The sequence below is a fragment of the Orcinus orca genome, chromosome 18 (assembly GCF_937001465.1).
Source record: "Orcinus orca chromosome 18, mOrcOrc1.1, whole genome shotgun sequence".
NCBI classification, from domain to species: domain Eukaryota; kingdom Metazoa; phylum Chordata; class Mammalia; order Artiodactyla; family Delphinidae; genus Orcinus; species Orcinus orca.
In genome coordinates, this window is record NC_064576.1 from 22,243,826 (window position 1) to 22,315,914 (window position 72,089).

Consider the following 72,089-nt stretch of genomic DNA (forward strand, 5'->3'; position numbering starts at 1 on the left):
TTGGAAAACACTGTACACAGAAAGGAACAGACGAAAACTGAGTCATAATCCTCCTCTTTCTACACATTGAGTGAAAAATGAAAAAGTACGTACATTTTTGAGAGTTGCAACACACTGATAGAACTTCTGTTAACCAAAAGGCATATTTCCCACATGTTAATGTTAAGCCAGGTAATACCCATTGCAAATATTAGTTGTTTTACTCACTGAAGTATAAACTTCATTTTTCCACTGTTTCAATCAACTTATATTCAACCTGTTGTTCTAGATGCTCATATTACTTTAGGACCATGATTCAAACATATAACTTACTGTCCATTGTCCTTGCTCCCTGAAATCCATAAACTTGTATAATGTTAATCCAATAATCCATAACAAATACTTAATGGAACATAAATTTATTTTAATGAACAAACAATTCTGAAAAGCCAGAAAGGAATCCAAACTTTGACTAAAAACAAGACAAAGATGTTGAGGAAAACTAAAAAGAATTTTGAACCAAGTAAACCATAAAACAGGTACGGGACATATTTTTTAACTTCTACATAGTGGAGAATATAAACATATTCTCTAAGAATCAATCTAGTTGACTCAAGGAAAACACTTTGTGCTAAGTGAAATACAATTTTCAATAAGGGGTAATAAGAGAGAAATTAAGAGCAAGGATAAAATGTTCAGTCCTACACATTTAGTCAAGAGAGAAGAAAAATGTGAGAAATTTGTCTCTGAGAAAATTTAAACATGACATGACAATATATAACAGTTCCAAGGGAAACCCACCAGTTACTGAATTTGAGTGGAAGAAAATAAAATTTATGAGAAACGTAATGGTCCATCAGTCATATTTGATATAGGTTTTTAGACTGTGATTTAGCAAGAGCTGATAAAGGCAAAAGTTTTGAGTTATTTCTTGATTGACTCAGAATTGAAATATTTAGTGGAGTAAGACAGCAAATAGGAACTGGCTAATGGCTCCAGTTGTTGAGTAAAAACCTAGAAATTTAAGAAAAAAATATTTTCAATGCTGATAAAATTTAAATCCAAATAATGGGACACATATGATAAAGCCCCGAAGAATTAGGCAGTAGCTGGGTTACAACTGTTGGGAGAAATGGAGGCTTATGGCTGGAGAGGACCAGAGGATCAGATTGTAGGAGTATTCTGGGGAAGAAAAGTCTAGAATTTTTCCCTTTCCCTTCATGTTGTGACTCTGAGAGCCTGAAGCTAGAGGTATGACAACATGATTATGAGGCCAAAGTTGAAAATGACCCAGGTTGTACTCACAAACATGTTCACACTTTCGAGCCAGTAGGAGTGTTCATGCTGCCACAAACCCTCTAAACTAACGTAAGGCATAAGTAAGAAATGACTTAATTATTATACACCCCTGGCCCAGACCTTGTAATCCAGAATCTTGCCAGATCCACTCATATCAAAAAGGCAGCAAAGCAGTAGAACCAACAGGTAGGGTTATATTAAGAATATGCTAGACTATTATTACTAGGTTGAGGAGCCAAGAACTTGAGGGTATCTGGACTGCAGACCTCTGAACTCTCTTTTACATAACCCTTGGAATAGGGAATAATTCAAAGGAAAGCTACACTCAAAAACAAGAGCACGGTCTGTAATACAGCGATTTGGAGATAAGCTGAGGCAGGGTCCACATGGAATGATGAGGCTCACACTGCAATCATAAATGGACACCCCTCCTCCACTCATGGGGGGAACTCACTTTAGGGGATAACTTCGATTTATAGCTACAAGAAGATATAACTAGACTAGGTATGGAGTACATCAAGCAAATCAAGATTTGTTCACATTGGAAAAATTAGAAGAATTAAAATTAAGAACTCAGAAAAGTTAAAATCCAAAAAGATGTTTAAAAATTGGAAACAAGAAGGAAGAACAATAGTATTGAAGAAGTACTAAGTGAAATATTGACCATGGAAATGATAATACAGTGTATAAGCTGAATATAAAAATATAAATCCAATTGGATAACTAAGGAAACCAGTAGGATATATATATATCATATGTATACACATATATATCTCCAATGAGATATATATATGTATTTGATAATATGTAGATTCAAGTCACAGAAGGTGAACTCTGAAAGGCTGCAAGAGATGGTCCAAATCACTGTAATACAGAATACAAATTATATCAGTGATGATATACACAACTAAATCCATCCAAATATAGAAAATCATAGACCTCGATTATCAAAGCATTGTTTTGGACATAGGCAATTTGGAAAGAGCATTTTTTGAAAGATAGCAAGCTCTTGGAAAGTTAGTAAATTGGAACAGTCATTCTGGAAGCTAATTTTGTAATATTAAATTAATTATGGGTATGCCCTCTGACCTGATGAGCCAAACTTAGTCCAAACATGTAAGATGTAAGTATAAGGTGTCCCATATTATTTGTATCAGCAATGTGGTAAACTAGTAACCATCAATAAGGAATAATCACCATCTAGTAAAATATCATGTACTTCCATTCAAAAACATGGAAATGTTTAAATTTCATAGCACAATTTCAATTATGCAAAAGTAAAACTATTAAGCAAAAACATAATTATACATTTTGTGCAGACTCATGAATATTTAAGGACTTTTATAAAAATATCAGAGTAAGTTCATATACAAGTGCTGGAGGGATGGAAGGAAAATGAGTGGAAATCAGTATTAAGTGAAAAAATTAGAATAACAAAGGGTTTTACATGACTCAATGAATATAATATACTATGAATTTAAGAGTAAGATTAAACTCCCTACATCTAAAATTTTAGTTAAAAACGTATTTTTATAGAAAAAAATTTTTAAAGAAATCACCTTCTTTGAGAAAAGGTATTATATTAGCAGACAACATTAAGGATAGGGAATTATGCATTGCTTATATTGATTATTTCTTTGTTTTCAAGAAGAATGATAATTGACCTGGATATGGTAAAACAAGTAATATTATGAAACAATTCAATTGCAAAGGAAGTAACAAGATTAAATAAAATGCATGACTGTTATATATGCATGGACTTCTTCCATTACAGGTAATATTCCTACTAGATAATGTAATTGCAGATAATATTGGCACACTATCTAATAATTTTTAAATATTTGCTTAAAAGGATAGAGACGCAAAGAGTAATAACTGCTATTCCAATTTTAAGATGGAAAATCATGTGATTTCTCAAATTAAGAATTAGTAAAGATAATGCCTATCATTCAGCAATATTTCAGAAAAGTTTAAAAGAATCTCATTTAAATCCTTTTTGATATAGTGCATTAATTTTTAGAAACTAGAATAAGGTCAGTAATGGTATCATGTGCAAAAATATTACATTTCCTCTTTTGATAAGATTCTAGACTCATAAATATTACAGATTCTGTATTTGAATTGTTCAACTATGCAATTGGAAAACAGATCACTAACATTATCTTTTTTTAAACATATTTATTGGACTATAATTGCTTTAAAATGTTGTGTTAGTTTCTGCTAGATAACAAAGTGAATCAGCAGTATGTATACATATATCCCCATTTCCACTCCCTCTTGCATCTCCCTCCCACCTTCCCTATTTCACCCCTCTAGGTGGTCACAGAGCACTGAGCTGATCTCCCCGTGCAATGCAGCTGCTTCCCACTAGCTATCTGTTTTACATTTGGTAGTGTATATATTTCAATACTACACTCTCACTTCATCCCAGCTTACACTTCCCCCTCCCCATGTCCTCAAGTCCATTCTCTACGTCTGCATCTTTATTCCTGTCCTGCTCCTAGGTTCATCAGAACCTTTTTTTTTTTTAGATTCCATATATATGTGTTAGCATATGGTATTTGTTTTTCTCTTTCTGACATACTTCACTCTGTATAACAGACTCTATGTCCATCCACCTCACTATAAATAACTCAATATCGTTTGTTTTTATGGCTGAGTAATATTCCATTGTATATATGTGCCACATCTTCTTTATCCATTCATCTGTCAGTGGACACTTAGGTTTCTTCCATGTCCTGGCTATTGTAAAGAGTGCTGCAATGAACATTGTGGTACATGACCCTTTTTGAATTATGGTTTTCTCAGGGTATATGCTCAGTAATGGGATTGCTGGGTCATATGGTAGTTCTATTTTTAGTTTCTTAAGGAACCTCCATACTGTTCTCCATAGTGGCTGTATCAATTTACATTCCCACCAGCAGTGCAAGAGGGTTCCCTTTTCACCACACCCTCTCCAGCATTTATTGTTTGTAGGTTTTTTGATGATGGCCATTCTGACCGGTGTGAGGTGATACCTCAATGTAGGGTTGATTTGCATTTCTCTAATGATTAGTGATGTTGAGCATCCTTTCATATGTTTGTTGGCAATCTGTATATCTTCTTTGGAGAAATGTCTATTTAGATCTTCTGCCCATTTTTGATTGGGTTGTTTGTTTTTATGATATTGAGCTGCATGAGTTGCTTGTATATTTTGAAGATTACTCCTTTGTCAGTTGCTTCGTTTGCAAATACTGTCTCCCAATATGAGGGTTGTCTTTTTCATCTTGTTTATGGTTTCCTTTGCTGTGCAAAACTTTTAAGTTTCATTAGGTCCCATTTGTTTATTTTTGTTTTTATTTCCACTTCTCCAGGAGGTGGGTCAAAAAGGATCTTGCTGTGATTTATGTCAAAGAGTGTTCTTCCTATGTTTTCCTCTAAGAGTTTTATAGTTTCTGGCCTTACATTCAGGTCTTTAATCCATTTTGAGTTTATTTTTGTGTATGGTGTTAGGAAGTGTTCTAATTTCATTCTTTTACATGCAGCTGTCCAGTTTTCCCAGCACCACTATTGAAGAAGCTGTCTTTTCTCCATTGTATATTCTTGACTCCTTTATCAAAAATAAGGTGACCATATGTGCAAGGGTTTATCTCTGGGCTTTCTATCCTGTTCCATTGATCTATATTTCTGTTTTTGTGCCAGTACCTTACAGTCTTGATTACTGTAGCTTTGCAGTATAGTCTGAAGTCAGGGAGTCTGATTCCTCCAGCTCTGTTTTTCTTTCTCAAGATTGCTTTGACTATTTGGGGTCTTTTGTATTTCCATGCAAATTGTGAAATTTTTGTTCTAGCTCTGTGAAAAATGCCATTGCTAGTTTGATAGGGATTGTATTGAATCTGTAGATTGCTTTGAGTAGTATACTCATTTTCACAATGCTGATTCTTCCAATCCAAAAACATGGTATATCTCTCCATCTGTTTATATCATCTTTAATTTCTTTATTCAGTGTCTTATAGTTTTCTGCAAACAAGTCTTTTGTCTCCTTAGGTAGGTTTATTCCTAGGTATTTTATTCTTTCTTTTTTGCACTGGTAAAAGGAAGTGTTTGCGTAATTTTTCTTTCATATTTTTTGTTGTTAGTGTATAGGAATGCAAGAGATTTCTGTGCATTAATTTTGTAATCTGCTACTTTACCAAATTCATTGATTAGCTCTAGTAGTTTTCTAGTAGCAACTTTAGGATTTTCTATGTATAGTATCATGTCATCTGCAAACAGTGACAATTTTACTTCTTTTCCGATATGGATTCCTTTTATTTCTTTTTCTTCTCTGATTGCTGTGGCTAAAAGTTCCAAAACTATGTTAAGTAATAGTGGTGAGAGTGGGCATCCTTCTCTTGTTCCTGATTTTAAGGAAATAGTGTCAGTTTTTCACTATTGAGAATGATGTGGGCTGTGGGTTTTCATATATGGCCTTTATTATGTTGAGGGAAGTTCCCTCTATGCCTACGTTCTGGAGAGTTTTTATCATAAATTGGTGTTGAATTTTGTCAAAAGCTTTTTCTGCATCTATTGAGATGATCATATGGTTTTTATCGTTCAGTTTGTTAGTATGGTGTATCACACATTGATTGATTTGCATATATTGAAGATCTTTGCATTCCAGAGATAAACTCCACTTGATCATGGTGTATGATCCTTTTAATGTGCTTTTTTTGAGGATTTTTGCATCTATGTTCATCAGTGACATTGGTCTGCAGTTTTCTTTTTTTGTGACATCTTTGTCTGGTTTTGGTATCAGGATGATGGTGGCCTTGTAGAATGAGTTTGGGAGTGTTCCTCCCTCTGCTATATTTTGGAAGAGTTTGAGAAGGATAAGTGTTACCTCTTCTCTACATGTTTGATAGAATTCGCCTGTGAAGCCATCTGATCCTGGGCTTTTGTTTGTTGGAAGATTTTTAATCACAGTTTCAATTTCAGTGCTTGTGAGTGGTCTGCTTATATTTTCTATTTCTTCCTGGTTCAGTCTCAGAAGGTTGTGCTTTTATAAGCATTTGTCCATTTCAACCTTCCAAAAGTTGTGCTTTTCTAAGAATTTCCTCAATTTTATTTTCATAGAGTTGCTTGTAGCAATCTCTTATGATCCTTTGTATTTCTGCAGTGTCAGTTGTTACTTCTCCTATTTCATTTCTAATTCTGTTGATTTGAGTCTTCTCCCTTTTTTTCTTGATGAATCTGGCTAATGGTTTATCAATTTTGTTTATTTTCTCAAAGAACCAGCTTTTAGTTTAATTGATCTTTGCTATTGTTTCCTTCATTTCTTTTTCATTTATTTCTGATCTGATCTTTAGGATTTCTTTCTTTCTGCTAACTTTGCAGTTTTTTATTCTTCTTTCCCTATTGCTTTAGGTGTAAGCTTAGGTTTTTTATTTGAGATTTTTCTTGTTTCTTGAGGTAGGATGGTATTGCTATAAACTTCCCTCTTAGAGCTGCTTTTGCTGCATCCCAAAGGTTTTGGGTCATCGTGTTTTCATTGTTATTTGTTTCTAGGTATTTTTTGAATTCCTCTTTCATTTCTTCAGTGATCTCTTAGTTATTTAGTAGTGTATTGTTTAGCCTCCATGTGTTTGTATTTTTTACATTTTTTTTTCCTGTAATTGATATCAGTCTCATAGCGTTGTGGTTGGAAAAATACTTGATATGATTCCAGTTTTCCTAAATTTACCAAGGCTTGATTTGTGACCCAAGATAGGATCTATCCTGGTGAGTGTTCCATGAGCACTGGAGAAGAAAGGGTATTCTGTTGTTTTTGGATGGAATGTCCTATAAATATCAATTAAGTCCATCCTGTTTAATGTGTCATTTCAAACTTGTGTTTCCATATTTATTTTCATTTTGGATGATCTGTCTGTTGGTGAAAGTGAGGTGTTAAAGTCTCCTACTATTATTGTGTTACTGTTGATTTCCCCTTTTATGGCTGTTAGCATTTGCCTTATGTATTGAGGTGCTCCTATGTTGGGTGCATAAATATTTACAATTGTTATATCTTCTTCTTGGATTGATCTCTTGATCATTCTGTAGTGTCCTTCTTTGTCTCTTGTAATAGTCTTTATTTTAAAGTCGATTTTGTCTGATATGAGGATTGCTACTCCAGCTTTCTTTTGATTTCCATTTGCATGGAATATCTTTTTCCATCTCCTCACTTTCAGTCTGTATGTGTCCCTAGGTCTGAAGTAGGTGTCTTGTAGACAGCATATATATGGGTCTTGTTTTTGTATCCATTCAGCCAGGCTATTTTTTTTTATTTGGAGCATTCAATCCATTTACATTTAAGGTAATTATCGATAGGTATGTTCTTATTACGATTTTCTTAATTTTCTTCCTTGTTATTGTAGGTCTTTTCCTTCTCTTGTGTTTCCTGCCTAGAGAAGTTCCTTTAGCATTTGTTATAAAGCTGGTTTGGTGGTGCTGAATTCTCTTGGCTTTTGCTTGTCTGTAAAAGTTTTAATTTCTCTGTCGAATCTCAATCAGATTAGACCCTGTCAGCCACACAGCTCAGAAGAAACGGGAGAAAAAAAAGAATAAATAAATAATAAAATAATTAAAATTAATTTTTTTTAATTATTAAAAATTATTAAAATAAAAAAAAAATGTAATAAAATAAAAAGGAGAGAGCAACCAAAGTATTAAACACATCCCCTATGGTAACAAGCGCTAAAAACTATACTAAGATAAACATAATAATCAGAAACAAGTCAGTTGCAGACAGCAAACCCCAAGTGTACAGTTGCTCCCAAAGTCCACTGCCTCAATTTTGGGTTGATTTGTTGTCTATTCAGGTATTCCACAGATGCAAGTTTTGGAATTGATTGCGGGGATTTAATCTGCTGCTCCTGAGGCTGCACGGAGAAATTTCCCATTCTCTTCTTTGTTTGCACAGCTTCTGGGGTTCACCTTTAGTTTTGGCCCTGCCTCTGTGTGTAGGTTGCCCTCAGGCTTCTGTTCCGCCCAGACATGATGGGGTTAAAGCAGCGGCTGATTATGGGGCTCTGGCTCACTCATGCGGGGGGGAAGGAGGGGTACAGTAGTTACAATTGGAATGTGGGGCGAGCCTGCAGCGGCTGAGTCCAGCATGATATTACAACAGCCTCAGGCACACCATGTGTTCTCCCAGGGAATTTGTCCCTGGCTCATGGGACCCTAGCAGTGGCGGGCTGCACAGTCTCCCGGGGGTGTGTAGGTAGTGACCTGTGCTTGCACACAGGATTCTTGGTGGCTGCAGCAGCAGTGTTAGCGTTTCATGCCCATCTCTGGTGTCCAAGCTGATAGCCGCAGCCTGCACCCATCTCTGGAGCTCATTTAGGTGGTGCTCTGCTGCCTGTGGGCAGACAGGGTAAGAATCCCTTCTCCTCTCGAACCCTGAAACAATGGTCTCTTGCCTCTTAGGCAGGTCTAGAGTTTTTTCCGGACTCCCTCCCAGCTAGCAATTTAGGCACATCTAGGTAAATATTATTCTGACGATTAAGTCTTTTGATTTCCCTGTCTTAATATAAAATAGAAAAATTTAAATTGGATATTACACGTGTGTGTACATCTATGAATATACCAAGCAAATCTTAAAATTTATGACTTAATCAAGATTATTTGGATATAAATATACAGAGATGTATATCAATAACTAACATGCACATAAAGGTATATGAAAAAATTTAATGTTACGGATCGAAGGGGTTATCATGTGTCTAGCTCCTTACGTGGGCCCCAACAGAGACAAAATAAATTAGATTTCGATTTAATCCTTACTGCAGAGTCTGACATGTGGACATTTATTCAATTCTTCATCATCATCATAATCATGTTTATGAATTATAGTTATTAAATGCATAAAACTTCTATTAATATGTAAAAATATGAAAATTACATCTTTTAGTTGATTACATAACTTGCTCTTAAATGATGTCTGTGATCTAATCTAAAATTAATTACAAAATATTTTATTGTAATTTTTTATGCATTCTATTTTTAATTGACAAGCAGTTAAGCACATTAGAATATGAAAATATTTAGGTGTAGACTTTTTTTCTAAGGTAAATTTCTTGAAATATAGATGCACTCTTTTTAAAAATGTGAAAAGAAAGCAGTTTAAAAGACTAAGTGTAATGTAATGCAAAATTATCATAGAGTACTGAATGCTTTTCTATGGAGGTATTTCCAAAGTTTTTACTAGTCTTCATTAAACTGTATTGAGGATTTTAATGGAACAGAAGGGAAAAGACTGATTCAGAATTGCCAATTGCCATTCAACAGTCTTTCTCTTCACTATGTCTTCTGCAGTATTGTACTCATAGAACACTGAAGTATCACAGTATTTCTTGTCGACTGGCAAGATGACAGCTCTGAGGATAGTTGTACAGCCTCTTAGAAACTAATTAGCATTATTACAAAGGATTGTATATTATAATTAACAATTAAACTTAAACTTTCAGAACAGAAGCTGGTCCTCCCTAGAGGAAGCTCCACATAGATTATTGCTAAAGGAAGAACTGAATGAAAATTTCTTCATACACCAATTACATAATTATGATTTTTTGCTACAGTCATTACTCTTTAAATGTGCTATATATGTGCACCTATAACTTTGAATACACATTTCTATATAATTAGATATTAAATAATATTTGCATTTTTTATTGAAAACATTGTATTGTGACTACTTTTCAAATCTCTAAACTAAGCGCTATTATAATATTTGTCTACACCTACTTTGAATAAACATTTTTGATAAACAAAGGGACAGTATAAAGATCTGAACTACTGATTCCTAACCATATCCCAGTGGATTTTTGAGACATCTGGGACCAAATGTTCTGAAAAATATAACCTCTATTATGTTCAAAGACTTGATATAAAAGTTATCACTTTCAAAGAAGAGTCTAAACCTTAATTAATCAATTTTGGAGGGAAATTAAACATTGCATATGTTACTTTTCTTTCTCTTTTCTTTTTTTTTTTTTTGCGTTACACAGGCCTCTCACTGCTGTGGCCTCCCGTGTCACGGAGCACAGGCTCCGGACACTCAGGCTCAGCGGCCATGGCTCATGGCCTCAGCCGCTCCGCGGCACGTGGGATCCTCCCGGACCGGGACACGAACCCACGTCCCCCTCATCGGCAGGCAGACTCTCAACCACTGCACCACCAGGGAAGCCCTTCTTTTTCATTTTTGTACTTATGACTATATTGTAATTTCAGGGAAATTGAATCCTTTTACTCTCTAATCAGCAACATAAAATTTTGGATGGGATTAATAATGATGTAGGGTGGGTATTCTATTTTCACCTAGCAATTTGGTGCACTTGCTCATAATTGGTAATTTTAACAAGTAAAAACCTTTTTTGTTTTTGTTTTTTTTCCTTAAAAACTGTAGCTCAGTGTGTTAAGCCCATTAGGTACTCAAATATATGTTTTTGAAATTTGGAATTTATATATATTCATTATTGTTAGCAAATTTCCTAAATGTAAGCTAAGAAACCTAGGAGACTTTCTGTTGAGTGAGCTAAACCTTATGTCATATATATGTGCTCAAATTATTCTTGGCATCAGAAGTATGATTTTATAAACTGAATCCTCCAGATCTATACCAATTATTTTTGAAATCTAAATTTTAAATAGAAAGACTTACTATTGTATTTAAACTTTAAAATGTATATTATTATAGATATAGAATCATTTGATATTTTAATGAAATTACCATGTTTGCCACTTAGCCAGGGAGCACAATGGCCATAATTGTTCTGGGCTCCTAATATTCATGCACTTATATAATCTTCTCATACACTGTTCCCATATGATGAAAAGAATGCTGAAGAAGTGGTAATGTGTGACTTCTAGGGTATGTCATAAAAGCCTTTATCATTTCCAAGTTGGTCTCTTAGATGACTTGCTTTGGAGAAAGTTCACCGTCATGCAATTAAAACAAAAATCTAAAGATCCCAAAGAAGAGGTGCAGAGAGAAACTAATACCCCTAGCCAACAATCATTACCAGTTGGCCAGCTATGTGAGTGACCCCTCCAGTCTCCAGGTCGTCAAATAACTGTGGTCCCAGCTGTTATCTAATTACAAATCCATGAAAGACTCCAAGCAAGAAATGTGAATCTGAGCCCTTCCTGAACTATGGACCCAAAAAACTCTGAGATGCAATAAATTATTACCTTTACAAAAGTTATTAAATTTTGTGTGATTTGTAAGATAGTGTTACTAATTAGAACAGATAGTAATCAGCTTCATGAAAGTGTAAAATCTGATTTGAATATTGTTACATAGAAAGGTTTAGAGTAGTCAGGACAGATTTTTTTTTTTTACTTTACATTTTTATTATACTTTTTATTTTTGAGATGGTTGTAGATGCACATGCAGTTATAAAAAATACAGAGCACTCCCACAAACCCTCTACCCATTTTTGCTCAGTAATTACATCTTTAAAAACTATAATACAACATTTCAATGAAGATATGGGCATTGATACAGTCAAGATAAAGACCATTTCAAACCCACAAGGAGCCTTCATGTTATGCCTGGAATAAACCCACTTGAAGAGCAAATGGGAATTTTAGAATTAAAAAAAATTAATAACTAAAATAAAATCTCAGTAAATGGGCTCAACAACACAATGGTGGAGACATAGAAAACAATCAGTGTACTTGAAGATAAAACAATAGAAATAATAAAATCTGAACAGTGTAGAGAAAATATTCTGCAAGAAATATGAGTAGAGCCCTGGGACCCTTTGGACTATAACCTGAAGATCTAACACTAGTGTTTTTTGAATCCTGAGAAGAGAGGATAAAAGGAGTGGTTCTGAAAAGTACTGGAAGTAATAATGACTGAGTCCTCTCCCTAACTTTGGCACAAACCATAAACCTACAGATAGAAATAACTGAACATCTCCCAGATAGGATAAACTTGAAATCCACACCCATATATATATAATCAAACTTCTGAAAACTAAAGAGGAACAAAAAATATTGAAAGCGTACAGAGAGAAATGGAACTTTAGCAATGGGGGGAAAACAATTCGAGTAACAGTCAATTTGTCATCCAACACCATGGAGGCCAAAAAGTACACTCAACCAAAAATTTTATACCCAGTGAATTTACCCATCAGGAATGAAGAGAAACTCAATACATTCACAGATGAAGGAAAACTAAGAATTTGTCAACAATTGACCTACCCACAAATAATGGCCAAAAAAATGTTCTGTGAAAATAAAGGAAATGATAAAAGAAGAAAGTTGAGAGCATCAGTAAAGAAGAAAAAATAATGTAAAAAGAAAATGTGACTAAAAACAATCCATTTTCTTTCTCCTGATATGTTTTCTCCGTTATGTTTCATGGTTGAAACCAAAATTAAAACATTTTCAGATATGGATTTAAATATATGGAGAGGAAATTTTTAAAGACAATTATAAATGTGAGAGATTAAAGAGATATAAAGTGAGATAAACCTTCTACACTTTTCTCAAACTGGTAAAATGTGAACATCAGTAGACTGTGATGAGTTTTATATGTATAATGTAATCTCTAGAGCAACCACTAAAGCAATGCATGCAAATACCTATTAGCATATTAAAATGGAATTTTTTTAATGTTAAAATCACCCACACTAATGTAGAATAAAGAAAACAAAGATATGAAAACCAGAGATAACACAAAATAAAAAATAAAATGACAAATTTAGCCATAATCTATCAATAAATATCCTAAATATGCATGATTTAAGCATTCTTTTGAAAGAAATTGGAAAAGTTGATTTAAAAAACATGATCCAACTCTATATTATCTACAAAAACATTACTACAAATATAAAAATTAGGTAGGTTGAAAGTAAACTGTTGGAAAAAGATAAAGAAACATTAATTTAAAAATCACCGTTATTAAAATATTATAAATATTTGTTAGCTCAAAGAAATAAAAATGTGGTAGGCACTTTTGGTGATCATGTGGTATCACATGAGGCTCCCTCTGACTTCAGCCTCAGCTTCAGTGGACAGTGCCATACAATTTATAGTTTGGATTCAACCAACAGTATTCCACAATATATCTGTGTCACACAGCTTTCTAATTTCTGTCTCAGAGCCTTCATTGAAAACACAGGAATATATTCAGCTAGATATGCTTATCTGAATTAAAGGCAATTGACATCATTGGAGGCAGGGAAATGTCCAACATATGAGGTAGGATTAATGCTTTGGCTACCGTCCTTCAGGTGCACAATTTGGAGTGACAGAAGACCTGGCACAAGTGAGCTACCATTAATACAGCAGCAGCTTTAATAACAACCTTTGAATTACTTTTTTCTTCACCTACCTCCTTCTTCCTGCAATCTCAGTCCTGTTTCCCAGGATCATGACCCATACAAATACCAGCACCCAATCCTAGCCTCTTTTCTGCTTTCAGGGAAAAAAACTATTAAAAGTTACTTTTTTTCTTAGAGGTAATTAGCTAGCTATACTCTTTTTTTTTTTTTTAACATCTTTATTGGAGTATAATTACTTTACTCTTAGTAATTATAGTAACAGTTTATCTATTTTCTTATTTATTTAGCTATTTAAAAGTTCTTAATATTTAGTCATAAATATTTAATCATAAAATAATATTTTTCTTTGTCATTAATTATTGCAAATTTTTCTTGAAGTAATAGATATATAGTTATGTGTCAATTGATAGCATTTCAAAATATTAAATATAAAGGAGCTTTCATTCCCAGACTGCAATAAGAGCTGAATTGAAAGTAGAATTTGACCCTAAGACAAATTCAAACTATTCTTGGTCTATAGAACACTATGATGATGCTCTGACTTAAAATTTAACAATGTGGTCAGAAAACATTAATTTAAACTTATTGTGAAGACTACATTCATTCTTATTCAACTGTTATTGTCATGTATTATACCAATAATATTAGTTGCTTTTGAATAAACATTTGTATTTTCTCTTTAGATTGAAAAAAGATTTTTCAACAAATCTGCTTCATGTTTAGATTATAATACATGTTAAGCAACATGGTTATATACCATATCACTTATGATTTTATTTGGTTTTATAAGGAAAATTTTGAAAAACAATACTAGAATGATGAATAAAAAAGTTAAAATCTCGGGCTTCCCTGGTGGCGCAGTGGTTGAGAGTCCGCCTGCCGATGTAGGGGACATGGGTTCGTGCCCTGGTCGGGGAGGATCCCACATGCCGCGGAGCGGCTGGGCCCGTGAGTCATGGCCGCTGAGCCTGCGCGTCCGGAGCCTGTGCTCCGCAAAGGGAGAGGCCACAACAGTGACAGGCCCGCATACTGCAAAAAAAAAAAAAAAAAAAAAAAAAAAGTTAAAATCTCAATTTTGTCTTCTTGCTGATTTGAAATTATGTCAATGGAAATGACTGAACCATTAATTTAGGCTAAGGAGTCTTGTCTCAATTTTATCTCTTCCTTACATCCCTAAGGTTATGAGATAATGGATGTATTGTTTCCGGGTAAATGTACTTTTTATCGCTATTGCAGGGTAGTAGGCATTTTTGTTTCAATGATTTTCTGTCATTCTGTGAGAGTGATGGAGTCTGTGACTCATAAAACAGTGTCGATAAAAGGTTTTCTTGATACATTAAGTACCTTTGCAAACCCAATGTTCAGTTTCTTCACATAAGAAGAATAGAGTTTGGTGGTACCTATAATGAACAAAGATCTTCAACAAATGTGATTTGACTCCACGAGGAAGAAGAGCATAGAAGTATCTTCTTTTGATTATAGAGGTTTGTTTCACTTCTTACAAAAAGTGTTTACATCTCTGAAAAAAACTGAAAAATGGTTTACTTTTAATGAATGAAAGTAATAAAATTAATAAAATGATTTTTAAAAATTTTAATGAATGTTGGGCTTCCCTGGTGGTGCAGTGGTTGGGAGTGCACCTGCTGATACGGGGGACACGGGTTCGTGCCCTGGTCCAGGAGGATCCTGCGTGCTGCGGAGCGGCTGGGCCTTTGAACCGTGGCCGCTGAGCCTGCGCGTCTGGAGCCTGTGCTCCGCGACGGGAGAGGCCGTGGCGGTGAGACGCGTGCGTACCGCAAAAAAAAAAAAAAAAAATTTAATGAATGAGAGTAAAAATATTCTTAGAAAAATAAGATTCAATTTATTTAATGCATTTTATAAGTGGAATTTCACAACCTGAGTAACATAGTTCCCCACTGAAAAACTATATATATACACATATACACATGTATATACATATACACATATATACACATATACATATATTATATATATATATATAAAACATCTCTGATATATAATTTGCCTATTTAAAGCACACAATTTTAGTATAGTCACAGAGTTGCACAACCATCACCACAGTTAATTTTAGAACATTATCATCATCCTTCCCCAAATCCCACATACCCAATAGCAATCACTTCCCATATCCTACCACCACCTGGTTTTATGCAAAATAATAAACTTTGTTTTTGTATATTTGCTGACAATTTTACTATTTTGGATATTTCATATAAGTGGAATCATATGCTTGTAATAATTTGATTCTTCTAGCTTTCTTTTTTACTTGGTCTAGATAGCTAAAGCATTGTCATTTTTTCTCCTATTTTTTCATAGAACCAACTTTTGGTTTTATTGACTTTATTTTCTATTATTTAAAATTCTGCACTAATCTTTATTATTTTCTTCCTCTGCTTTCCTTCAGTTATTTTGCTCTACTATTTCTAGTTGCTTCTGGTGGAAGGTTGGTTATTTATTTGAGATCTTTCTTTTCCCCCCTGGCTTTATTGAAGTATAATTTTAAAAATTGTCTATATTTAGTGTGCAAAGTGATGATATATGTATACATTGTATAAAGATTACTACAGTCAGGTTAATTAATATACCTATTACCTCAGATATTAGTCTTTTTTTGTGTATATATGTTGTGAGAATGCTTAAGGTTTATCTCTTAGCAAAGTTCAAGTATACAATACAGTATTATTAACTGTAATCACCATCTTTTTTGTTTTCTTTTATATGGGCATTTAAAATATATTTCTCTCTGGATACTTATTTAGTTGTATCCCTTAAATTTTGGTATGTCATCTTTTCATTTTTATTCATTTCAAAATATTTTCTAGGTTCCTCATGATTTCTTCTTTGAGCAATTGTTTATTTAGCAGTTTCTGTGAATTTCCACTTATTTGTAAAATTCTCAAATTTCCTTCTGATATTGCATTCTAATTTCTTTCCATTATGATCAAAGAAAATTCTTAAAGGATTTCACTCCTTTTAAATGTATTAAAGCTTATTTTGTATCCTAGCATGTGGTCTATTTTGAAGAATGTTAAATGTATAACAGATAATTGGTATTCTATTGTTATCAAGTGACATACTTTAGACATGTCTGTGAGTTCTCGTTGGTTTTCAGTGTTGTATTTATCTTCTTTTTTCTTGTCATTCTTTTGCCACTTTTTTCTCAACTATTACTTTAGAATTGCCAATTTTCACCTGCAAAATTGTTTCCTTAGTTGTTTTCTATATTTGTGGACCCTCTTCTTAGGTGCACATGTGTAGATAATTGTTATGTCTTTCTAATGGATTTACTCTTTTTTATCATTGTGTTTCTTTATCTCTAGTAAATTTTTTGTTTTAAAATCTTTTTTTGGCCTAATATTAATATAGCTACTCCAGCTTTATTATGGTTACTATTTGCATGATATATATTTTCCATCCTTTTACTTTCAAACTATTTGTTTCTTTGAATTTAAAACCTGTCTCCAGTAGAGAGCATATATCTGGTACTTAAAAAAAAATTCTGTCAATTGTTTCATTCATTTATTTGAACTCTTTAATCCATTCATATTGAATGTTATCATTAATATAGTTGAATTTATGTCTCTCAATTTACCTTTTATTCTCTGTATACTTCATGTCTTTTTGGCCTCCACTTGACTACTTTCTTTTGCATTGAGTATTTTCTAGTTTAACATTCTAATTCTCTTAAAAATTTACACTGTATTTATAAATTATTTTCTTAAATCATTGTTCTAGGTCCTGCCAAAGCCTCTTAACTTCACCATGATCCACTACAGATGTATGCTAACTGTATTCTAGTAGATATATATTGCTTACATTGCTATATGCTTCATCATTTTTTGAGCATTTAAAAAATATCTAAATATAATACAAATCCACCAATACATTGATATAATTATTACTTTATATAATTTCATGTGTTTTAGCTAAAATGAAAGAAGAAATGGAGGATATCTATTTTATAGTTATACATATTTATATATTTACATATATACATATTTAATATATACATATTAACTTTCCTATTTATCATTTCTACTTCTCTACATTTGTTCCTGTGGATTTGAGTTACTATCTAATATTACTTCCTTACTCCACATCAGCTTTGTTCTCACTCGCCTCCTTTGTGCCTCCTTTTCTATTGTCAAAGATGTTACATTTGTATATGTTATAGAACCAAAAATTCTATTGTATTAATGTTGTTAATAAAATTGCTTTTTGACTTGGGTAATGGAAGAAAGGAGAAAAGACATGAATTTGAATTGTTTTTTACAATTACAGATTTTTCTTTATGATTGCTTTGTTATTTGTTTTCAGATTTCTATCTTGAGCCACTTATTTTCAAATGGAAGAACTTATTTTCATATTTCTTGTAAAGTGAGTCTGCTAGCAATAGATAATCTTTTTATCTGTGAATGTCGTTGTCTTTTTATCTTCTTTTGTGAAAGACATATTGCTGGATATAAGGTTCTTGGTTGACAGTTTTTTGTGTGTTTCTTTTCTCCTTTTAGCACTTTGAATATGTCATCCCACTGCCTTCAGGCCTCAGTTTTTTCTGATGAGAAGTCAGCTATTTGTCTTACTAGTGTTCCATTGTATGTGATGAGTCACTTGTTCTCTTGCTGCTTCAGTATTTTCTTTTTGTCTTTGCCCTTGATAATTTTTAGTATACTATAATATGTTAGGATGTGGACTCTTTGCATTTATCTGATTTTTAAATCACTGAGCTTCTTGGAAGATTAGATTAATGTCATTCATCCAATTTGGGAAGTTCTCTGTAATTTTTCAAAATTTTTTCTGCACTTTTCTCTCTCTCCTCTTCCTCTGGTACTCATTTTATTCATAGTTGGTGTAGTTAACAAGGTCCTCCTTTTCTATGAAGGCCTGTACATTTTTGTCATTCTTTTGTCTATTTGTTATTCAGATTGCATAATCACTGTCATCAAATTTACAGACTCTTTCTTCTCCTTCAAATCTACTTTTGACACCTTCTAGTAATTTTTCATTTGTTGTACTATTAAACATCACCACTTTCATTTTAAAATGATTCTCTTTATTGATATTCAATATTTGGTGTTATATTGTCACCATACTTTACTTCTTTATGCATGATTTCCTTTAGTTCTTTGAATATATTTATAATAATTGCTTTCAAGTCATTGTCTTCTAAGTCCTATATATCAGCCCTCTCAAAGTTTCTTTTGCCTGCTTTTTCTTGTGCATGTTCACTTTCCCTTATCTTTGCACATACCATAATATTTTTTTGTTTAAAACTGGACAGGTTAGATAACCTATCAAATATATATTAATCTCCCCTTTTTCTGGGGCTTGTTGTTTTTCGCTTGTTTGTTTGTACCTCTGGTCTTCTTGGCTTGTCTCTTTTCACATTGAACCATCACCATGTAAGTGAGCTGAGGCAGTGAAAATTGGGGCCCCAGTTTTTTTGGCCTGCCACACCTTAGGTAAAGTCTCAGCCCTTTAAGTGCAAGCTGGGTAGAAGAAGGAAGCCCCCAGCCCTTTGACTGTACTTACCTGGGATTAGCCTCAGAAACAAAGTGTTGGGGATTATAAGAAATCAGGGTGGTCACTCCACTGTCCATTGTGATACTGTAACCCTTGAATAGGAGCTGAGGCAGGGAAAAGAAGCCATATTTTCTTACCCACATTCAGCCTGAGTGGAGTTTCAGTCATGCTTATCTGAGAGTAGGGGCTGAACTGTCCTAAGAGCCACAGACCCTCACTGTTGTTATCAAGATTTATTCTATTTGTGTTGAGTAAACATTTATTCCTTTGCTGTATGCTCTTAGGATAATTTTAAAAGCCTTTGGTTTTTTTAAAAAAATAATTTCCATCAGTTTATATTTGATTTCATTGATTGGGGGTCTGTGGAATTTCTCACACTGTCATTCAGAAAGTAATCCCCAACAGTATAGCTTTATCTAATTTTTGCTGAAATCATTTAGAAAAGCTTGTGAAATGAAATGAAAGTAAAAAATATTAAATTGTTAAGAGTTCTGTGCTATTAAAAGATGATTTTTAATCATTTAAAATAAATGTATGTAATGATGTTAAGTTTCTCACTTTGTATTTCATTTTATAATGCAACAAACAAATGTTGTAGTTCACTTAAAATTACCATCCAGCAGGAAATGTTAAAATATATATTCCATATAGAACAGAGTTTAAAAAAAAGTCTTACCAAGGCAATTAAATATGAATTATTAAAGATATGCTCTGTTACTTTCATCTTTACATAATTTACAGGCACTTCCTTTCATCAGTTACTGCAGCCTATCAAAGCAACTGCTAGAATTCACAGTCATTTTCATTAAGTGTAATTGCTTTGAAGTAAAATCTCTAGCCATAGTAATATGGTTCCAAGGTAATACAGAATGTTAAACTGGTTGGTTGGACAAAAAAAAAAAAAAAAATTCCTGCCTTTTGCTATAATTTGTTTTGAATGTGACTTATATAATCTTCAGGCAAACATACTTCCAAGAAGCCAAAAAGGTATATGATTGGAATACTGTACCAATGGCTAAAACTGTCATTGGATTTTATTGTGAAAGAGGAAAAGTATTGTTACAGTGTCCTGTTTAGCAGGTGATTTATTCTTTTGTTAGGTTAGAGCTCCCCTATGTGGCTATTTGGTTGAGACACACTAAGGATGTACTATATTCTATAATAACAATTAAACATAAATTAACCTCACAGATATCTTCCAATAATAATATATTGAGGTAATCATCTGTAAATAATTTTAAGTCATAGAAAGTAAAATTTTTCTTCCTTTGACTAACACTACCTAAAGGATATTAATGGAATGAAATGTAAAGGATGGAAATAAAATTCAGTGTTTGCCTGGGATTCATGAATATAAGCAAATTTCCATCTAAGTCAACATGCTCATACTCAACAGGCTACTTAAATTTGAGATAATTTATTTCCAAACAAGTATTAGTAAGGTTTATTTTCTATTTATTTAATTAATTTATCAAATTAATACATATACTTTTAAGGATATGAGAACATGTAAAAAGCAGTGTTGTCCTCAGTATACTGAAATTTTAGTAGGGAGTACAATTCATGTAAGCAAACATCAAATAATTCAGCTGTGAATATTTTTTTCCTTGTGATGAGAACATTTAGGATTTAGTCTCTTAACTTTCGTAGATAACATATAGCAGTGTTAATTATATTAGTCATATTGTATATTACATCTCTAGTATTTATTTATCTTATAACTGGAAGTTTGTACCTTCTGACTACCTGCATCCAATTCCTCCTCCCTCTGTCTCCCACCTCATAACCACAAATCTGATCTCTTTTTCTATGTGTTTGTATATTTGTTTTTTGAAGTATAATTGACCTACAACACTGTGTTAGTTCCTGGTGCATGACATAGGGACCAGATATTTTTATACATTACAAAATGGTCACCACAATAATTCTAGTTTCCATCTCTTATCATACAAAAGTATTACATAATTAGAGACTACATTACCCACACTGTACATTTCATCCCCATGACTCATTTATTTTGTAACTGCAAGTATGTCTCTCTTAATCAGAATTATTTTAATACAATCAATTTTTTCTGCAGTTTTGGTGGCAATGTAAATTTTTGTTCAGTGGTTTAAATTTTAAAATATATGTGTGCTATTTCTGTGTTTTGCTAAGAATGGGGAAGGCATTTTATATGAAAGAACTATGAGCAGCTTGCAAACAATCTGAACATTAAAAATTAGCGTGGAGGGCTTCCCTGGTGGCGCAGTGGTTGAGAGTCCGCCTGCCGATGCAGGGGACACGGGTTCGTGCCCCGGTCCAGGAAGATCCCACGTGCCGTGGAGCGGCTGGGACCGTGAGCCATGGCCGCTGAGCCTGCGTGTCCGGAGCCTGTGCTCCGCAAAGGGAGAGGCCACAACAGTGAGAGGCCCGCGTACAGCAAAAAAAAAAAATTTATGGGCCTACGTAGGTCATGTTTCACTACTTGAATAAAAAACATGTTCAGGGAATAGGATACTCTTCTTTACAACCTATATCATAATCTCAAATCCCTGCTGGAATGCAGGGGCTCCTTGATTGAAGACTTTCTCGAAACTACAGAAAATGTGAAAGGATATAACTGGCAACCACCAGATGCTTTGTTACCACCTAATAAATATTGCCCAGGAATGAATAAACTTCAGTGTACTCACCCACTTCCCCTCATCTATCAGTGGCTGTCATATCAACACCTCAATTCCAGATACTAATAACTATAACCATTGGTGTATAACCATAGTGTATTGATTTTAAACAACAGAAATAACCATGTCTGGTGTAAGCAAAATAGACATTAATGGAAGTTACCATGTACATTACAGAATTAAAGGGATATTTGAAAAATAAGTCTTGAATAAAGGAACCAAATTTTTCTGAGTACATAGCAACCATTTGTTGCAACCAATCTTTGGGAATATTTTAAGTCTAATGTATTTATGGACTAGGGTAGTTGGAAAAGGTTAAATTTCAGTTCTGGCATCTAAAATTATTCAGAATAAGCTCACATATGAACCAGCTCATCAGCCCCTAACTAGGTTTACATTCTGGGATTTTCTCAATCCAAAATTTCTAAAAGATCACATTTACCTAAATCCAAAATTTCTGCTTGGCATAGAATGCCTAAATGTCCCATTTGAATTTGAAAGAGTATACCTCTCTCTCTGAAGTCTTACGTTTATGTACGTCATTATACTCAAACTTCCTTTTTGTTTACCCAGAACATTCCCCATCCTTGATGCTGGTTCAATCTGGGATGGAGACAGTGCCTTGATCAGGTCAAGAATGAGACTTCATGTGCTGGAAGGAGGAAGGAACATATATGGTAGGATACTGGAAATTTGGAAAGCCCATGACCGCCTCTCCTCCCTTCCAGATGCTAATGTTTAGAGAGAATATATACAATAACCACCAGTCCAAAAGAGATTCAATACTTCAAAGTATCTGAATTTTAATATCAGTAGCACCCAGGACCTCTAGAAGATTTCCAGGTTTCTGGAAAGCTCTATGCCTGGCAGAACCTTCGATCACACAGCATTGAATTTAAAATCTACCAAGAAACTAAGCTTTGTCTCTCAAGTATTTTTCTTGCCCTCTTCCTCCTTTCCCTCCTTCCCCTCCTTATCTTCCTACCCTTCCCCTCCCTGTCCTTCTTCACTTTTTCCTCTTAACTCAAGAACATGCTAACACTGTCTCTTGGGCTGGTGTTTGTACTTTCAGATGATCGTTTAACATACTGGCTAAAAGGGAAGTAGTTTCCTGGGGAGAGAGATGAATTTATGGTAAGGCACATAGTTTCTTTAGTTTTATGTATTGTATATAAGTCCAAATCTTCATTTTAAGATGTAAGGAAAGACTTTTAAACTATAACACATATCTCAGACACTCTAAAAAGAAATAATAAAATCAACAGCATTGGCTAAGTACGAAACAAAGGCTTGAATAGGATAAAGACACTACAAATCAAAATTTAATGTAAAAATTAAACTCTGGGAGAGAATATTTGTAACACATATAACAAGTAATTGTTTGATGAATCCTAAATGTAATTGCTTGATGAATCCTTACTAAAAGTGCACCTAAAAATAAGAATCAGGCATGGTGTTTAATGGAAAAATAGACCAGATATAGATAGGGAGTGTTACTTTTAATTAAGCGAGCACAGCAGATATGAACACTATGTCCTGGGAAATATCAGAATATTGGTCACTTTGTAGATAAACATATCAAAAGATGTTTGATGCTTACAAATAATCATAACAAGGCAAACTAAAATTAAACACTAAAGATTGATACTTTATTTTTTAATGATTTCAGTATTCACAGTGTTTTTTGTTTGTTTCTTTTTGAGGGAAATGTATTTTGAACAAGTATTTTGAAAGTCAAATTGGCTAATTGACTTGAGCTAAAGATGTGAATTTCCAAAGAGCAATCCTATTCTGGGGAGGTATCCTAGAAAAATAAATGCATGCTTGCTGTGACGAGCATGCAAATTTATTGACAACAGTATTGTTCGAAATAGCAGTAAAAGAAACCTAGATATATTAAAATCTATATAGGAGAATCATTACACAAATTGTTTTAAATCTGTATATGAGATATGTTGTGCACTGGAAAGGAGAGACTATTTAAAGTGAAAAAATCAAGTGGAAGAGCAGTATATACTTGTTCTCACTATGGGGAATTTGTGTATGTGTCACTGACTTGCTCAACACCTATTCCAACCTGTTTCTAATATTTTTTACTGTGCAAGTGGGAGGACAAAAACTATTTTCTAAGACTTCCTTGCAGTTAGGCAGGCCCCTGGGGGTAATTTAGATGTTTCCAATCAGATGCACGCTTGTGTGAATTTGATCTAGGCCTGGATTGTGATGAGGTAAAGAACTGACATAGTCCAATGTGTCCATTTTGCTGGCAGCTATCTGTGTGGTTTGAGGATCCAGGAGCCTCTTGATCTGACAAGGGTGTGACCAGGGATTTGTTCTAGAATCAGCAGCTATGGCAGCAGCTTCCTGAAACTACAGCTTCTTGACTGTTGTACTCAGAGAGGCAAAATTTGTGACCATCATCTGTGTTTGGTTTTAGAAGTCCCTTCCCTAAGCTCAGTTTCAAGTTATTTTCTTAAGCCTTTAAAAAGAAAGTCTCTTTTTGCTTTAACCAGTTAGGATGTTTTCTCTTTTGCATAGTTTTCTACAACCTGAATAAGATATGTACCAATATTTTAAAAATGGCTCTCTGGGATGAAAATCCACAGAATAGCTTCTTCATGGTGCCTGTTTTTTTTTTTTTTTTTTTTTTTTTTTTAACATCTTTATTGGGGTATAATTGCTTTACAATGGTGTGTTAGTTTCTGCTTTATAACAAAGTGAATCAGTTATACATATACATATGTTCCCATATCTCTTCCCTCTTGTGTCTCCCTCCCTCCCACCCTCCCTATCCCACCCCTCCAGGCTGTCACAAAGCACCAAGCCAATATCCCTGTGCCATGCGGCTGCTTCCAACTAGCTATCTACCTTACTACGTTTGTTAGTGTGTATGTGCCTGTTTTTTATTTTACATCTGAATGTTCTTTTATTTGTTCCAATCTATGTGTTCCAATCTATTTAAAATTTATTTACGTCTTAAAATTTTTTTGAAAATATTAAAACTTTTTACTTGTCCAAATTTTACTTATCCTCATAATTATTTTCCATAAATTTATATTTTCACAAAGATAATACAACCGTATGGTTGGAAGAAATGTTTAAAATTCATTTTAAACATTTTAAACTCAACAAAATTAGCTAAATTAAATTAAAATGTTAAAAATTAAAAATTTCAGTCCCCTCTCTGCTCAACTGTAATCTCATTCTTCATTTCTTACATTTACCTTTGTAGTTTAAAATAATATGTTTTCCTGGAAGTTCTACTCAACTCTGTGTTGTAGATCATGTTTCCTGGTTCTCGTGTTCTCAGTATTTTTGGTTTGCTTTCACATTTTGTTGGAACACATCTTCTAATAACTTCCTGAAAAAGGGATAACAACAGATACATTTTGGAGATTTTACATATCAGAAAACATATTCTCATACTTGAATAAGTATTTCTCTAGATTAAAATACCAAGTTAAGAAATATTTTATCAAGAATGAGGATTGTTTTGCTTTGTTATCTTTTAATTTTTCTATTAAAACTTGCAGTGTCACTCTATTTTTGATCTTTTGTATATGATCTATTATTTTCTTCCCTGATCCCGCTCTTAGTTTTCCTTCAAAGATTGCAATCAAACCTTCCACCCTGTTAAAAATGTAATTTATTACTTTTCCTCATTTCACTATATCTATTCTCTAAAATATTTTAGTCTTTATGGTGATGTTATAACAGAAAGTACCTTACCATCTGTCATTCTTACTGTTAAGCACTTAGGTCTCTGTTTATTACCCTGTTATGTCAGTTTAAACACTTCTATAAATATTTGTTTTTCCTAAATATATTTAAAACTCTCCAATGCTGCTGTCTCCTGTCCCTTTCCATTATACCAGTAGTTATATATGATCTTGTCATGTATCCTTAGGAAGGAATGTACTAAATCCTTAAGTTTAAAATGCTAGGTTTGACCAGAAGTCATATGAAGTTATCATCACAATTAAAATGTTTTATCCCAGTCCTCTGTTTTTGATATTTGTATCATCTATATCGGCTTCTCATAGTCTCACTCTTTATGAAGGAGGAAACTTTTGGTTTTTTCTTGATGATATTTCCAGAGTTATTAAAATATTTAGTATGTACATACATCTTTGTTACCATCATGGTTGGTGGTAGGACATTGAACACTTAATATGGACAAATAGGTTTGTAAAATGTTTTAAATTAAATTTTGTTTCTAAACTATGTGAAATATTTATATATTTCAGAGTTAAAATGTAAAATAAGATTTATTAAAAAGTTTAGATTTTATTCCTGTTCTTCCTCCATGTTCATTTCCTCTGATTAGGCACACATTTTGTTATTTTTTTTAAAACAAAGGCATTCATTCATAGTCTCTATCTTTTTAACACAATAGTTAGTTAGGAGAGTATGCATACTTTTCTAAACCATGCTTTTTTCACCCAAATTGTATTATACATATTGTTATATACTATATAATAATTAGAATATACATATTTACACATATATTTGTGTGTATGTATATATAAAGAGAGTATATGCTGACTTACTTGTGAAGAATGCATTTAAAGCTATTTTAAATGTGTTTTAATTTGTGAGACTTTACTTAATAAGGAATATGTTATTATACTTACTGTTCTAAACTGGCAGTAAAGGTATTCTTAAGAATTTGCAAGTACTTTAAATTTTCAAGACTGAACATTGTATAGCCATCTTGCTGCTCCTTTAGTGAAATGCCATGAAACTCTGAAGTTTAAAAAAAAAAAAAAAGGAAGACTTTATATCATGCAATCATGTAACTTTACATTTATTTATTTATTTAATCTTCATCACAGCCCAATAGAATAGGAATGATTTTTATTTCCATTTTGCATATGGGGAAACAAGCACAAAGTTTTAGTAACTTATATGCAATCATAAAGCTAGTAAGTAGTGGAGCTAGGATATGTAACCAATCTAGATCCAAAGTCAATGTTCTTAAAAAATTTGCTATAAGGTTTAATGAAAAATAAATAAATAAAAAATGTTTCCCATGGTCTATACCTAAGTACATATTTATATAAATTTGAATAATTTTTAATCCCTTCCAGTTTTAGGTTTTTAAAGTGTGAGTTCTTGTTTTCTAAGGACCTCTTGGTGGTAACAGTTTTCTGAATCAGTTCCTACTAAATATATGGTTGGAATCAAAGTCACAAGGCAAGCAAACACCACATCTGCTATAAGCCCAGAGATATTTATGTATATGAAATATATCTATCTTCTACTTATATCTATATCTGTAACTATATTTATATCTATATGCATAATGAGAATATGACATAGTGTGGAAGTACGACAAAGCCAGGAATCTCTTAATTGAAATCATCAGACTTTAGTCGCTGAAGTGCCCCCAACACATCTCTATATCAAAACTAATGGCCTGAGTTCAGCACTGAGCTCCAATAATCTGAATAAATTTCTCATTCCACATGAGTTGCATTGAAACATAAAAATTCTGATATACCTTTTTGGACCAATACAAGAAATTAATATTAGCTTCTACTCTCTTACGTTTCTGATCTTGTGTTAATTCTCTTATATATTCACTGTATTGCTCATTTTCAAAGCTTAAACAGAGCCATCATTCTCATTAAATTTTTATCCCACTTTGTTCTTTGTGGTCTGGCCTATCTCAACTCTCCACTCTCAGTAAGCAATATAAAACAAGTGAAATATTTCTTTCTGTGACCACAATCCACAACCAGGGTTTCTTTTCAGGGGTGCTTCTACTTCGAATTTACTTCACATATTCTAAAATGTGCATTACCTGAGTGCTATAGCATTTGTCATTGTGCATGTCAAGATTTATGAGACTTGCTTAGCTTTTTCTTCTATAGCTCACTGCTCTAGAACTAAATCACTGTAGAGCCCGACCCAAAGCTTACAGTTGAGTAGACCTGTCATCTCTTCCTGGAAACAAACCTTCCCCTCAATAATCTATGACCTGCCTGGCCAGCTTTCTCTTATTCCAATTTATTCCTTGGCATGATAGCTCCTTGATTTGAAACTTTGTGAGTTACTACTGCACTGAGTACAACCATGTTTTTATAGGAACACTGGGTGAAAAAAAAAGTGATGTTACACTCAAAGAATAAATCAAAGTCATGAGTCAGGAATTAGTGAGGACATCAAAAGCACTTTCAGGAGAAATAATTTTCAGCAGCTACCTAGAGAAAATATAAAATCTGATCTCTATCTCTAGACTTTTCTGTGTTTATTAACTAGATTATAAAGCAGAACTCATTTTTCAAGCTGATAAAGGAAAAGTAGGAGCTGCTAAATTAATAATAGTAAATATGCTAAAGAAACATAAATCAGAATAGTATAACAATGGAGCTGAACCTTTGGAACTTGTTCTAGTCCTTTCTTACTGAACTTAGGCAAAAAATCCTAAACCATCTGCATATGCATTTATCAATTTTGTTTTTATGCGTTTGGCATCTTAGAAATCTTGTTGCCCATAAGCTAAATCTCAGATGATATTCCACTGATAGATGGATGTTTCCACAAAAAGGTTTTCTATCTGGCTCACAGATAATTTTTTAACCACACTGTCTCCATTCATACATAAAACAACAGGTTTGTAATAACTTGATTACACATCTATCCTCTAAAATCATATTCTTGGAAATTTATCTATTTATCAATTCATCTATAAAAATTCAAATTCTTTCATTTCAATATAAATTTGAGCAGCATTTCTCTGTGCAGATTTTTGCCATTTGGTTTTCTGATGTCTTCTATATCTTCTAGGAGTATAGATTTAGAAATATTAGAGTTAAAGAATTACAGTAGTATAACATTTGATTAACATGATAACTAATATGACAAAAAAAGAGAAACGAAACAAGCATAGGGAAATATCTGTGATATTAAATAAAATATATTTTAAATACTGATTAAACAAGAAATAGAGATAACATTAGTTTGACTATTTTTTCCAAACTACAAATTTTATCAAATTATTTATAATTTTATATTAGTAAGGTTGCTTTTCATAAGAGATGTGAAGGGAGAATCAATATGCTTACTCCAAATTTCTAAATAAGATTTTGAGTTCTAAGAACTCAAATTTAAGGCACATCCAAATAAGGTAATATCTAAGAAGTATTCTGAGCAACAGGCTATATTAGGAAGAGTAGTTTGTTATCTGTCAGTTGGGTTCTAATCCCGTATCAATACCTACTAAGGCCATGTATCCTTCATGTAAAAGGAAGATAAAAATTACGGGAACCAGCTTGGATAACACACATAAATATTCTAGATAAGGTATACATGCACGTTCTCTTTTTCCCACCTAAAAATAAGCAAACCAAAAAAACCCCCCAAAATCCCTGTGAAATCTTATTCCAAATTCTCATTAAACCGTCAAAGTCTTTGTTGAGAATACTTGTTATTCTACAAAGAATATGTTTTATTAAGGAAATTTAATTTAAGAAACCATATATTTACTTACACTAAATGCTTTCATTCTAACTAATCAGGGTCTATAACATGTAGGTTATTGCATCCTAACAGTCAAAATACTGGGTTCTCATTTCCAACAAATCAGGTTGAATTTTCCATTTAAACAGTATCCCTTGCTCATATTTTCTTCACCAAGTTTATGCCAATCCATCACTCAACTCAACTGCAACAGAAATATAATATTATCCTCAGTGTTCTATTAATGGAAAGACATTGACTTCTTTTAAAGAAAATAATCAGTAGCATGTAATGTTCCTTATACCTAGAGTGTATAGATGAGTCATCAGCTCCTTTTGAACAGAGTTGAATATTTAATCTAATTTAAATTCTAAGAGTCAGTTAAAAAAAGAAGCTTTTGCAATTCAACACTCCATTTTTTTCTTTTTTAAACTAAAAATCTATACCTCAGGAATCATTCCCAATATATGTTGAAAGATAAACAGTTTATTCTAGAGGTTAGTTAAATATTTTTGGAAGTAAACATTAAATTAAAAATCTGTCTTCAAATAAAACTAAAAAATAAATGTAACAGAATATTTCCAAATTCTGATTAAATTTTATTTTATTTTTATAGTTTTTATTTCCCAACCTTTACTATAACTAAGTCGAGAGATTGAAATCTTTGAGAGTTTATATGCTAAAAGATAAAAAAAAACTTTCTATTTATATGGATTTCAGGTATTAAATAAAGCAAATACACTGACATATATTACTTAGAGAATACAGTAAACTTTATAGTGAAAAATCATTTCAGTGATAATATCTAAAATGAAATCACCTATAACATAAAGTTTCCCCAAATTATTCTTTTTTTCTTATTGTCATTATAATCAAATCATTGACATTGTAAGTATATAAGGTATATTCACATACACAATTAACATATAATTTTTACTTTGCATTGTATATATTCATATCAAAAAGTAATTCTCAACTAAATAAAATCTTATTTTTCAGGACTTCATTTATATCTCTTTGATTTTGCTTGTAATACAACTGTTGGAAAGACAAAATAATGATTCAGTTTATTAACAAATAGTATTTTCAAGAAAATATAAATGAATACTAAATATAACCAATTGGAATATCAAAATATTTGAAAATCCATGAAACATTTAATATCTTCTTAATGGGAAATATAATATTTGTGTCATTCAAAAATATCTGTTAATAAATTAAAACAAAATGATAATGTTTTATCTCAGAACTCTTTGTTGCAAATCTTTTTATCAGCTATATTTATCAGCCAGAATTATTATTAGAGTATTTTTATATTAACAATAGATAACAAGAAAATAGAATTGTCATTGATTATAAAGAGTACAAAAGCATATTCACCAGTTTCACAGCAGAAGAAAACCTTAAAATAAAGGCATAAAAAGTATGCAAAGTCAAAATCTGAGGTTAGCAATTTAAGTGTACTTTACTGAAATAAAGAAAAATTTACTGTGAATAAATATCAGGCACAATTTTTTTTGACCCAAGTTCTTAAAAATTGGATAGGCTACAAATATATGCATAAAACCAAACACCCACACATTTCTTATTGCTGCAATACTACTCAGAAAATATATAGGTTATGCAATGGGTTCCCAGTAGGATATTTAATAATTTAATAAGCCTGACCCTTTATACTACTACTGAACACTCTGGGGACAGTGCTAGTCTAAAGAAAAATTGTATGTTGATGCTGAGTATACTGAGCTAGTCTTAATTGTTAGTGAGTGAATCACATTTCACTGCTTTTTGTTTGTTTAAATTGGTTAATTTCCATGGAGAAATGTGGAGCTCAGCAATTCTTCCAGTATGATTTTTTTTTAATGTAATGAAAAGAAGCCAAGTTTTCACACTCCAGAGGAAACTTCTTGATCCATAGCACAACACATTAGTGTTTTGAAGTTTTAACTGTGCTTTGCTGAAGTGTATTCTCTTGGGAGCCAGTATACAGTGATATTATGGCATAAGCTTAATATTACTGTCACCAAATATCCATTTTTTGTTTCTGCTATAAAAGTAGCAATTTTATTGTGAATTTCCCTTGCTCTCACCATCACCTCTATTAACCAGTATGGATGCCTTGTTCAAAAATCATTGGTCCTACAATACTCTCACTTTTTCTCAAATCAACAATGTTTTCTCCCTTGTTAAATTACTCAGCTTCCAAATATGCTACAATCACTGCTAAAAGTAATAAAAAGAGAAAAAACCTTCCCTTGCCCTCAAATCTTCCTATAACCGCAATTCTTTCTCTGATACCAAAAGTTCTCAAGAGATATTCATTTTATGATTTAAAGATTCTTTTGATGGCAAGACACAGCAGAATGACACTAATTACATTTGGAGAAATGAAAGACAAAACTCTTTGTTACTTGCAATTCTAAAGGAGAGAAAGCTGCCACTCAGGGCTACAAAGAACAGAACCCCAGGACAGAGACAGAGTACCAGTAATCTGGAGTTGTAGGGGCAATTTATGTATGGCAAAAGAGGTGAGGTAAACTACATTTCATGGGTTCCCTGTAGATTGGCTAATTTAAATAATTCTGTGGGTTCTGAGGAATAGAGGCTGTCTCTACTTTTCTGGCACCTGGCCTCAGGGTGATTAAAGTAGATGCATAGTGGTCTCAGAGTGTGAAAACAAGATAAGGGAAGTTGTTGGGTGAAATTTACTCAGCTACTCAAGAAGGAAAATTGAAGGACCTCTAGTCAGTGCCACAAAACTAGGTCAAGACATCATTTAAAAAAAAGAAAGAAAGCAACTGTATTACGCTATTATATTTGAAATCACCAGTATTTCAGTATTTCTCATATTTTATTTTTCCTGTTACCACTGCAATCAAAATTTTGTCCTCAACTCACCACACAATGATTTGTAATTGAGGTCAGTGACAACAGCCACTTTGACAAATTCAAAGGTTAATCTTCAGTCTTGATCTATGAGTAGCTAGTCTATCCACCTCCCTCTTTGAACATATTCTTCACTGGATTCCCAGCACAGTACTCCATCTCTAGCCATTGTTTCAGTCTCCCTTGACTGTTCCCTGACTTACCAATATTTAAACATTTTATCAGAGTCAGTCCTTAATCCTGTTTTCATGTCTACCTGCATTCACTCCCACATTTCCTTCATCCATCCCAGGCTGTTAAATTCCATGTTTACACTGAGAATTCACAAATGTGTCTCTCAAACCCAGAACTTCATCTCAAATTTATATACAAATGTATTTAACTGTATATCTAATTTACATTTATATCTTACTTAACTTCTTTCATTGTCACATGTTTTTTTCTGACCACAGCCTGGGAAGCTTCTCTGTTTTTAAGGACTCTGTGATCAGGTTTGACCTATCTGGATACTTGAAAATAATTCCTCATCTCCAGGTACTTAATTTAATAGAATTTGCAAAGTCCTTTTTGTCATATAAGGCAACATGAATTATATAGTTTCAGGGTGTCGGGATGGTTTAGAACAAATCACACGTGTACAATACATTACCTAACTTGAAATTAGGAAGTGTGATGCCTCCAGCTTTTTTCTGTTTCAAGATTGCTTTAGCTACTTGGGGTCTTTCGTGGTTACATATAAATTTTAGAACTGTTTTTCTAGTTCTATAATAAATGCCATTGGTAAAAAAATAATGGTCATGAAGAACCTAGGGGCAAGACGGGAATAAAGACGCAGACCTACTAGAGAATGGACTTCAGGATACAGGGAGGGGGAAGGGTAAGCTGGGGCGAAGTGAGAGAGTGGCATGGACATATATACACTACCAAATGTAAAACTGATAGCTAGTGGAAAGCAGCCGCATAGTACAGGGAGATCAGCTCGGTGCTTTGTGACCACCTAGAAGGGTGGGATAGGGAGGGTGGGAGGGAGGAAGACGCAAGAGGGAAGAGATATGGGGATATATGTATATGTATAACTGATTCACTTTGTTATAAAGCAGAAACTAACACACCATTGTAAAGCAATTATACTCCAATAAAGATGTAAAAAAAAAAAAACGCCATTGAGATTTTGATAGTGATTGCATTGAATCTGTAGGTTTCTTTGGGTAGTATGGACTACCAATATTAAATCTTCCAGTCCATCAAAATGGGATGTCTTTCCATTTGTTTGTGTTTTCTCTAATTTCTTTCATAAGTGTTTTGTAGATTTCAGCCTACAGTTTTTTACTTCCGTAGTTAAACTTATTCATAAGTATTTTATGTTTTTGATAAAATCATAAATTGAATTGTTTTCCTAATATTTTTTCAGATAGTTCATTATTAGTGTATAGAAACACAACTGAGTTTTGTTTGTTTGTTTGTTTGTTTTGCGGTACGCGGACCTCTCACTGTTGTGGCCTCTCCCGTTGCGGAGCACAGGCTCCAGACGCGCAGGCTCAGCAGCCATGGCTCACGGGCCTAGCCGCTCCGCGGCATGTGGGATCTTCCCAGGCCAGGGCACGAACCTGTGTCCCCTGCATTGGCAGGCGGACTCTCAACCACTGCGCCACCAGGGAAGCCCACAACTGAGTTTTATATGTTGATTTTGTATCATTCAGCATTACTGAACTCATTTATTAGCTTTAACAGTTTTGTGTGAGTGTGTGTGTGTGTGTGTGTGTGTGTGTGTAATCTTTAGGGTTTTCCATATATAAGATCATGTGAGCTACAGAAAGGGACCATTTTACTTCTTCCTTTTTAATTGGATGTCTTTTATTTCTTTTCAAAAAATGGTATTGGGAAAATTGGATATCCACAAGCAAAAGAATGAAATTGGACACTTAATGTTACACCATACACAAAAGTTAATTCAAAATGGATTAACAAATTAAACGTAAGACCTGAAACAAAGCTCCTAGAAAAAAAATAGGAGAAAAGCTTCATGACATTGGTCTTGACAATGATTTCATGGATATGACACCAAAAGCAAAAGCCAAAAGAAAAAAATTGAAAACAGAAAACATCAAACTAAATGGGACTACAACAAAATAAAAAGTTTATGCACAATAAAGGAAATAATAGAGTGAAAAGGAAACCTATGGAATGGAAGAAAGTATTTGCAAACCACATATATGATAAGGAGTTAATTTCCATACTATAAAGGAACTTCTGTAATCAATAGCAAAAACAAAACAAAACAAAACAAAAAACCAACAACTAATAACCCAGTTAAAAATTGGCTAAGGGGGGCTTCCTTGGTGGCGCAGTGGTTGAGAGTCCACCTGCCGATGCAGGGGACACGGGTTCGTGCCCCGGTCTGGGAAGATCCCACATGCTGTGGAGAGGCTAGGCCCGTGAGCCATGGCTGCTGAGCCTGTGCGTCCGGAGCCTGTGCTCCGCAACGGAAGAGGCCACAACAGTGAGAGGCCTGCATACTGCAAAAAAAAAAAAAAAAAAAATTGGCTAAGGACTTGAATAAATATTTCTTCAACTAAGACATTCAAATGACCAACAGGTGTATGAAAAGATGTTCAACATCACTAATCATCTGGGAATTGAAAATCAAAATCACAATGAGATATCACCTCACATCTGTCAGGATGGCTATTATCAAAAAACTAGACATTAAGTGTTGGTGAGGATGTGAAGAAATTGGAACCTTTGTATACTATTAGCAGGAATACAAATGATGTGGTCGCTATGGAAAACACTATGGCAGTTCCAACAAAAATTGAAAATAGAACTACCATATGATCCAGCAATAACATTTCTAGGTATTTGTCCAAAAAGTTAAAATCAGGATCTTGAAGAGATATTAACACTCCCATGTTTCTCTCAGCATTATTTATAATAACCAAGAGGTAGAAGCAACCTAAATGTTCATGGATGAAGGAATGGATAAAGTGTAGTATTGCATACAATGGGATATTACTCAGCCTTAAAAAAGGATATCCTGCAATTTTCAACTACATGAATGAAACTAGACATTATGCTAAGTGAAATAAGCCAGTCACAGAAGGACAAATACAGCATGATTCTTCTTATATGAGGTTCCCAAAGTAGTAAAACTCATGGAAAGGAAGCATAGAATTATGTTAGTGTCTGGGGGAAGGGAAAATGGAGAGTTTCTAATAAACAAGAATAAAATTTCTGTTATGCAAGATAAGCTCTAGAGATTTACTGTACAACAATGTGCCTGTACATAATGATACTGAATTATACACTTAAAAATGTGTAAAGAGGGTAGATCTCAAGTTTTCTTACCACAAAAACTTTTTTTAAAAATTTAGGATAAATCACCATTTGATCATGAATTTTTTATACTAAATGGAAACATCCAATGAAATGTATTTTGGATTGCCACAATATGAATAACAAATACCTGTATATGGTCACAATCTTGGTCCATAATCTTTAAATATTAGAGAGAGAAAATAATCTTTAGAAAGGAGAATCTAGATATGGAACAAAAACACAAAAGTCATGCTGATCTACTCTAATAGTCATTTGCTATTTGACTTTATAGCATCAATTCTACTTTCATATATTGAATTTCCTAAGAGAATTCAATGTTTTTCCTGTTTTGAATAAAATTTTATTTGGGTAGATCTCCTTCTCAAATGTTAGTGATAGAGTATACCAGCAGCCCCCAACAAAATCATGTTTCAAATTCTACTGCCCACAAATATACAGGTACATGGCTGATAATTTTGAGTTTCAACCTGGAAGGATAAAGCCTCAGTAATTTTTGAGAGGAATGTGGTGATAATGAGGGAGAGGATAGGTGATGATGGAGTCAGTGTAGAAGCTGCAGCTCTGAAATAAGGAGAGTTGAAAACTTCTTGTTACCAAAACCTTCAACCCCTCCATTATCTCACTTTCAAACATTTCCCTCTCCAGTCACTTATCAATCCAGTTTAATCCTTGAGTTCTCCAACTCCAAACTGCTTTCATCCTATTTAGACTTAAAATCCTTTGTTGCTACATTTTTAAAGCCGCTTATTCTTCAGCCCTCTGATGATTTTTCCTTCCTGCTTTATAGGTTAAGTTTCGTGAACCATTATTATCACCACTCCCTTGCATAAACCCTCAACTTTTCGTCTCTTCACTCTTTTTAACTGCTTCCCCATCATGCAGAACAATGTCTGCACATAGTAGCTTTTCAGAAAGGATTACTTGAGTGAATGGACTCTTTATGTATTGAATAACTAGAAATGTACTGTGTGTAAGTGTGCTTCTAGCTCCTTTGTCTTTTTCAGCATGGGAAACTAGAAAATTAGATGGGAAAAGGATGTATCTAAATTCACACAACATATTCCCAGCAAGATTAGACCTTGAACTCAAGTCTCTTGGCTCCCAGTTCATCACTCTTTTTTCCCAATTTCTGAGTTCTCTGAAAAACCTAATTCATTTTCTCACAGACTGTTTTTGACCCATGTTTAATAACCTACCTTCCACCACAATTGTTGCAGAAAAACATGTTTATGAATAAAGTACTTCCATTTTTAATTTATAAGCAAAACCTCCAAAAATTTGACAGTTATATAAGGCATGCATAGATTCATTCTAAGACAAATTTTATTTATAAATGCAAGTTCTTAAAATAATGTAGTTTTTCTGAACTGATAGCTAAATTGAGGAAACTGATTTTGATCCTCTGTAAAATATTTGACCTGTTCCTAGAATAAAGATATGGGATATAGGGCTCTTTCTCTGAGAAATCTGGGGGTAAAACTAAGATTTTATTGAACACAGTGATTTTAGTTAACGATAAATAAACAAGAAAATTGTACTGAAGTGTTCTTTCTGTAATAAAATTGTTCAGTAATTGTTCACTTATTTTACAATACATTGTTAAATATAAACTATTTCAATTGTTTTCAAAAATGAGTTAGATGAGTTAGTAACAACTCTCCTGACAATCTAAATCTTTTAAATAAAACACATTAGAGAGGGTTTATGGTTTGCATTTTTTCCTTATTTATTTGTTGATTCTAAGTATTGGATAAAGAGTTTGAAATTTGAATCTCTAAACCTAATACAGAGCAGAATTATCACATTTTGAAAAGGTGAGCCTGGAAGTAGAAAATACTGCTGAATACAATCCCAGTATCAGCTAGACACCGTGACAAGTGCAACTGTCTATGTACTCCAAACTCAATAGGAAATGTACATGTCATTAGCAATTGTATGCTGGAGTTGTGACTTCCTTAATCATCTATCACATGGTTATGCTAGCTTTCCTGACCTATTGTACTGTTTTTCTTTCTTTAATGCACGTTTACAGACTTGGGTTAAACATACATCTCAGTTAAGGTATACAGTCTTCATCCATCATCCCTATTTTGTTTTATTTATTTATTCATTATTTCATTCATTCATTGCACTTTTCTTCCCCTTTCTCAGTCTCATTCCCATCACCTTACAGGCACTCCAATATGTTTAACATATATCCTTGAATTTTATATATATTTTATTTTGGGAATACATAATTTTAAAATGCATAAATGACTTGGCAATATAAAACATGTTTCTGTTATCTATTTACTTATGAGGTGTACATATACTAGTTTATTTCTTCTGAGTGCTGTGTTTTATTCTATAGACTGCAACTACTATTTATCTCCTTTGTCAGAAATAAAAATTTAAACAGCTTCCAAATACCAATACCACAAGAATGTTGAAAATAGCTTCTGACACATTTTCTTACAGAAGTGTGTAAGAATTTCTCTGGGCCATATATGATGGCAAAGGATTGATGAATCATAGGGTGTATTTTGACTGAGTATATCAGGCTGCATACCATGTTTACTGCACCAGTCAAATTTATACCAGCAATGAAGAGTTCACATCATTTCCACCAGAAGTTTTACCCAATATTTTATCTTTGAACGTGTCATGAATAAAATGTAGTACATTTTTATTTTCATTTACTAGTTAGCTATGATTTTGTGTACCTTATATAGAATTTGAGTTTTGTCCTCTGTAAATTGTTTGTTTATATATGTTCTCCATATGTCTGTTGCTTCCTACTTTATTTCTTAGTGATTTTCAGAAGTTTTTTAAAATTTTATTTTAGATGTTAGCCACTTGTAGGTTTTTGAGTTTAAATATGACTTTTCCTAGACTTCGTATATGATATGTATATAATTAAATTCATCAGTTCTTCATACTATTTTATATGCTTTAGATATACTATTTTAAAAATTCCTTTCCTAAACCAAGCATATACAAGTTATATTTTCCTGTATCTATTTAATGATTTATTTACTCACATTTAAGCCAGGAAAATCTGAAATCCACGTTTGTAGATGCTGTAGAGATGTCATTTTATTTTCTTCTATGAAGTGAGCCCACTTGCTTGATATGGTAAACTAAATAGATTGTCACTTACATATTGATTTGTTTTCACCGTATTTAGCCTACAATAAATTGTATTAGATGAATAGAAGGATAGATAGATAGGTAAATAGATAGATGTAAGTAGATATCTGAACTTTCTATTCATTCCTACTGGTAGATTTGCCCTTTTAAATGGCTTAATAGGTCTAAATGTCTTTTGAATTTTTCCCTTTGCTCTGCTTTTAAAATGACTTAGATACATATGAACATATATGAAATAATTTTGTAGATCATTTTGAAATTAATTGATATCATTTATTTCACCATCTGACAGTGTGCATTATATCTCCATTTATTTTGACTTTTATTTATAACTTTTAGAAAGGATTTAACATTACCTTGATGCTAACGTGCGTTAAATATATTACTGTGTAATTTATAGTTTTTGTTGACATCTTAAATTCTTGTATATTACTAATTTTTAGTTGATTATTGCTCTTGAAAACAAGTCCAATTTATTTCTGTGAATCAATTTTCATACTCAGAACATTACTGATCTTCTTATTTCTAGTCTTTTTAGATTAGAGTGGGATCAAATCTTTTTATATTGCCTGTAAGTAACAATAATCCTATTGCCTTCATTTCTGTCTTAACATCTCTTCCTTTTTTATTGTGTTATAGTTGTGGTTAGAATACATAGTGACATGTGAGCAATGAGAGATATATTAAACATCACTGTCTTATCTCCGTTTTAGAGAATAAAGGTACCATTTCTCCATCACTTAAATTTTTTGTAGGTGTGTTACTAAGTTTTTTCATGTTAAGAATGTTTTCTTCTATCCTTAAACCACTAAAGGATTTTTGTTTAACATCCCCGTCAATGTTTTGTAATTTTACGCTCATTTTTTTTTTTTTTTTTTTGCCAATCCAGTCAGTGTCAAATCATATATCATTGCTGTTTACTAATTATTACATAGATTGCTACCGGTTACTAATATGTCAACATGATTCTTATTCCTTCAAATTATGGGTTATGCTTTTGTCTATTTACACATATATTTGTCTTTATTTTCTTTATTCTTCAGGGTACCGTATGTAGTCTCTTGCTGTTATTTTGTGACTTAAATGTGTTCTACATATCTTCTCCCAGTTTGTGGCTTTCTTTATACACATTGTATGGTATCTTGTGAGCAATGCATGTTCTTAAACTTAATGTAGTAAATTTTATTTTCAATGTTTTATTACCATTTCAACTTTCTATGTTTTGTTAAAGTAGTAACCCTCTCTACCAAGGAGATGAACATATTCTGGATTTTCTTAAAAAATATTTTATATATGTCTTGTACACTTTGACTTCTAAACTATCTAGAAATCATTTTGTTTGTGGTATGATGTTGAGATCAAATTTTACTTGTGATCATATGAAGGGTTTTAACAGCATTATTTTTTTTATGTCCCCATACTAACTCCAAGCAGAAAGTTGCCTTCCATGCCCCCACACACCCAACGTATGCTTAATGTTTGTGTTAGATGATTTATTATACAGCCACTCTAGAATTCAGATTTCTGCTCAGTGGTGTGGCAAGACATGTTGCAAAAAAATCTTGTTTGAAACAGAGTCACTAGCTACGGGGTGGTCAGCCTCAGCAGAGAAACTATTCTGGTCTGAATCAAATCAAACGTAAAATGAGAGAATAATAGGCAGATAAATTCCTTCTTCTTTCTCCAGGGAGTTTTTCCATGGAGCTAGTCCTTATGATTCTATAGAAGTATCTGCTTCACAAACAACTTAAGATTATATCTATTATTAATTGAGATAAAGTGCAGGAAGAGGAGGAAAACTTTGGGGAATTAATTCAATATATAGTCAGTATAGGACAACAAAAACCGTCGTTATTGTGGAATGGATTGATGCTTTTGATGCATACTGAATACCTTGCAAAAGAATGTAATAGTCTCAGAGAAGTTATTTCCTAACCTAGTGAACGCTTTTAAACCAAAGGACCTCTATGGCAACTTTAAATTAGTCTTACCTCTTACTATAGTCACACAAGTGACAGTGCTGAAAAATCTGCTGCTGAGTCTTGTAAAAACTCCAAAGGGAATATTATATGTGCAATACTAAATAGACTTCTATTACCTAATAAAGCACTGATAAGTAAGCTGTACATAACCAAACATATTTGAAACCTGAAAGCCATAAGATACTACCATGACAACAGTGCCATTGTGAGTTCTAATGAATATAACTCAGGAAAATTATACAAGAAAATTGCCATTAACTTACAAGTACAGAGTAACCTTGGTAAATGACACATGTCTGTTAGAAAATGTTAGAATGATGATATAACAGATGCTTGTAGTATCATAGTATAGATCTCACTCAAGGACACACTAGGGGCCCACGTTGGGTCTGAATCGATTAAGATTAAAATATGAGGCAAGGGTAGAGATTTTGTATTGTAGTGATTCATATTAGGGAACTGTTTTCCAGGCCTATAGGATGCTTTGTTTTTTCAATTATACAATCCTAATATAATTATACAAATTGTACCCAGTTATATTTGTTGCGGGAACCAATGATTAATTAGTTACTATCAACTAGTCTTGCAGATCATTCTGTTCTAATTAGAGACAAAACCTAGTAGCTATGAAGGTTACCTCTGGTGATTTAGTACTGGTACTAGAATTCTGCCAGATCAGCATCTTACCCACATTGAAACCAAGCAACACATTTTATTAACAGCATTTAACACCCACATCTCTGTTCTTTAGAAAACAGCCAAAAGAATATTTTTATAAGATGCTTGCTCCCCCCTCACTAAAGAATTTCTCAATGCCTGTTAAAATGATTTATTTTTTTAACCTCACCCCAGAGCATATCTAAATGATAGATGTGCACAGCAGGCCATATAAATCTATTCCAACACTTGTATCTTCATTAGACTTGGAATCTTACCTCTTCAATTTGGCAAGGAATTTCTGACATCTTAACTTTATTTTGTGTAGAACCCCCATTGAATTAGGTTACTGTCTACTCTTACTGAGAAATCAATTACTACCACTTTGTGGGAGCACATCTAATTCAAAATCTCTGGTAAGTGAACTCATATTTATAAATGCAACATATAGAAAATTATATTTCTCATTTCCTTGTCTAGCACCACAGGCATACATTTTTATACATATACCTAAGTTTTCTTTATAGATGTGATCACAGAACTTGCCTTCTTTGTCTTGTAAGCCTCCTTAAATGAGATTTTGCAGCTGGCCTTGTGCAATATGATATGGTTCTAGATTTGTGGAAGATGCATGGTAGTTACAGTAGGATATGAAGAGAATACTCTTGCTTTTACTAGGTGATTTTCTCAGGCAAGATAATTACATGGTCTTTAAGCTTCAGTGAGCAGAAGAGGAGCTTCTTTGGTTGGTGAAAAAAATTTTTGTGTGTTTGGCATTTTCAAAATTTTCTCAATTTCCTGGTCATCTTTAATTCTAATTAATTACCAAAATTCCACACACGAGAATATAAAGCCTAGAGATCCATCCTCTCTTATAATTCAGAAATTTGCAGATTCAGAGCATACATTTGATTTTCAGTATCATTATCACCATGCTGGAGGAAATAAGAAAGTAGAGCATCATAAAAATCTCCATTTTCTATGACTGTGTCTTGAGGTAAGCATTTAAAAGCTGAAGGCCATATTTTATCATTAAATAATTGGTGCAATATGAAGTAGCCCTTAGTTTGTCAGAGTCTTGCTTTTCACAGGCATTATGATCCAGGTGAGTAAAAGTAAGAATTTGAATAATATATGCACCACTGGATTCTCCTGACTTCCAATTTTCTATCCTGTAGTATTGAATTCAGACCAGGTCACATAAGAAATCCAAATTTATCATATCCTTGAATATTTATTAATTGCAATCATTTCTTGAAGTTATTACTTTTGCCTAGAACTCATCCTTGCAAGTAGTAAAATCCATTTCTTGGTAGTTAAAAAAAATTATTAATAAATATTAGGTGACTCACAGAATCTTCCAGATAGCCAGGGAATCAAATTCTGAAGCTACGTAGTTCAACAACCAATGTACAAAAAAGCATTGTCCTAATGTTTAGCATCTAGTTATTGAGTAACAGATAATAACACAACTGCTTCTGAACAACTAACAACTCTGCCACCATGATAGCCAGAAAGTCATTTTCCCTGAATTCTGTGACATCATATTTCATGCATAAGAAAATAAGCCTTAAAGAGGTACATCCAGTTAGTATAATGTAGATCACAAGTTTCCACTGTAGTAAGGAAGACTAGAAATAAGAATTTACAGGTCATATACTAGTAAGTCTAAACTAACAATTGGTGACATTTTCAAAATGTAGGAATTATTTTCAATTATCTTGAGTAGCCTCAATGATACCCACTCTAGGTTTCTTTATTATATTTTTCCATAATATTTTTATTCCTTTTTTATCATTATTGATCCCTTTGGTCAGAGAACAAATAAATAATTGTGTTCAGTCCAATGTCTTTCATTATTATCTTCCATTACATACTATGAATATTTGAGTATGGAAGTAAATTTTATACTCTTAACTGGACATCAGCTGTCAGATAAGCATAACTTTAATCATCTACCTTGATATGTATTACTTTCAGTAGAATGCACAGAAATCTGACTGGAATTGGCTAAAGAAACCATTTCTTATATTCTATTTTCAAAAAGGACTTTTGTTAATATTTATATAGTAATCTAGTAGATATATTTAGAAATACAGTTATTCCCAAATGTTTGATTCTTAAATGATATTGCCACATCAATGTGAAATTCAAATTTTCCTTTACAATAATGTTCAACTAACTGATAATTGATAAGATAAATTTTGGTTATAAATGGATAAAAAGAGTGTTATAAGCCGATGTTAACCTCAATTTAAAATAATTAATTAATTATTTTTAAAAACCTCATATTCTAATATCTACACTCACCTAAAGCAATGTAGAAAGTTTAAAGGACATTAAAATATTACTAGAATCCTACTGACAAGTTTCTAAATAGTTCTACAATTTTTATGCAATTAATAAAATGAATTTCATGAATCCTATAAGCCTTGCACTGAATTATTGGTTTTCTTGTAACTAAAATCCTCTTGATGCATATGCATTCTTTTGATTTTTAAATTTTAAATATATATTTTAAATGCTACTCCTCACTATCCATAATTTATGTATACACATATATATGCATACAGATATACATGAATACATATATTCATATATGTATATATATACTTATATATATAAGTATGTGTGTGTAGATGGATAGAAGGATAGTATGTATTCATATAGCCAACTAATAACACTGAGTGCTTAGATAATATACAGTTATACATTATGATCAGGAATAAGAGATATCAAAATTCAGATAACAACCATCATCATCATAATAAAAATTGAATAACAGCAACTAAAACAAAAGACCTGAGGAACTTGTGTAATGCTCCATTAGAAAATCACCAGTAGTATGACATAATATTTACCTTGCCAAATATGAGAGAAGAAAATTAGACAAAGAGTGATAGATATATACACATAATAAAATATGGCTGTAGGAAAGAATATACATTGGCTAAACGTGGAAACTATGTTTGAAAAGAAAGATGAATTTGGTATTTGAGATACTTTACTCTTAGGATATTATAAAGGATATATTAAAGGAATGTCCCATGGCTAAAGTATGTATAAAGAATACATACAATAAAATATTTTAGGGTATATATTACATCACATTTTTAAAGTGACTGCCATCTTCCTGTTCCAAAATCTAAATTAATTACACAGTTTATTATATATCACCCCAAATTTAAAAAAAAAATCCTGATTGTAAGTCATGTTTTTAATTTGAATTCAAAAACCAAACATTCATATAATTGGTCAATAGAGCAAAATTTTCCTTCAATGAGCTCAACATTTAAATTTTTATTGTTAGTTGGTATAACTGTCATTTTAACATCTACTTTGCCTTGAAATGAACAAATCAACCTAGTCCTTACTATGGTTTAAGCCCCATTGGTTTTGATGGAAAACTTCAGCTTTCAAAACGTGTACTCTGAAGCAAACATTATATTTTCTCTAGTCTTTAGAGAAAATAAGCAAAAATAAATTAAGGGTAGAAACTGTGTCTTTGCAGTGTCCTTTTTTTTTTTTCTTTTGTGTCCAACATATTATAGATCCTTGATGAATATTAAATTATGGTGATGACAAAATCCTAAACTATCTCATTCTTTAAATCAACAAACTATGAAATGTTATCATTTACACATGATGTTAAAATAGCTGGAAAAAAAGGAAAACCTTTTATATTTCCTTGGGTCATTTTGAAAAAGCAAAACAATTGGCATACATGACAGCCTCTCATCTATCTGTGTGTTTAATAAAGCCAAATGTGATGAAGACTAATGTACCATACTGATGTTTGCAGAATTTCATTAATGCATTTCCAAGACTATCATAACTCACTCACCTCTGTTGAGTTTATGAGCCATGGGTTTTGCTCCAACACATAAAATCAGCTTGCCTAACACAATGCAGAGACTAATAATATCAAAGATGACACTCACATTTTGAAAAAAGGTGACATTTATTTCCCCCTCCCCAGGATAATGGAGTCATTTAATTTAGCACTGAAATTAAGAACTTATACGAAGTCACTAAGTGATAGTAACTTGTCTTTCATAAGAAAAGTCTGGCATTTTTTCATCACAAAATTCAGAACGCTACAGCAAAGCAATAAGATTTATCAGTTTAATATCCAGAAAACCTCTTTATTTTATAAATTATCATTATCCATTCCTAGTGCTGTATGGAATGAATATTTTTAAAATCCTCAAACAGCTTTTAATAATAAATAGATACAGTTACTCATATATTATACCCCAACGAATAATAGAGACAGAATTTAAGGAAGATATTCTTCAAATATACAGAATTCATCTGTCTTTAGTACTGCATCGAATCAAATAATAAGATCACCTAAAAGATATTTTCATAGGCTGTCTATTCACTACCACCTTTGGTGATTCTATTAGATTTGCACTGTTGCTGTTCTCACAAGAAAATAAAATTACCAAGTGTGTCTATAGCTGTAAACCAATTAACTAAAGAAGCAAACAAATAAACTAAAAATTAATGACTACCACATCAGAATTCTGTCTACTTCTCTGTTCTCTTATAATAGCCCTCCCCTTTAAACTCTATTCGCTCCTCTCCTGCCTCACTGGACTGCCTCTTTTGCTTCATTATGTCCTATTCATTCTCTCTCAGATCTAATGGTCTTTCCTTCCATTCTGTTTGGAAAGTGCTAATGCAGTTTTGCATGGCTGCTTCCTTGTGATCTTATAGGTCTCAGGTTATTTTATTCTGATGTAGGTGGAAGAAGAGGAATCTACCATCCACTTTCAAATACTAGAATAAGGTCAGGGTATTTTCATGGATTTTAGCCCAAATAACATGGAATACTGGAAAAAAATAATTATGTGGCAGCAGATCAAGTCTTATTTTACTGCCTAAAAACTGTGTAACATTGTAATTTGGATACATCACTGAATCCGTTAAAAACCTTTTATTAACGTCTATTAAATGTAATGCTCATACTCACACCACCAAACACAAATTTTTGGACAAGTATCTGACATTAAATGTATGAATTTATAGAGATGTTCAGCTTAGGATTTTCCCCCCTTCAATAGCCATGGTATTGAAGGTAGGGAGGTAGAACAGAAGATTCCACTCATCTCTATAGGCAAGCAGTCCACATACTTGCAAAACACAAAAGCAAGTAATCATTTTCCTAAATGTCCATATTTAAATTCCAATGATATATTAAGCTGATTTAAATTTATTGATAACTTTATTAAATCTATAATATTCCAACAAATGCACACATTTTTTGTAATTTTTTTTGTAATTTTTTTCTGTAATTATTTTACTCATAATCACAGAATAAAAGGAATATAATGAAGACAGCAGTATGAACAATGTAGCAAATTATTAGAAAACTAACTAGAATCCAGGAAAATGGGAAAAAAGAAAAGTTAAAAGCAACAAGATAGAGTTTCCTTAGACCTATATGTATGGGTCTCTCAATTCTCTAGTGAAGAGATAGTATAGTCACTTCTTTACAAATTGCCTTTGGTTTTTATGTTTACCTTAATTGTGAAGCTGTGCTGAGTAGGTTTCAGTACAATCCATAATAACATTTTTAGGTTTCTGACTCACTGGAATGTGAGCAAATTGAAGATAATGGTGATCTATCATTGCATCTTTATACCTAAAATAACACAAAACATAATGTAGGCACTACAAATATGTTGAGAAACATTAAATTAAATTGAACTGAGCACACTGTAAACTGTAAAATGGTATAAACAACATGAACTGTTATTATTTCAATGGTACTGGAGATTCATGTGATAAGGAATTTGAATCAATTTTTATTATGAAGTTATATACACAAGAAATTTTATATGGAGACTAACTTGTCTTCTCTCTGGCAAAAATGTGTTTCATGATTTTCCAGGAAAAAATTTTGAGGGGTATAGATTGGTAGCATATTCTCTATTCATACTATCCGTAAAATGGTTTGATGGACCAAACACAATTATCTCAGAGATCAGTTAGGAGGTGTAATTGTCTTAAGGTGCTATATAGCAACAATATGATATATCCAGTGTCATAATGATTGCTTCTGTGACTTGCATATTGAAAGTAAAACAATAAAGACAGCCGTTAAAATGGCATTATTTTTCTTACTTGTAAATACAAAACTTTTGGTGCATTTCCAATTTTCTTCACCTGTTAACTTCCCCAGAAAGTAATATCTACCAATAGATGTTAAAACAGGTAGAGAACTTTTATCTCCTCTAAGTTAAATTTTTTGCTCTCTCCTCTGCTGCTGCTAATCTCATTAATTGGATCATCAATCTCTAATATTTTCAATTTATCTCTCAAAAATGCAGTGGTTGCACTGACACAATGAAGCATGTATATCATACACACTGCAAAATTATATGGATTAATACTCACCAGGGACTTAAACTTCACTGAACAAATTCCCTCCAAAGTAGAAGAAACTGGTTTATTTTGCTAGAGATCTTCATCCTCCTATCTATTATATTTTGTTCTTCTTGTCTTTTCTGGAAAACAACTTCTCAACTTGACTGCTATTGCTTCAAAAGTTCTATTTCATTACTAAGCCTTCTGGTCTCACTAAGAAATCCTTTTTATGTAAATATAAAAAGGAAACCATGAAAAACTGCTTACCTTGCAAATGAAAAGTCAGATGATACTTCAATTACATTCCAACACTTTAGGGACATTCCACACTTCTCCTTTGTGGTATGCTTTAGGTCAGCCATCTGGATTTCAACAATATTTAGGGTCAAAACTTTGAATGGGGAATTAAACATTTCCATAACAGCTCTCCCATTGCTCAAATCCTCATACTGATTCTGCTTTGCCGCATGCACTACACTGTGTTATGCTCCATGCTGAAAATCGTATGTCATTACTAAGCTGATGGGAAAATTGCTGTAACATTTATCAGTATCACACCAGGCTATTATGTTAGGTGTTCATTCAAGTGTCCCATTCCTAGAGTCTTTCCTCAATCATACTGTATGAAATTTCACTACTCACCTCAGTCAACTTCCATCCTATTATCTTTCTTTATTTCCTTCATAATTCTACTGTATGAAATTCCTTCCTTCTCTTCTCTTTCCTTCCTACCTCCTTTCTTCTGGTTTTCTTCCTGCCTTCTTTTCTCTGTCTTTACCTCTGTTTCTCTCTGATTCACTTTCTCTAACATCATGTTTAACTAATATTATACTGTTTTACTTGCTTATTAACTCTTTCCCTCTCTCTGAGGGGGTACTTTCAAGGAAAAACAGAAACCATACTGGTTATTTCAGTAGAGAATTAAATATAAGGAATTATTTCGTAGGTATTGGAGAACTGGAAAAGCAAAAAGACAACACTGAAGTAACATAGACATTGCAACTGCAGGCATCAGACTACTACCCCTACAGCTGACATTAAAAATTAAAAAAAAAAAAAAAAGAGGCAGAGAGTACGAGAACCTAAGAACTCATAGAATGGGCCCTGCAAAGAAAGGCTCAAACTCCGAGGAAGACACTAAACTGGCTGTTGGTAGTGCTTTAAGAACTTGGAGAAATGGGCCCAATGGAAATGAGACTTAGACTGATAAGCATGGGATGCTATCTGGCTAGTGGTTAAAAAGCTGGGGAGCAAATGATATGATGCAGCAGAGAGAAAATGTTTAACAACCAGTATATCTCATCATTTTTGTACACTGTATCCACACATACATTTATTATAATAAACTTCCATCCAAAAACAAATACAACTTTATCCTTTTGCCTAATAAGATGTAACTATTTTTCATGCAAACAGAGAAGTTATTACCCTCTTTCCAAAAGACAGGGCAAGATGCTAAGACTCATTTTATTCAACTCACAGAAACTATCATATCATCCACCTCTGATTTATTTTAAATAGTCCACTAATGGTGTTACAGCCCCCCCCACATATGAATATATTGAAATCTAAATGCTACACGAAAAGTTAACTAACAGACAATGTTCCATTTACACAATAATAAAAGAAAAATAGGAGGTAGAAACAAAAAAATTGGAAAGTATATTCACTAGTGTGTGTGTGTGTGTGTGTGTGTGTGTGTGTAACAAGTAGAGGGGGGAATATGCATACCTGCTACAATCCTGTTTTTTCCCTCTAAATGTAAGCCCATAATCAACAAAGCTGATATTTTTTTCATTCTTTTTTTTTAACTACCAATTCATTGTTCTAGGCAGGTTCAAGTTCTTTACCTTATGGGGTGACCACAGAATTCGTTTCTTTTTTTTTTCAAAATTCATTTCTGAAAGATCTAACATTTTTTTGTTCTGGCTTTTATTGGTTGCTGTAGTTTTCATTAACGTTTACTTTTAAACATGGAAGTACTAAGTGACACCTCAGATAAATCTGTGGGTTCTAAGCATACTCCTCTTTATCCCTAATGTGTATCAGTAACGTATTTACCTCATAGGTATCACAATCATTAACATCACCCCATAACTATCGTGTTCTTTGCATATTCAGTGGAATGAGGAGATCAAAATGGCCAAATGATGACTTCAACCTCCAGTTCAGTGGGCCTTTTTTCTGTGCCCTAGTGGTAAGAGCACAACAAACATTTTTGGTACAGGGAAAGATTTCTAAATGAATTATTAGGTGCAGTAGTGTGACAGGCAGGATTATAAAAGTGTCTTCAAGATACTCATCCCCTAGTTATTCAACAAATATTAATCTTGGTAGTTCTGTGAAAGGACTTTGGTAATGGAATTAAGATTACTAATCAGATGACCTCAACGTGGCATTATCTTAGATCATCTAGGTGGGTTCCATGTATTCATGTGAATCCTTAAAAACAGAAAATGAAGGCAGAAGCATCATTCAGACAGGTGCAGAGGAGAAATGAAGCATAAGGGGAGGTCAGAGAGATTGAAATTTTATGAATGAGAATACAACTCATTGCTGGTTTTGAGATGGAGGAGAGATTCAATGAGATAGAGTATGGGGGTAACCTGAGATGAGAAGATAAGAAGAAACCCTGGCTGACAGCCAGAAAGAAAATGGAGACCTTAGTCCTACAACCAAATTGAACTGGATTCTGACCAAAAAATTCTGCATGCGCTTTGAAGTGGATTTGTCTCCGGAGCCTCCAGAAAAGATTGCATAGAAAATTGGTAGAAAATCTTGCTACCAGAAGATTTCAGTCCTCTTATAAGCTAAGCCAAGAAACCAGCCAAGACCACCAAACTTCTGACTGACAGAATTCTGAGACAATAAATTTGCGCTATTTTAAGTGAATGTTTCAGTTTGTGACATTTTTTTATGGCAGCAATAGAAAACTAAAGCAATAGTAATTTGATCCTCCCTCATTTCACCCCTTGATTCTAAGATCTATATTTTCTGGCAACGGAAAAATATTGTCCATATTTCGATACTTATCTTAAAGCATAGATCACATATCTGTAAGATAGAACAGTAAACTTTCATGGAATTAATTCTCAACTGACACTATAACTGAGCCTTTAGTATGTCACTCCTCTTTTCTATGAAGGCAGCTGCTTGGGATGATAAAGTATGTGAAAAAAAACCCTGAATTTTATGGCACATGCCCATTTCCACATTTATTTGCTGCAAATAATTCCTTTGTTCAGAAGTAATAAGTCCATAGGTGGTGGTGCTATTAAACATTATGTGCAGGAAAAGCAAATCCATAAATAAGGTATCTTTCTAAACCCATTAGGACAAATCACTGCCCTTCCTATGAGATGGTAACCAATGAAATCATCCCTAGGAACGGTGCCGTATCAGGGCCTCAGTAATTTTTTCTCTGATGTTGCAAAGTTAGGTATTTAGCAATGGAAATAGCAAAATGAGTCTTAGCGAGGAAATTCCACATTGTTTAGCCCATGCAGAGCCGCTATCCTTTCTACCATGGCCAATTTATAAGTCAGTATCAAGCATCAAGTTGGTTGGAGACAGAATGTTATCCAAAAGAGAGGTCATGTTGTCCATCCGATTATTGAAAGCCTCCTCTGAATTAGATGAATGTTTGTCAGGTCAGCATTCAATGGTAGACAAATAGCTTCATACTCTTCTCATTCCAATAGGTGTATTTATATAGTCCTATGAACCCATTGTCACTAATTTTTCGATTCTGTTTTCTACTCATTTTCCAAATTTCTGATCATACAGCCAAACCACTAGCTACTGCCCACATACAAATGCATATAGATCTATACATCTATGTATTTATTGATCCAGACAAAGGATCTACAAAAATATTGTAGATTGACGTTCTGCCAACTGAGATGATTTTCATTTATCGTTGACTTTCAAGGACACACTTCTGATCGAAGTTCTATTACTGCAGTAGTCTGTTTATGGTTAGATACACTGTATGGACAAAAGGCCTAAGATATTTCCTCTTTCCTCTTCAGTCAATTTGTCATAAGGAACTCTGCAAGAGGCCATGAGAAGAGGAGTGGTAATGTTTTGAGAGAAGATATTAAAGGAATCTGAGCCAGCTTCTCATTAAACTTCTTTGTATCTTATTTACCTGCTGGAACATGATCTCTAATGCATCATTTACATAGGATGATTGATGGCTTCTGTGAATGTTCTGTCTTACAATTTGGTAGCCAGAAGATGCCCAACCAAATTGTTAGGTCAAGCTGCATGATCTCTTGATGTCTTGTGATCATTTTTCAATTTATACAGGGCCCAGTAACAAGCCAGAAAGTATTTCTTATAAGGAAATTTAAAAAATGTTATATGCAGAAGAGGGAAAGATGTTGCTTCATAACAGTCCTAGAAGTTCTCAGTGCCCTATTGGCCTTCCTAAATATTTCACAGAACAGCCCTTTTTTTTTGCCACAGATATTTTATATAACAGTGGAACTGCTTTGCAAAAAGTTCATATGACATCATAACTTTTATTGCAGATGGGACTTTCTAAAGAGTTTTCTCTTGCCCTTGGCCTCACTCACTGAACATTGTCAGTCTTATTTGTTATACAAAGTATGTATAACATATTGTTTTCAAAGTAGATGATGCAAAGTGCCATAGGAGGGGTTATATTTATATGCTCTAGTTCAGTGAATACTCACATCATTTAATGAGATGGCAAGACCCTCATTTTTGTGGGGTTTAACTCCAACCTTTGGTTCACAATTTTCTTACTAAGCGTTTTATGGCCATTGCTACTTCCTGCCATTATATTTAATAAGGAAAGTCTCATAAATATAGGTGAACAGTGTAAATTGTTCTGTGGTTTTTTGATACTACCAAGATGCTTGCAGACTAGATTATGGTAAAAAGCAGGAAAATTGATATCGCCTTGAAAAAAGACCATGAAGGTATACTATTGTACCTGTCAGGCAATAGCAAGTAAAACTTGTCTCCATAGACATTGGAGAGCATAGATCTCTTTAGAGTGGGTATCCTTCTGCTAGCAAATGTGGCTCAGAGAGATTTGGGTATTAAATATTCTCAGCTCATCTGATTCTATCTATATGACTATAATCTTAGAGTCTTATTCTTTCAAAATAAATACTTCACTGAGAGAGAGGAGAGATCTATGAATTCAGCATATGCTGTGATTCTGAAAGCTATACGATTACAATTTGGTTCTGGTATTCTGTGAGCTCTGTCTTAAAACTATAAGGAATACAAGGTTGTTAGGTGATTCTTTTGAGGCTTCCATGGAAGCTCTCTGGTTCTCAATTATGTGAGCTGAGAATGCAAAGTTGTAAGCTTGGATTTTCTTTACATAAACTCTTTGGTGCATTCAGAATCAGAGATTGCACTGATCAGATCCTGTAGTCATCATTATAAATGTAATGGTCATGTACAACAGCCTCTTGCTCCCCAGTGCACTTGCTTCAGCAATCATTACTTCACAGTCAATAACACGTATTAATTTAATAAATTTTATTTTCAGGGAAACCCACTAATATTCCATTTTTCATTGTCAAGGAATTCATTACTGCCTTAAGACAAAACATAACCAAGCAGTTTCATAATCACATGTGTATGGTTCTGTTTTCTTTGGACCATTTCTAATAGCAAGTACTGAATCTAATACCAATTAGAACCCAGTCAGGGAAAGTGAAGCCACAGTAAGTATTTCAACAGAGAAAATTTAGTATAGGATATTAGTTAGGTAATTTTGGGATGTCTGGAAAAGTGAACTGAAAACACTTAAGTAAAACAGAGATAATATTGGGTTATCCAAGTATAGACACTCAAAGGAAGAGTCCCTGTCAACCTGGGGTCAGACATTGAGGAGGGGTACTTCCTGGCTGGTGCTGATACATCAGGAGCGATAAACCTACAGATCTGGGCTCTGAGCAGGGGTCACTGTCTGGCTAGTAATAGTAATTTCTCAGATAGTTCTGAGAAAGTATAACAAGATTGGTTGTGAGTGCTGAAGGAAGTTGGAAAATGGATCAAAGTGGTGTTACTTCCAAGGCAAAGATCCAATGACATAGAGGTGCCAACTGAAACAGCAACCAAAGAGAAAGGAAAAAGTACACCCATCTTTTTCCTTCCTACCTTCCTATAGTGTGTCCATTTGGCAGAAGATAAAAGAAGTCAGCTGACGAGAAAAAAAAAAAAATTGGTTTGAAGAATCCTAGTCCAAGTATTGCAAAGTAGAATATCAAGGGGTTGATTGGAAGCTGAATGACAAGAGCTTAATTACTGATATAATTCCGAACTAGAATATACATTGTGTAATAGTGAGGCTTTGCCAGTCTAATTTATTGTGTTCCCAGAATCTTTGGACTCTCAGTGGAAGGGCCTCAGTACTTATTTGTTGAGTAACTTGTTATAGAAAAATGACTTGATACATATGTAAAATGATAAAATATAGTAGCATGTACCACCTTATATCATTTTACTGGAATATGATAAAAATTTATAAAATCAAAATAATCACAACAAAAATCTATTAGGGTATAATATTTATATACTAAATTAATATCTATATGATTACATGCATTATATTTTATATTGTACTTTAGTTGATATAAAAAAGAAAATACAAATGCCTATTATTTAATTTGAAAATAAAATATTAAAAAGACTTTGGATCTCACAGATGAAGTTTCACTAGCTTATTTCTTTCCTTTAAACTTCTATTCAATATTTATACATACTTTATCTGAAATATTTTATAGCAAGTGTTTGAGCTGATTTTCCTCTTCTAAATTAGCCATTCACAAAATAATAATGTATAAAAGCAAATTATGTATATGAACAGGTTCCAAAAATATGTATTCAATTTTCTCATCAGTTAATTAGTTAAAAAATTAATTCATACATCATTCATTGGAATAATTGGAAACTTATTGTATAACAAAAAGAAATAAATATGGAATGTGTGATAAAATTTGGTAAGAGCTGTAATCATCATTTGTACAGAATGTTAGGGGAGCATGGAAATGTGAGTAATTTACTCTGGCTGCACAAATTGAAGAAAGCTTTGTAAGAAGAGACGATACTAAGATTTTAGCAAATTATTTTTCACAATATCACTTCACTTTTCACTAGACCTTTTATTTTTACTTTTAAGCCACATTCTATATGCAACTTGCAGCATTTAACTGGGTGGCGAGGTTACCTGGGTTATCATGCCAACCCCGTGGTCTACCAGGGACTATTCTGTCCTTCATATACAACCATATCGCTTTTGATTTTGTTTCTCTTTGTTTAGCAAGGTATATGATGCAAGGTACGTTTATTCCCACTTATTTCAGTCCCTGGTTTGATCACAGTTCCTTTTTAGTGCCTCACTTGCAGTTTTTCGTATTTTTAAATATTTTAAGGATAGAGTATGGCAGTCTCTCCTAAGCATGTTGATGTTTCTTGCAGAGTTCAAGTCTTATTACAGTTTGTAAATAATAAGAATTAGCAGATGGAAGACTCAATTAGCAGTAGTACCACTTGACCCTATGTGCTGTAAAATCTTTGTCTCAAACAGATAGAGTTAGGGAAATTTTGAGTGATATATCACATGGTTTAGAGAATGGTGTATGTCTTTCTCTCCGCCATAATTCTTCATATTTTGTTCATTGACCTAGAATGTTATTTTACTCCAATTCTTATTCCTAGTTATCTTTTTTTTTTTTTTTTTTTTTTTTTTTTTTTGTGGTACGCCTGTCACTGTTGTGGCCTTTCCTGTTGCGGAGCACAGGCTCTGGATGCGCAGGCTCAGCGGCCATGGCTCACGGGCCCAGCCGCTCCGCGGCATGTGGGATCTTCGTGGACCGGGGCACGAACCCGTGTCCCCTGCATCGGCAGGTGGACTCTCAACCACTGCGCCACCAGGGAAGCCCCCTAGTTATCTTTCAGTACTTGCTTCAGCATCTTTTTCTACAGGAATATTTCCCTGAACCTTAGTAGACTTGGCTTGATTGTTCTTAACTCCTGGGCTTACTTCTACCAAATAACATGTAAATTACAGATAAATTTTTATTTTTCTGCATCCCACACAGTACTGCATACTCTGTGTTGGTAAGGACTACATCTTGATTTCTGTTTCCTATTCACTTAGGAAAGGGACTTGGAACATACTATAAATTCTCCATATTTGGGCTGACAGTATAAATTAATAATTAGGTAGTTATATTGAATCTTGAGTGTGGTAGACAAGAAGAGTTAGCAGGTGAAATATCCAAATGTTAAGTTTAGAAAAGAATCCGTGGAAAAATATTGCAGCTACAATGTGGATTGAGGCAGTTCACGAATAATCACTTTTTTGTGTACTTGTACATACAACATTTTTTTCTCTCTTTTCTATCTGTGGACTTCCTAAGCCAATTTTAAGTGCCACTAATTTAGTTAAACTTTCACTATTCCCAGTTTAAAATAACTGACACCCTCCTGTGTTCTTTTACTATTTAATTTCTATTTGTTTTACATCATAGTTTCTATCATGCTAGCTTTACATCTTGACAGAGTATAGCATAGTGGTTCAGAGACAGTAGAGCATAATGTTTAGGGAGTACTTACCTGAAGTCAGAATAACCACAATTATCAACCTTGTCAAGGTTGTTAATTACCTATGATACTACAGACAATTTATTTAAAGTCTTTTCATCAGGTTCCCCAAGAAAGAATGGGGACAATAATAACAGCTACCTCAGTGGGCTATTGTAAGGATTAAAAGATACAATATTTACAAAACACTTAGATCATTACCAAACATATGACATGTTATCATGTACTTATTCTCCCCTTTGAATAGTAAACATGTTGAGGACATCAATAACTTCTTTGTTTTACTTTTTTGTTGTTTTTAACATCTTTATTGGAGTATAATTGCTTTACAATGTTGTGTTAGTTTCTGCTGTATAACAAAATTAATCAGCTATACGTATACATATATCCCCATATCCCCTCCCTCTTTCATATCCCTCCCACCCTTCCTAACCCAACCCTCTAGGTGGTCACGAAGCACGGGCTGATCTCCCTGTGCTATGTGGCTGCTTCCCACTAGCTATCTATTTTACATTTAGTACTGTATATATGTCAATGCCACTCTCTCACTTCGTCTCACCCTACCCTTTCCCCTCCCCATGTCCTCAAGTCCATTCTCTATGTCTGCGTCTTTATTCCTGTCCTGCCCCTAGGTTCTTCAGAACCTTTTTTTTTTAGATTCCATATATATGTGTTAGCATATGGTATTTGTTTTTCTCTTTCTGACTTACTTCACTCTGTATGACAGACTCTAGGTCTATCCACCTCACTACAAATGACTCAATTTTTTTCTTTTTATGGCTGAGTAATATTCCATTGTATATATGTGCCACATCTTCTTTATCCATTCATCTGCCGATGAACACTCAGGTTGCTTCCAAGGACATCAATAACTTTTTATTTAGTTTTTTATGCTGCAGTAAATAATACAAATTCTATCAAAATTCCTTGTTTTGTTGTTGTTTTTACCATTTGATCTTTGAAATATGCTCTTTTCCTTACAAAGTTATATTTATTTTCTTTCCCCTCCTTATCTGAAATTGTTTCTTTTCCCCTTTCATAATACCCAGAAGTTTAAAAGTACAAACTCAACATCACCAATTTTATTGTGTGTTGCTTTTTAAACTGGTCACACTAAGCCCTCTTAGTAATAATTGTGTTGCCTTAGTATAACTATGTCTACATTATGCTTTTGTGACTAAGCTCCTGACTATTGTATGCTGGAATTTCAAGAATTCATAAGGGAACAAAATAACATGTCATTAACTCTCAGGGAATGTTCACCAGAACTGTTCTGAAAGCTTTGAACCCCTGAGTTATTCACTAAACTCTGACAACCAACCCACCGAGTCCCATTCATTCTTCATCTTTGTATTTGCTCTCACTGAGAAGAATGGTCCAAATAGGGAAGTAGAGCACTCTAAAAGATAATGTACCAGATTAGATTCCAGGAAGCTGGGGACCAGTTCCTGGCTCTGACATTCATTACCTGTGTGAAAAAATCAAAGGGATTTAATGTCTCTTGATCCTAATAGCTTCAGCTACTAAATGAGGAGGCTTGTCTAAGTCAGTGGTTTTCATTTTTTGGAACACGGAAGTAACAGAATGGGTGTATTTTTTTAAGTTAGTAAGTATTACTGAATGCCTGTAGAAATATAAACATGTTCGACACAAAATGTACTTTTTGTGATACCAGATCTCAGTTGGATTTTTGTTGTTACTGTTGTTTGAAGAATTAATGGAAGCAAATGTAAATGTACTAATTACTGCACCAATTATTCCTAAGGTATTTTACATTGTATTCTAAAGATCAAAGAGATTTTAATTTTGATCATTCATTCAATGGATTCATTTACTTGTTCATTCAGTACATAATTAAAGAAACTATATTTGTTAATATTAGGGATATAAAAATGAATAAAGCATGGCTCCCAAATTTGGAATACTCTGGAAATATCATGAGTGAAGATACATTATAGTGCACAGAAGGAGAGAATGATGTACCTGAATACCTTCTCTGGAGATACAGGTTGCAATGAAATATATAATGTAGTACTTTACATCTCAATCCTCTAGAAACTCTCTAAACAAGGAGCATGGCTATTTAACCAATAAGAATTTCTGCAACTTAAAAGAAGTGAATAATTTATTCTGGGTTGTGTTTAAGAAGCTGTTGACTTTGAAGTTTCTGCCAGATAATTCTGATCTAAAAATTTACCAATTTCTTAAATACATTAATGTGCCCCTGTGGAAAGGAATTTACTTTGATGCTTTTAACACTTTATTGGTACCTCATGAAGCCTAAAACAACTGATAAAAGGTGGTTTTTGTTTTCCAAACTTTGGCTTACTAGTTCTCTTAGGAATCAATGTCAACACTTCCAATGAGGTATTTTGTTTTTTGGGCAGTGGAATGGGTGCTTTCAATCCTGATTCAAAAGAATCAATTAAATATTATTTTAAAATGGTGCAATTTTAAAGATATTATTATCTCCACATTGCATTATAGACAATTATCACAGTTATATAGACCATTTCATATTTCAACTTTTGTTTACCAAATGTGAAGCAAATTCATTATTTTAAAAATTCCATTTGACTTACAGAGTTTTAGTTTTTAATCCCAATTTTCTGTTCTAAATCCCAAAATCCCCAGGGGCAAATAGACACATAACATTTATGTTTTAAGCCATTTCTCATTGTCCAATTAGGGGAAAAAACACACTGTACAATTGCTTTCTTTCCTTTTGAACACATGCCAAAAACCCCCTTATTTCATTCATTGTAGTAAGTGGAAATTTACCAAACAATGTTTCAAAGACAAATCATTTAGCAGCAAAATAATGAGGGCTTCCCGTAAAGTGAGGACAAAGTGCTTCATAGCTCTATTTGAAGCTGGTTAATAAGACACAAATGTAATAGGCTTCACTGCATTTAACTTCAGAAAAAGCACCAATATCTTCAAAGGTGAACCTTGGATTATTGCTTCTGCAATTTGTTTAGGCAGCCAATGCACCACAACTCATTCCCAGCCTACAAAGTGCTTTTGTTAGTGGGAAATAGCATACAATAAAGCTAGATTTCCTGGTGCTTTATTGACTCATGATCAAGTAGATGTTGAGAATTTTTTGTCTACTTTCAATGACTCTCTCAAATATTCTAAATGTTTGCAAAATAATAGCATCTTTAAGTACCTTACGGTTTATTTAAGATGATTGTAATTCTTTGGATTTTTTTGTTTCCTTAAACTGTTTTAATATTCTATTTTCAGATTGCCTATATTTGTATGAATCTTAGAACTACTGTAAAAATTATTTATTCCTCTAAATGTGGAAGTTGCACATTAATGTCAATACATCAATGTTCCTAAACTTCATGATTATATTTATTCTGATGGAAGTGAAGCATTACAATTTCTCATAAACATTAACTTAAAGTATGCCATTATAGTGTGTTTTGTCAGTTGTATTTTACATTACTTTGTAAGTATTATATAGTGTGATGAGAATATCTGGAATGCAATATATTACTACATGCTACCAACATAACTGATTTCCCTAGCATTCTTAGATTCCATAAAGTCTGCCCATTAAACATGATTTAACAAAGAAACATTAATAGTTTATTTAGTTTCCATTTAGTTCCTAATAGTTTCCATTTGTTAGGTGAATAATAAAATATTTGAACATCAAGGTTACTATAGAAGTATAGGACAAATATTTTTATATCAAGCTTCAAATTACAGAAATATTTAAAGACATTTATTTTAATAATAATATTAATTTAGAATTTTCTTTATAAGCATATATCAACCATTGTTTTTAATTCTTTTTAATTTACCTGTAATTATAAATAAATTATAAAATAAATATTAAAATTAATGTTACTGGCACTGAATAAATTTTGTGTTAAACTGATGATTGCATTTTAAAAACAAACATATAAAACTCACATATTTTAAAGAGATCATTACATCACTTTATAATAACATTATCCCTGAGGACAACATAATAAATGGAGTTCTATTACCTGTGATATCTGAGTACTAGAACCGTCCAGCTTTATTGACAACTTGGAAGCAGTATTCTGGCAAGGCATCAGGCTTAGCTATAAGATATTAAATCATCCAAACTCCAGGAAAATCTTGACTTGAGATATTAAGAATATATCCAAGAATCAAAGATATAAGCAGATGTGGAGTTCCTATATAAGAAGGAAATGGAAATCAAGTACATGCAAGTATCCCTTACACCACAGAGCATCTTGTCACCACTAAGTATTTTTTTTTTTGATAAATGTTGCTAACCCATAAAAAATTTAATGTGTTGATTTAGTTTTATTACTCCTGTGTGTTGACTTCCACTTGAGATAAAATTGATCATAAGGTTGAAATCCTTGCTGTCAAATAAATTGCACAAAAAATGCCAGTGTTCTAAAGAATAAGCTACAGAGCACACTTCCTAAAATTATCCTAATAAAGAAAGTGGAACTGATCAGTAATGTAGATGCCTAAACAACTTGAAGTCTTTTAGTTCAAGGACACATAATAGAAACTTAAAAAGAAATCCATTTCTTATTTTGATAAGTGCAAAGCAAAATTGCTTCTAGCCTTTGAAATCAAATGCTACTGGCAGTGAAGTGAGTACCCTCAAATCAATATACACACCTTATATTTACATGTAACCCAGAAGCCTCTAAAATCAATATGAATGCCTTAAATTTATATGTAATCTAAAGTTGAAGATTTAGGTGGATTTTGAACAGTTGCAGAGAATAAGAGATTGATCTAAATTTGCAGATGCATTCTCTATCTGTCTCAAAGGATGGTTTTCTCCTAAGAAATGGTCTGCAATTGAAAACACTCTCTCTTTTAATCATTTTCATTCATATATATATAAATGAATGAATGAATGGATAATGAATGATTGATGTATGAATTAGCAAATAAATGGACACGGAATATTAACTTTTTATATATATATATAAAATCTAATATGTATCAGATAAAATATACACCTAATTACATATATACCTAGTATATTATATATATCTGAATAATATATATAGTATTATTAATCACTTACTAGTTGAGCAGCTGTTATCCACTTGTAGATGCACAATGGTGCACAAAAGACAGTTGTTGTGCCTTTATCATGTAACTTATAGCCTAGAATGATACTAATTGTAAAGATACTGTAATGTCAAGAGATTGTAGAAATTTATATTATTAATAAAAAGAACTGGATCTAAAACACCCAAATAATTAAAACAGAAAATATAAAATTGAAACAGTTCTCAGTTCACAACGGCAGAGTAGAAGGACGTGCACTCACTTCCTCTTGCGAGAGCACCAGAATCACAACTAACTGTGGAACAATCATTGGCAGGAAGACACTGGAACTAACCAAAAAAGACAATCCATTTCCAAAGACAAAGGAGAAACTGCAATGAGATGGTAGGAGGGGCACGATCACAACAAAATCAAATCCCATAACTGCTGGGTGATGACTCACAAACTGGAGAACAATTATACTACAGAATTTCACCCACTGGAGTAAAGATTCTGAGCCCCACGTCAGGCTTCCCAACCTGGGGGTCCAGCAATGGGTGGAGGAATTCCCAGAGAATCAGACTTTGAAGGCCAGCAGGATTTGATTGCAGGACTTCGACAGGACTATGGGAAAGAGAATCTCCATTCTTGGAGGGCACACACAAAGTAGTGTGTACATGAGGACCCAGGGGGAAGGAGCAGTGACCCCATAGGAGACTGAACCAGACCTACCTGCTAGTGTTGGAGGGTCTCCTGCAGAGGCAGAGGGCAGCTGTGGCTCACCGCAGGGACAGGACACTGGCAGCAGAAGTTCTGGAAAGTACTCCTTGGAATGAGCCCTCCTGGAGTCTGCCATTAGCCCCACCAAAGAACCATACAGTGCTGGGTCACCTCAGGCCAAACAATCAACAGGCAGGGAATGCAGCCTCACCCATCAGCAGACAAGCAGATTAAAGTTAAACTGAGCTCAGGCCACCAGAGCAACGCCCAGCTCTAACCACCACCACTCCCTCCCATCAGGAAACTTGCACAAACCATCCTCTTAGATAGCCTCATCCACCAGAGGACAGAGAGCAGAAGCATGAAGAACTATAATCCTGCAGCCTGTGGAACAAAAACCACATCCACAGAAAGACAGACAAAATAAAAAGGCAGAGGACTATGAACCAGAAGAAGGAACAAGATAAACCCCCAGAAAACCAACTAAATGAAGTGGAGATAGGCAACCTTCCAGAAAAAGAATTCAGAATAATGATAGTGACGATGATCCAGAACTTCGGAAAAAGAATGGAGTCAAAGATCAAGAAGATTCAAGAAATGTTTAACAAATACCTAGAAGAATTAAAGAACAAACAGAGATGAACGATACAATAACTGAAATGAAAACAACACTAGAAGGAATCAATAGCAGAATAACTGAGGCAGAAGAACAGATAAGTAACCTGGAAGACAGAATGGTGGAATTCACTGCCACAGAACAGAATAAAGAAAAGAGAATGAAAAGAAATGAAGACAGCCTAAGAGACCTCTGGAACAACATTAAACGCACCAACATTTGCATTATAGAGGTCCCAGAAGGAGAAGAAAGAGAGAAAGGACCCAAGAAAATGCTTGAAGAAATTGTAGTCAAAAATTTCCCTAAGATGAAAAAGGAAATAGCCACCAAAATCCAGGAAGCACAGAGAGTCCCAGGCAGGATAAACCCAAGGAGAAACACACTGAGACACATAGTAATCAAATTGGCAAAAATTAAAGACAAAGAAAAATTATTAAAAGCAACAAGAGAAAAATGACAAATAACATACAAGGGAACTCCCATCAGGTTAACAGCTAATTTCTCAGCAAAAACTCTACAAGCCAGAAGGGAGTGGCATGATATATTTAAAGTGATGAAAGGGAAGAACCTACAACCAAGATTACTCTACCCAGCAAGGATTTCATTGATTTGATGGAGAAATCAAAAGCTTTACAGACAAGCAAAAGCTAAGAGAATTCAGCACCACCAAACCAGCTCTACAACAAATGTTAAAGGAACTTCTACAAGTGAGAAACACAAGAGAAGAAAAGGACCTAAAAAAGCAAACCCAAAACAATTAAGAAAATGGTCATAGGAACATACCTATTGATAATTACCTTAAATATGAATGGATTAAATGCTCCAACCAAAAGACACAGGCTCGCTGAAAGGATACAAAAACAAGACCCATATATAGGCTGTCTACAAGAGACCCGCTTCAGACCTACAGACATATACAGACTGAAAGTGAGGAGATGGAAAAGATATTCCATGCAAAAGGAAATCAAAAGAAAGCTGGAGTAGCAATACTCATATCAGATAAAATCGACTTTAAAATAAAGAATGTTACAAGAGACAAGGAAGGACACTACATAATGATCAAGGGATCAATCCAAGAAGAAGATATAACAGTTATAAATATATATGCACCCAACATAGGAGCAATGCAATACATAAGGCAACAAATACTATTACATTAAATCATGATTATAGTACATAGGCCAGGAAAAATGGCTGGAATCTTTGGAATTCCCTTCACCCACTAACTCAACAAAACTCAGATTTGTTATAGCTTAAAACACTGAGACACATCTTCTTGAGCTACCCAAGCATAGCTGCTTTTCACTAAATAAATTGTTCATGATCTAATTGGTCATTTGCATATCATACAAGGTTTGTGCACCTTAAAGACAGAGAGTGGGGGAAACAGCAAATCTGTTAAGAAAATACAGTTTATATTAAAAACTAGAGCTACTTTTAGCATAATATATAGAATGGATATGTGCCAACATTTTTGTTAAAGTTTTCGCAAATTCTCCATCTGCCAGAATTGAAAATATGAGCTTCTGGCCTTTAAGAGCTGTGTAACAAAGATCCAAAATTGGAGAATAGAGTATTAAAAAACTGAAATTAATTCACATCTGATTATTTAGAAAGCTGTTAAATGTGAATGTGAATTTTTGATATCTAAAATAACGTCACTAAAAGCAGGCAATTAGGAGACATCTGCGCAAGAAAACAAAAACAGCAAAAACTTTTCCAAAACTAGCACAACAGTGATTTAATTAAACTTAATTCTATATTTAGGATTAAAATTGAATGACTTCACAGATTGCAATCAAGACCACCAAAAATGTACTTCAACAAAAATATTATAATCAGACCACAATTTAAACCTAAATATACTTAAGATGTCATTCTTCACTTGAATTTCTCTCAAAAGCTTCAGATTGCGAATTGCATTATTTTTATTGCTTTCCTTCTCATTTAGCACAAATTGTCTCTTTTTAGTTTAATTATGTGCCCATTAATAGACAAATGGATAAAGAAGATGTGGCATGTACATATGATGAATATATATTACTCAGCCATGAAAAAGAATGAAAATTTGCCATTTGCAACAACATGAATGGAACTAGAGTGTATTATGCTAAGTCAGACAGAGAAAAACAAATGCTGTATGATTTCACTTATATGTGGAATCTAAAAAACAAAACAAATGAACAAACCTAACAATACAGAAACAGATTCATAGAACAAACTGGTTTTTGCCAGAGGGAACAGGGGTGGGGGGATGAGTGAACTAGGTGGAAATTAAGAGGTACAAACTTCCAGTTACAAATGAGTCACAGGGATGTCATGTACAGCACAGGGAATATAGTTCAATAATATTATAATAACTTTGTATGATTACAGATGGTAACTGGACTTATCGTGGTGATAATTTTGTAATGTACAAAAATATTGGATCACTATGTTGTACACCTGAAACTAATATAATATTGTAAGTCAATCATACTTCAGTTAAAAATTGACACAGCAATGGCATTAAAAAATGTTTTAAACATTGTATTAAGTTAAAAATATTAAATTCCACATATAATCTATGGCATAAATGGCACCTGTTCATCCACAGCCTGTACTACAATGAATAAAAATAGGCACATCATGTTCTTGATATTTCCTCATTAAGCTTATCAAGTCCAGAATAGAATCAAATGATGAGGGAACACCATGGTCTGGCCAGTTCACATAATGTAACTGATATAGCCTATGAGATTCATCTTGAAATTCAAGTAAGAGTGTCCTAATGAAGTAGTATGTTCTTGTTTGTTCAGCTTCATAAGAAATTTTAAATGGTGAAAATGTTATAGGGTCTTCTCCATACAAAGGCCAATAGTGCTCACATTTTTTCCTTCCCATCTCAAATTCACGACAGGCCATTACAATGATTACAACATTGTACTCCCATATCATCCTCCAAAAATCTATTACTGTATTTGCTAAAGGTCCTTGGGTTGCCACATATGCTTTTGGCCCATAAGCACCTTTAATATAATTTGCATTGATATAGTCTGAATCTTGAGAAGGAGTCTTTAAAGTCAATTTAACTCGGCTGTGGTCAAATGGCAGTATGTCCTTATATCTGTTCTTTTTAACATTTTCTTCTTTTTCTCCAGTGGCTGTGGTATAAATCTTTTCTGTTCTATACTTTGTTGACAATCTTCTTAGTTGCTTGCCCACTCCTGAGACCAGCTTGAGCAAAGGGCAAGGTTATAGATTTTTGATAAATGGTAACTGGTAAAATAAATATGATGTTAGAAGTCATCTCTAGCTAACATTCTAAGTTTTAACATCATGAATTCACAAACTTGTAAAGTCTAGCTTTAAGGGTTAAAGGCTTAAAAAAGTTAATTTCAAGATACATTGAGACTGACTGTATTACCTATGCATGACCTCACACCAGCAACCTCAGAAATAATTTAACTATAAACCAGAATTCAAGTTTAACTATTCACAATGAGAAATGTAATAACTATGGATGTAGGATAACCTTATCTAATTTATTCTTCCCATGAAATTAGATTTTATTATAGGGCCCTATGTGTGTAGATTAGCTATATGTACCCATCTCAATAGATACATACTTAATACCAAAAATAGTAAAAATCTTTGGCCATCTTACTTCTCTGAATAGGGATGGACACAGAACATAAAATGCAGGGCTTCTTTTAAATAATCCTTCAACAACTACCTCTCCTCACAATCTTCCTTGAATCATTGGTTCTGTGTTCTTTGGGGAATTTGGCATATGTTGTGGTGATTCACAAAACCTTCAATTTTTCCTCAGAAGAAAATTTTATTACTAAGTTCTAAAAGAACAAACAAAAATTCTAAGAAAAGAAAGTTATTTTTCTGTGATTCTTTGGAAAAGAATACACTTATTATGATTTATTTGTTTGACTCACATTTTTAAATGTAATCTTTGAACATTTAGAAAGAATATCACTCCATTGTAAATATTTGTATCGTGTACTTTGAGTTGACACATTGCAGTGATATCATGTGTTGCCCTCCTGCTGTTACAAATGAAGGAATTTACAGATAAATTAAGGATCTTGAAATAGGGAAATTATACTGAATCATTCAGGCAAATTCAGTGTAATTATAGGATCCTAATAAGATGGAAGCAGGAAGGTCAAAGTCAGAGAAGATGGAACAATGGAAGCAGAGGAAGCAGAGATCGAAATGTCATAACTGCTGGCTTGCACATAGAAGAAGTGACCACAAGCCAAGGATTACAGTCAGCCTCTAGAACCTGGAAAAAGCAAGGTAACAGACTCTCTCCTGGAGCCTTTGAAAGGAAGTCCTAGATTTTAGCCCAGTGAAAACCATTTAAGATTTTTGCCCTCCAGAACTATAAGATAAAGGTGAAAGAAAATATTAATAAATTTGAGTTCTTTTAAGCCACTATGTTTGTGGTAGTATTTCACAACAGCAACAAATAATTAATACATATAGTTAATCAAAATAAGTCCTCGTAAGTGGAATAAAGAAAATTAGAAAGTTAATTTCTAATTAGAAAAACATAAATAAAACATAAAAGCATTATCCTGAACAAAAACTATATTCTATAAAAATATTCCTTTACTTAATGCTAAACAACTAGGTATTGAGTAATGTTTAATCATGTTGACAGATCCTTTCTGAACCTCAGCCCCACTTTATGTGACCTTAGATAAGCCTGAGATTCCTTTTCTATAAAATGAGCAAAATGTTTATGAAAAGGGCTAGAACAGTACCTCACACATTATAAACAATCAACAAATGCTACTCATCTATTTGTTTCTGGTTATTATTACATCTTATTACATACCTTGCAAATAAAAGCTATATTTGTAAAATATAACATATAAACTGTGACAAATTTCTAGATCACTGTTCAGTCTTCAATCTGAAAATTTTCAAAATTCTGTGAGCATGATAGATTATAATATCTAGTTATTTTATGGCATTATAGTTTAATTAACATGGGAACTACATAATTACATCAGATCAATAATAAAAAAAACCCATAATCTCCCCAAATTAAAAAACAAGGCAGAAAAACACAGTAAGCATTCTAAATAAATTGCCTTTCTTAGTATACGTATTGTAATATGTCAAGCCTGAATTAACAACAAAATCTAAACTCCTATTTAATGCCTCTGAAAACATACAGTCTACTTCATCTCCCAGCTTAATAGAAATCGGATATAGACATGATGTTAGACTATAAACTGAAAATTCAGAAACCTAAAACAGAGTAATAAATTTCTTTTTAACATCATGCTACCAGCAGAGTAGTCAATAATAATTGTTTGTAGAAAATTGTTTAGCCTTTCCTCAACCATGGCTTAGAAAGTAATTTCATCTGAAAGTATTCTATTTTAGCTGACACTAAGGACCTGCCTTTGTGAGTTCTATTAAATTCTTATGTACTGTGGAATTGTACTTCAGGGTAATTTACAAACTATATGTGTGATTGGTGATTAAAATTATCTTCAAAGACAGAGTTCTGTATTGATAACAATTTTCTGCCTATTGAAAGAGGAAGTGAACAATCAGGAAGGCAATAAGCTATACTTATGTGTTCTTACACAAAGGTGCTCAGTAGATCTCTTCTCAAGATAACTGCAGTCAATTCAATTAATTTCTATAGAGAATCTGTATAAAGTTTTTATTATTATCATCATCATTACCATTATCGTTATTTTACTTTGTCTCAACAATAATTCTGTTGTTCTATTTACCCCTTTTTTACCAAACACATAAAAAAATCAAATATATTTTGGGTAATGAAGTAATTTTGTATGCAGTTTTAAAGTGATCCCTGAAATTAATTTAGGCACAATAAGATATAACTATTATAATATACATGATATTGTATGAATATTATAAAACTATTAGAGAAAAATATTATAAAATAAATATTAAAATATTATTATAAATTTTCAAACTTTATAGAGTAGTAAGAGTATGACATCTATATTGAATTTAAGTAGATTGCTCTTTAGCTTTTTTTTTAATTGAAAAAACTATTTTAATAGGCACACATTCGCTTTTTTTTTTAAATCTTCAACTTTCTTTTTTTTCATTGAAGTATAGTTAATTTACAATGTTTGCTAGTTTCAGGTGCACAACAAAGTGATTCAGTTATACAGACACACACATATAAATATATTCTTTTTCATAATCATTTCCCTGTTCTTTAGCTTTTTGATTGTAGGCAAGATATGTATTCTTTTATAAGCCTTAACATAGATCCTGGCAAATAGAAGATGGTCCATATGTCTCTCTCTGTCTCTCTGACTCTCTTTCTCTCTTTCTTGCTCTATGTGTGTATATGTATATATATGTTTCTATATAAAATATGTACATACACAAAAATATATGATTATAGACAGGCATATGCATGTTTATATAATTATATATTATATTTCATGTATAAAATATATCTATAATATTATATATATTAGCTAAATAAATAAATGAACATCCTACAGCATATACTGTGTCTTGCTGTTGATGGCCCTTTCCTTCTTTGTTAGCAATTTATCTATCTCCATCTATACAAGTACCTCCATCACAGTAAAGATGAAGCAAACATTAGGGACAAAAGTAATATGTACAAAAAAAAGTGAAGCAAAAAGCCATTATAGCCCCACTTGTTTCACAATGTATTTTTTGAAGGTGGCCTTCTGGTTTAGAGCTGCAAGCCCATGGCCAAGCTATGTTTCAGGTCTCAGTAATGTTACAGACAGTCCAGTAAACAGAAGTATGACTGTTAGGTATGAGTGAAGAATAGCCTTGCAGATTGTGATATAGGGAGGGATTGAGCCAAAACGTAATGATTTTTAACTAAAATGAAATGAGGTTTCTCACTGTCAGAGAGAGGAGTTATAAGGAGAGAAAGAGTCAAAGGCAACATGAACTATAATAATTGGTGTCAGAATAATTGGTGTCAGAATAGTTTTGTGTGTAAACTAATAATTTTCAATATAGAGATAGGTATAGAAAGAAACATATGTATGCCTGTGTGGATTATGTGTGTGTGTGTTTATGCATGTATAAACATTCATATATTTTGGGATCTATTCTCTGAAAAATCCTGGAAGCAGTGACACCCCTGTAATGATGAGCAAATCTAGTACTCAGATCTTGCATTCCTAAATAATTAGAAATATTTCCAAATATCTTTCTCCACTGCAAGGAATACAGATTCTTTGAAAAAATGACCAATAAAAATCTGGAAAAAACAAAGAATAAAATAAACCTGGAATATTTTGCTGTGTCAGAAAATAAGCAAATTCTCTCTCCAAGATATATCAATTTTAATATTGAGATGCAGCTCATGCAGCTCAATATTAAAAAAACAAACAACCCAATCCAAAAATGGGCAGAAGACCTAAATAGACATTTCTCTAAAGAAGACATACAGATGGCCAAGAAGCACATGAAAAGCTGCTCAACATCACTAATTATTAGAGAAATGCAAATCAAAACTACAATGAGGTATCACCTTACACCTTTTAGAATGAGCATCATCAGAAACTTGTAAAAAACAAATGCTGGAGAGGGTGTGGAGAAAGGGGAACACACTTGCACTGCTGGTGGGAATGTAAATTGATATAGCCACTATGGAGAACAGTATGGAGGTTCCTTAAAAAACTAAACATAGAATTACCATATGACCCAGCAATCCCACTACTGGGCATATACCCAGAGAAAACCATAATTCAAAAAGACACATGCAGGGCTTCCCTGGTGGCGCAGTGGTTGAGAGTCCGCCTGCCAATGCAGGGGACATGAGTTCATGTCCCAGTCCGGGAAGATCCCACATGCCGCAGAGTGGCTAGGCCCGTGAGCCATGGCCACTGAGCCTGCACGTCCGGAGCCTGTGCTCCGCAACGGGAGAGGCCACAACAGTGAGAGGCCCGCATACCGCAAAAAAAAAAAAAAAAAAAAAGACACATGCACCCCAGTGTTCATTGCAGCACTATTTACAATAGCCAGGTCATGGAAGCAACCTAAATGCCCATTAACAGATGAATGGATAAAGAAGATGTGGTACATATATACAATAGAATATTACTCAGCCATAAAAAAGAACAAAATTGGGTCATCTGTAGAGACGTGGATGGATCTAGAGACTGTCATACAGAGTGAAGTAAGTCAGAAAGAGAAAAACAAATATCGTATATTAACACATATATGTGGAACCTAGAAAAATGGTACAGATGAACCAGTTTGCAGGGCAAAAATAGAGACACAGACGTAGAGAACAAACGTATGTACACCAAGGGGGGAAAGTGGCTGGGGGTGGGTGGTGGTGGTGGTGTGATGAATTGGGAGATTGGGATTGACACGTATACACTGATGTGTATAAAATAGATAACTAATAAGAACCTGCTGTATAAAAAATAAATAAAATAAAATTTTTAAAAAACCCAGTAAAATAAGGAAAATAAGCAAATTCTCAAGGAATGAGAGACATCCTGAAAGGTCAGGAGTTCTAATTTTAAGAGGCTCCCACTGGACAAATATGAGACAAGTAAAAGTGGACACACACATACAAAAATATTGTAACAGATTGTTGCTCATTGATTAAATAAGAATTCATAAGTCCATACCAATATAAATAAATGAATAAATATATAAATATGGAGAAGAAAAACTCATCTTTACAGTTAAATGCCAATTAACAAATGCAGAAGAAGTTATGGAATTAGAAAATCACGATTTGGTAACCCTCCTGGCAATAACTGATATAGACAACTATCAATGAATATGAAAAGTAATGGGTAAAAATGTGAAACAGAAAAATTTTCACACAAAGTATAAATTTACACAATTTTACACAAAGTGTAATTTTAGTCACAAAGTATGTCATCACAAAATACTCATAATTTACAAAGACAAAGAGAATGAAGATACCTGACAGATATTGCTATAATTTGGTGATCAAAGTTAACATGACCCACAATAGGGCAATTTTTTATCATGTACCAACTGACATGATGGAATAAAAAGAATATACATTTCATCTTCAATATCCCTGTTAAAACAGCTAAAAAAAGTAATCATGATGAATATCAGTCAAACAAAGACTGACACAGCATTCAGTAAAATAACTACCTGTAGTATAGTACTTTAAAAAACTCAGGATCATGAAAGTAATGAAAAAACTACAAAAGCATTCCATTGAATGTGATTAGAGAGAGTCGACAAGTGAATGAAATGTGTGATGTAATATTGGATGCTTTGCTATAGAGGCCGTGATTGGGACAACTGGTGAAACTTAAATGGAGTCTGTGGTTTGTCACTAGAAGTGTATTGATGTTTAATTTCCTGATTTGGATGTTTGTATACTTGTTATAGAAGACATCCTTGTTCATAAATTATAGACACTAACTTATTCAGGCTAATGGTTCATCATTTCTGCAAACTGCTCTCAAAAAACCCCAAAAAGATTGATAATAGACAAACAGACAGATATAGATACAGATGTAGATATAAATAT

At 33.3% G+C, this 72,089-nt stretch overlaps 2 long non-coding RNA genes and 1 pseudogene across 2 annotated transcripts; 1 reads left to right on the forward strand and 2 right to left on the reverse strand.

Moving 5' to 3' along the window:
* The first annotated feature begins 22,016 nt into the window (after positions 1–22,016).
* Positions 22,017–41,633, forward strand: LOC125961905 (uncharacterized). Its single transcript, XR_007473009.1, has 3 exons — positions 22,017–22,455; positions 22,851–22,912; positions 41,561–41,633. It is a non-coding gene; the product is annotated as an uncharacterized LOC125961905 (long non-coding RNA).
* On the reverse strand, positions 26,314–47,794 carry LOC125961906 (uncharacterized). Its single transcript, XR_007473010.1, has 3 exons — positions 47,638–47,794; positions 46,761–46,882; positions 26,314–26,524 (listed from the first exon to the last, which is right to left on the reverse strand). It is a non-coding gene; the product is annotated as an uncharacterized LOC125961906 (long non-coding RNA).
* A 16,433-nt stretch (positions 47,795–64,227) lies between these two features.
* LOC117195458 (tyrosine-protein phosphatase non-receptor type 12-like) overlaps positions 64,228–72,089 on the reverse strand; it is a 16,001-nt pseudogene continuing 8,139 nt past the window's right edge.